Below are 69,326 nucleotides of genomic sequence, written 5' to 3' on the forward strand. Positions count from 1 at the left end.
AGGCTCCTGGGTGCTGGAGGCTGGATTTGGAACTAGGACACACACACCTCACTGTAGCTCTGTCTTCTCAGTGAAGGCCCATGGACACAAAGCTCAAAATGATGGACCTGAGGAGGTTCAGCTTGGAGTGGCCTTAGCCACACACCAACATGGAGCTTACCCTCCCCATGGGCCTTAACACATCAGAACAAGAGCAGTGTGTGCTCAGCTACACTCTTACGCGATGTTAATGTTAATATTATTATGTAACAAGTTTTTTTTTTTAACATGAAATTTTGCTGTGTTGCTCAGGATGTCCTAAAAGTCCCCATCCTCCAGCCTCAGCTTCTTCTTCTTTTTTTTAATGCCGCCGTTTATTGAAGGAGGGAGGAGGTCTTAAATACAGGCTTACAGCACAATGGGAGAACCCCGGAGGGCAGAAGTTCTCTACCGAGGTTTCACAATCTTGCATCCAAGCTGTTAACGCCCATTATGCAGGACACACAGACAAGGATCTTCCCTTAAGCATTCAGGAGGGTGGAACCCGGCAGGGAATTAGCATAGGGAGGATATCAAGGTCAAGGTCAGCAAGCAACTGCCTCAGCTTCTTAAGGATTGGGATGACAGGCCACCAAGTAGAGCCTTTGGTTAATGTTATTATTAATCAATCAATCAGTGAATTAGGTAATATTTGTTTGCTTGTTGGGGGGATAGTTTACTGAATGGACTACAAGGGGGCACACAGGTCAGTAGTAAGTAGAGCCTCATACTGGCTTTTTATGAGACAGGGTCTCATGTAGCCTAGCTGGCCTCAAAATCACTAACTAGCCAAGGATGACCTTAAACTTCTGATCCTCCTGCCTCGACCCCCCAACCTCAAGTCGGGATTAGAGACCACTATGCAAACGGCTAATTTTAATAATTTTTTAAAAAGTTGGTATAGTCAAATAGGGTCATAAAGTGGAGAGAGCTGCGGAGAATACACCTGACTACTCCTTTCCAGAGTGCCTTGTGCTGTGCAGGGAAACGTGAGCAGGAGAGCAGGTTGAGGACACCAGCAATTCCTACCTCACCGAGCACCAGACATTCCTTTTGCAACTGAGGAGCAACCTGGGCAAGTCGGTTTAGACGTGGCGTTGCTAGGCGACGGTAGCCTCGGTGTCTTTTGCCAGTTTGCTCGCTGGGAGGACGCCTGTGCAAAGGTCCTGGCTCAGAAGGGGTTGCTAAGGAGCCTCGTTAGCGCAGTAGGTAGCGCGTCAGTCTCATAATCTGAAGGTCGTGAGTTCGATCCTCACACGGGGCATCCTGCATTATTTTGTTTGGGGAAGGGACTCCCTATCTGGATCCTTTGTAGCAAGAGGGATCAGTAGTGGGAGGGGTGTGGCCATTTCTAAGGGCGGGGCTTTCCGGGCCTGAACCCCCGACCCTCTTTTGGTGAGCAAGGGCATCATAGGTCGGAGGACGAAACGCTCTGGGGCGGAGCCTGGCAATAGGGCGTGGCAACATCCTTGAACGAGAACTGTAGAGAGGGCGTGACCACATACAGGGGCGGGACCTATCTGCTCGAGGGGCGGGACGAAGCGTCTGGGTGGGGCCTGGAGGGAGGGCGAGCCCACGTTTAGGGGCGGGGCCTATTCCGCCCTCGCGGGGCAGGGCGAAGCTCTGTGGGTGGGGCTTTGTCGGAGGGCGTGACCATGTTTGGGGTGGAGCTTGAGGCTCTGGCAGGCCGGACTAGGGTCCCCTAGCCTACGCAGAGCGCTGTGCGTGCGCGCTCGCGTGCGCGCATCTGCGGTGGTGGTGGGCATGGCGGTATGTGCTCGGCTCTGCGGCGTGGGCCCCGCGCGTGGGTGCCGCCGCCGCCAGCAGCGCCGCGGCCCGGCCGAGACAGCAGCGGCGGACAGTGAGGCAGACACGGACCCCGAGGAGGAGCGTATCGAGGCGGGGCCGGCGCGCTGCACCCTGCTGGAGCTCCCTCCCGAGCTGCTGGTGGAGATCTTCGCCTCGCTGCCCGGCACCGACCTGCCCAGCCTGGCGCAGGTCTGCAGCAGGTTCCGCCGCATCTTGCACACCGACACTATCTGGAGACGGCGCTGCCGCGAGGGTGAGCGGGGTCATCCCATATCTCGGACATTCGGCCGAGATAGGAGCATGATGCAGAGTGCCAACCCAGGCCTGGCTGCAGATTGAGACTCTTGTCTTAGAAAACCACATAGCCAAGAGGCCTGGGCTGCAGTGTGAGACTCTTATCTTAGACAAGTAGCTAATTAATAGGCCTGGGCTGCAGAGTGAGTCGCTGTCTTTAAAACCCCCACCCCAAAACAGACAGACAGACAAACAAACAAACCCCAAACCTAGCCAGCCAGTCCGTCAGCTCACCCATCCAGTGCGTTACAGCAAGAATGAGGACGCAAAGGCTGTCAAAGTCTCGTTTGGAAGGCCTTCCTTCCATGTGCACACAGCAGGGTACTCTCATCCTGAGTGGCGTGTTGGTGTGTGTCCTAGAGCCTTCCTGGTGAAGAGAGCTTCAGGGATTTCGCTGCCTGCATGCCACATAGGCTAGTCCCCTGACTGTGGGCTTCAGCACTTTTCTGTCTTCTGGCCACAGCACTCCAAAGACTGCTTTGTGCATTTTGTAGAAATTCAGGGGATTTCCATTTATCTTCGGGAGCCCCTGAGGTGATCTTCGTGGGCTTGCACTTTTCCAAGTGGGATTGTGGGATGGCAGGCTGTGTGAGAAAAGCCGTTTCCCTAGGTCCTCCCCAGCACCAGGGTTCTTTTACCTTGGCCGTGTAATTTCATGGTTGACACCAGAGTTCTGGACTTGGCTCCACATACCCACTGTGGGGTGTTGGGCAGATTACCCCAAGTTTGAGTGGGAGCATTTGGTGGCAGATGCTTCTCCCGAGGGGTGACTTTGATGGTTTTATAAGAAGCATGCAAAGCCCTCAGTTCTGGACGTGGCTGTTTGGCGTGTCTGTGGGCGACGTGTAATGCTTTGTTTTCACTTTCCTCTGAGCACTGTCTTTTCTTTTTTGTTTATTATTATTGTGTGTGTGAGACGTGTGTGTGAGCGGGGCATGCATGTTTATGGAGATCAGAGGACAGCTTCTTCGTCTATGGCAGTGGTTCTCAACCTTCTTAATGCTTCGACCTTTTAATACAGTTCCTCATGTTGTGGAGAGGAATTATTTTTGTTGCTACTTCATAACTGTAATTTTGCTGCTGGTGTGAATCGTACAGTAGATGTCTGTGTTTTCCAGTGGTCTTAGATGATCCCTGTGCTCGGATTGTTCGACCCACAGGTTGACAACCTCTGCTCTCTGGGCTCAGGGGGTGGAACTCAGGTTGTTGGCATGGCAGCAAGCGCTTTTGCCCGCCGGCTTTTGCCCGCCGAGTTGACGAGTTGACTGGGCTTTCATCCGATGTTTACTGTGTACACCTGTGACACTCAGCGTCTTCCAAAGTGCTCTCCATCAGCCAGATGAGCCTGTGCTGATCTTTAGGGGAACTGTAGGAGGTGTGGGTAGGTCATTGCTAAGAACAGGATTACAGACTTTTTCTTAAACTAGAAATTTCAAAGGGGTGCTCCAGTCATGCCAGCTGAACTGGAGCTTGGGACACACTCTGAGTCCTGAACAAAAATGTGTAGTGTCCCATTGACAGTATGGAAAGCAGTGGCAGCTTGGGAGGGTCTCTTCTAGTCCATTCCGCCCCCCTACAGCTCTCGGGCAGCTTTATGGGACTCTAGAGCCATGACTAGAGAATAAACCATCTCACCTACACCAAAATTCCAATTTTGAGAAATTAAAGGCACGAGAACTGAAAGTCTCTGGAGTATTGGTGTTATGGGTGTGAGCTACCACACCTAGTATTAAAATTTAAAAATTTTTAAAAATCATTTTTATTTGTGTATGTGTGTGCGTTTGTGTGTGTGGTGGGGTATGTGCATATGGCTGCAGGTACCTACTGGTTCCAGAAGAGGTGTAAGATCCCCGGGAGCTGGCGTTCCAAATGGTTGTGAACCACTCCATGTGGATGCTGGGAACCAAACTCAGACACTCCACAAGAGTAGTATGTGCTCTTAACGTGCTGAGCAGTCTCTCCAGCCCTACGCCCAGCATTTTTTCCTTTGATTTGTGAGTTTTCTTCAGTTCATCAGAAGGATTTCTGTTTTAGGTGGTCGATGGCACTCTAAGGTGTGGCACTTGGTCCGTCCTGGTGCTGTCTGGGTTCCTGGCAGCCTTTTGTGAGACAAGGGCTCCCAGTGCAGACCAGGATGGCTTTGAACTCTCCATTCTCCGGCTTCTACCATCCGCACACTGGGTACAGGCATGTCGGAGCACCTGCATGTGCAGGCGGGTGTACTCTAATCCATGCAGGTCAGGCATGGCTTGGCGGGCAGGCCTGAATTTGTGGCTCTCAGAGCCAGTTGGTTTGTGTGCAGTTTCCTTGGGGACTGCTGTGTGTGAGACAATCCTGCCCTTCTCTGAGTCCTGGAGCTTCTGCTTCTTCTTCTTCTTCTTCTTCTTCTTCTTCTTCTTCTTCTTCTTCTTCTTCTTCCTCCTCCTCCTCCTCCTCCTCCTCCTCCTCCTCCTCCTCCTCCTCCTCCTTCTTTTTCCCCTCAAGACAGGGTTTCTCTGTGTAGCTTTGGAGCCTGTCCTGGATCTTGCTCTGTAGACCAGGCTGGCTTCAAACTCACAGAGATCTGCCTGGCTCTGCCTCCCAAGTACTGGCAGGGCTGTGATGTTGGCCCAGGGGAGTGGGTGAGACTTGTTTGAGTGTTTATTGCTGGGATTTATTGTTTCTGAGACTTGGGCCATGATTGACGGGCAAGGCGTGGATGGAACATTTTCTTTAGTAAGTTTATAAATGGGGCTTGGTGGCCAGGCTTGCAATCCCAGCTCTCAGGAAGCTGAGGCAGAGGGATCAGAAATTCAAGGCTTGCTTGGGCTGTTGAATGAGTTCAAGGCTAGCTCTTGTCTCAAAATAAAAGGTAGAAAGAGCCTGGGAGTGGAGCTCAGAGGATGAACACTGGCCCAGCATGTATGAGTTGCTGATTTCCATTCTTGTAACTGTCGAAAATTAAAGCAAAACAAAAAAGCCAAACTACTTCTTTCTACAAGGGTAGGGTGGTCTGGACCTGGGAGACACTGGAAACCTGGGATGATGTCGTCTGTGTGTAGACTGTTGCTAACACAGTGAGCACCTCAGAATCTTCTGCCCCCCATTAGTGACATATGCAGGTGCTGCCTTGGTCCCTCTGCTGTGGTGGCACACATATTAGGTTGTAGAGAGACTTGGGCAGCTGAGCGCTGTTGGAATCGTTTCTGGAGGTCTTTTCTGGGCAGGTCAAAGAGTGCCGCCTGTTAGCCAGTTCTGTCCTGCCTCTAGGGCTGTGCCATGGGTGGTGATGCTGCCCCCAGAGGAGAGGGCCAGAGCCTAGTACCCAGCCACCTGGGCATAAACATCTTTTTGATGAGTCACCCCCTTGGCCAAAGGCCACCTGCAGTTATGTCATGTGGAAAGGGCTGTAAATAAGTCCTGGACTCCAGAGCACCGAGGGCAGGAGCCTCAGGGCCTGTCCTTGCCTGGCAGGCCTCTGTGGTTAATGCTTCATCCAAACCTGCTGCTGGCCAGTTTTGATCCGTCGTGGCTGGATGTGTCTCCCAAAGCCAGCCCAGGGCTGTTGAGTTTAGACATTTCAGGCCTGAGTTCTAGATCAAAGTATTCATTCAGGGGCTGGCAAGATGGCTCTGTCAGTAAATCATCTGCCGCCAAGCCTGATGCCCTTAGTTCAGTCCCTGGATTCCACCTGGTGGAAGGAGAAAACTGACCCCTGCAGGTGATCCCTGACCTCCACAGGGGCTCCTGCGCACATGCCCATATAAGAAAATGTGAAAAATAAAAGAAATGGAATCCTTTTTTTTTTTGTTTTTTTTTTTGTTTTTCGAGACAGGGTTTCTCTGTGCAGCTTTGCGCCTTTCCTGGGACTCACTTGGTAGCCCAGGCTGGCCTCGAACTCACAGAGATCCGCCTGGCTCTGCCTCCCGAGTGCTGGGATTAAGGAATACTTTTTTTAAAGGTGGAATTCCAAACAAGGAAGCAGTCGCTTTCCCCTTGGCCCCTTGCAGGGGCTGGAGGGCAGGCGCACTTGACTCTAACCGTAATGACCCCCCTAGTTCCTGTACAGTGTTGTGGTCCGGAGTCGCCAGGAGCTTGCTCGTCATGCCGCTCACTGTCTGTCCCGATGGTGGTGGAGAGGAGAAGCCAGCGCCGCCCCCCCCCCCCATTCCCAGCTGACGCTCAGTATGAGCTCTGAAACTTGGTTAAGGAGCCAATGTGGAGGTTCTGTCTTAGGAGGAGGTCTGAAGTTGGCTTAGGAGTATTTAACGTCCAGTGGACATGTTGAGCTCGCCTGTCCTGTGGAGGGGACCCAGCAGAGAAAACAGACTGTCCAGGAGACAGAGGGGCCGAAGGCCCAGAGTTGAGAGGCATCTCCCCCGAATCCCACCCTTCCCTGCTCGAGGAAGCAGTTAAGCTCTTGGGTTGTGGTGTTATGCTTTTGTTTAGGTTGGTTTGCTTCTTTCTTGGGAGGCAAGGTTGTACTCTGTAGCCCAGGCTGTCCTCAAGCTTGGACAAATCTTCGCGCCTCAGCCTCCTGAGTGCTGAGATGACAGATGTGAGCACCATGCCTGGCTTTGGGGTTTTTTTGGGGGTGGGGTGGGGTGAGGCTCAAACCCAGGCCTTGTACCTGGCAAGTGAGCGCTCTACCACTGGACCTGACTCAGCTCTTCGTGTCTGCTGCTTTTTTTTGGAGACAGTATTTTGGTTTGTGGTCCTACTTGACTTCATCCTCCACAGTGCTGGGGTTGTAGATGTGCGCTACCACACCAGGTTTAAGCCTGTTTGACTCTTTGTGAGACACGATCTCACTTGGTAGTCTAGGCTGGCTTCGAACTGTCCCCTCCTGCCTCAGCCTCCAGAACTGGGATGACAGGGATGTACCATCGCAGCCCGGTTCTAAGGTGTTCAAAAGTTAACTTCCGAGCACAACCTGTGTGGCCTTTCTCTTGGCAGCAGAGGCAGGAGGAGGAGGAACATCTGTGCTTACAAGGTCTTGCAGGCTGCTGCTTTGCCATCGGAAAACAGGCCGAGGCTGAGTCTGTTTCTGCAGGCCTAGGGGAAGGCTGGCCTGCCACAGTGAGTGGGTGGACTGGCTGTCTGAGACAGCCACAGGGCATCTGAGGAACTGGGTGTGTCTTCCTTCTGGGCAGAGTGTAAACACAGCATGTCGGGCTGTGCAGAGACAGTCACCTCCTGAAACCCACACACCTTCCCTCTCTCCTCAGTGATGCCTGAGCCTGGGCATTGTGAGTCATCGTCCTTTGGCAGATGTCCAGTTGTCCCCAGTGGAGACGGGAGGGCTGGCCAGGACTCATAAGCCTGGCATCGGTAGGCAGAGGTACCATGTCCCAAACCTCTGAAGGGTCCAGGGCAGCCTACGCCAAATTCAGACCACAGACGAATAGGGCTTTTGCCTACAAAGGACCCCTGCTGTACAGGTGTCTTGGGGATGACTTGGTGGTCAGTGGTGCCTGTCATGAGAACAGAATGGGCTTCCTGAGCCTGTCTCCTGGGGACTGGATTGCTCCCCTCCTGCTGGCTCCTTGAGAGGCCGCATTGACCCTGTGTGCATTTCAGCTGGTCTGTTTGTTAGCCCATGAATGTTCAGGTGCTCATGGACAGTGCAGGCAGTAGCTGCAGGAGTGGTATTCTGAATTTGCTTTATTTAAGATTGAGTGTTTGGGATGGCAAGGTGGCTCTGTGGTGAGAGCATTGGCTGTTCTTCCAGAGGATCTGGGTTCAGTTCCCAGCTCCTGTATGGTGCTGTACAAGCCTCCGTAACTCCAGTTTCAGGGAATCAGCGCCCTCTTCTGGTCTCCACATGCACTGCATGCTTATGATACATACATACATACATACATACATACATACATACATACAAAGCACTGTGCACATGAAATAAAAACAAATGAAGAAATGTTTAAAAAATAAATGAGGGCTGGAAAGCTGGCTCAGCAGCTAAGAGCATTGGTTGCTCTTGCAGAGGACCCAGGCTTGATTCCTAGCATCCACACAGTGACTCACAACCTTCTGTAGCTCCAGGCCTAGGGGATACAACACATTCTGGCTTCCTCAAGCACCAGGCACACACATGGTACACAGACACACACACACAGGCAAAACACTCATCATACACATTAAAATAAATAAATCTTAAAAAAAAAAAATAAATAAAGGACCAGTGTCTCCTGCAGTCCAGCAGTGGCTGAGTCCAGTGTCTGTGGCTGGGCAGACAGACGTCTATGTCCAAAGCTGGGACCGTGGGTGGAGGGGTGATCTGAGTGTCCGCCCTGTCACTGGTGAGCTCATCTGTCACCACTAGCTCATGGCCTGGTCCTGTGACTTGACTAGGAATCTGCCTCCGAGGACCTTGTGGGAGTCCAGTATCACTTGCTGGCCCATTGTCCGTGCCCAGAGCTACCCATGCTGCTTTTCTTCCTCAACTTTGTGCTGTCTGGGTTGGACTTCCTCTGGAACACATGTCAGGGGTTCCCGAAAGAGACACTTGAGGACAGTGACACTAAGTCCCCTGTGATTGAGAGATGGACCATCTGCAGGGAGCAGCTGTGTTGCAGAGTTGGCTTCCCTGGGCCAAAGTCCATGTCCAGAGGCTGCATGCCTGCACTAGAGCCCTGAGCGGGGGAGCCCAGTGATTTGACTGTAGTCCTGGCTGGCCTGCAGCTTGCTAAGTAGACCAGGCTAGGCTCACAGAGATTCAAAGGTGTGCGCCACCACACTTGACTTCAAAGTATTTTTTTTAAATAGTTTTTTGGAAGTTTTCCCATCGGAATATTTGGAATATTTCCCCCTTAATAGCCCTAGCCCCCTTTGGAGCATCCTTTTCTTTCTTGTAGTCCAGCCCAGGCTTGCCTAGGACTCACTATGTAGTTCAGTGCTGGCCTCAGATTCATAGGTGATCCTCCTGCTGCAGCCTCAGCCATCCCAGGATTGTACCCTGTGTTAGTGCGTACCTGCTTTCTCTCTATTTTCCCTTCCTTCTTTCCTTCCTTCCTTCCTTCCTTCCTTCCTTCCTTCCTTCCTTTCTTCCTTTCTTTCTTTCTTTCTTTTTTTTTTTTTCAAGACAGGGTTTCTCTGTGTGTAGCCCTGGCTGTCCTGGAACTTGCAGTGTAGACCAAGCTGGCTTCAAACTCACAGAGACCTGTTTTCCTGCTTCTGTCCCCCAGGTGCTGGGATTAAAGGGTTCACCATCACACCTGGCCTGCCTTCCTTTTTTTAACCACAAAACTTTTGTAGTATTTGAAGTGAGACGACAGATTTTGTTTTGTTTTTTTATTTCTTCTTCTTTTTTTTTTTTTCTGGAGTAAAAAAATATATAACAGGTGGATATGGAGCTGCATGCCTGTTACTAGAGCACTTAGGAGACTGAGGCAGGAGTATCACAAGTTTGAGGTCAGTCTGTGTTACACAGTAAGGTCCTGCCTCCAAAAAAAAAAAAAAAAAAAAAAAAAACCGACAAACATTTGTCATTAAATCCAGTTTCCCTTAGGTGTGTGCACTCAGTTCAGGGGTGGTAGGCTCACTCTTGAAGTACATTGCCAGCTTGCCCTCTCCAGAACTGTCTATCCAAACCGAGGCACTGTTGGGGTTCAGTGCAGCCCCTTGATGCCCCTTCCTCATTCTTCTCAAGTCTATGAAAGTGATGCTCTAGGGAGTTCAGAAGCAGAATGTAGATGGGCTTTTCTTTCCTGCCAGCCAGTTTCCAAATAACCACACAGAGACTTATTAATTATAAATGCTTGGCTAATAGCTCAGGCTTGTTACTAGCTAACTCTTACATTTTAAATTAACCCATATTTCTTATCTATGCTCTGCCATGTGGCTCAGGACTTTTCTTAGTACAGCAAGTTCATTTCCTGCTTCCTTTGCATGTCCTCACGACTCCTGAGACTCCTCTTTTTTTCCACGCTCTCTTTTTGTCTCCCAGTCCCTCCTAATCTCTACCTGTTCAGTTATTGACCAGTCAGCATCTTTATTAAACCAGTCATAGTGACATATACTCACACAGTGTAAAGGAATAGTTCACATTTCCCCCCTTTTGTCTAATTAAAAAGAAAGGTTTTACTTTAAAATAGTAAAATTATATACAACAAGAACAGTTATTAAGTAAGAATTACAGTTACAACATCCAGTCCATTTGTATTTGGCAAATTTAGAGAAAATTCTATTTTTTTTGAGTCTAAGGTTTTATACTTAATTTTTACCTTTTTATCATAACTAAGGAAAACTTTAAGTCTAATTATTTAGTCTTTAGTTCCATCAAAGACCCCAGAAGGGTGTAATGTTAACCTAATGACAGGGACATCTGGCTGCCTGGACAGTCACCCGAAGTTCTTCTGTAACGCTGGGGCATCCAACTTTGGCCCACAGGCCTAATATATCTGACAGACTTTTTTTTTGAGAAGCAGGAAATTTTGAAGGACTGTCCTACCTTGACAAAGTTTGGCAGTCACTTTTATGTGTCCTGCTGGTCCAGTTTGGACAGTATACTGTCAGTAATTGAGGCAAGGGCAGTTTCTTCCCCAGATGGCTAGCTTGTGCCATAAAGAAAGCACACTCCGTATGGACTTTGTGAGTGATCAGGTCCTCAAGGATCGTCCATGTTGTAGTGTGGATCAGAGAAGTGTCTCAGTGCATGTTTGTGCCACAGACCCCACTGCTGAACTGCTGTGAGGGGTGTATGAGTGAGCAGTGCGACATCCCTGGAGACCCGACTTTCAGTTCCTTGGGCCTAAACCTGGCAGCAGACAGGATGGCCCATGGTGAGTGTGAGTTGACTTTTCCGTGGGGCTGTGACACTACAGGATTGTGGCTCGCCTGCACTCTGCTCATGCACACTCTCCCAGGTATTGTCTCTGCTGTGCTGCCTGTTGTGCGGTAGATGCTTCTCAAAGAGAGTCACTTAGTCACTTATGCCACTTCACTGGAGTAGGAGAAACTGCCAACCTGCAGTACTAAATCCAGGGCTTGAGGAGCACCATGTACTGAGCTAGGGATGGCCCAGGCTTCCATCCCCAACACCAAAATAAACCAAACAAACCACGTTGGCACGCTCACTTCAGACCTCTTGGCTGAGCTTGGTGCCGAATGATGGCGTGAGCACTTGTTAGCTTTCCTGGAAGGGGAGGTACCACCTCGCTGCTGGCCAGGGCCCAGTGTGGGAGCTAAGCTAAGGGCAGCTCCTTTTGATGACTTGTGGGAAGGTGGCAGAACAATGCCAGGATGTGGGATCCTTCTCAGCCCCGTGGAGACAGGAGGAGCTGTGAGGTCAGAATGACTCCGCTCCTCCCCGGTGGGGGGTGGGGGTTCAGATTCCGTGAGAAGGAAAAACCCATGGCAGCTTGCTGTCTTCATCAGTACTGCAGCACGCAGTGGCTGCTCTCAGTTCTAATGCGGTTTCTGTCAGGTTAGGTCACCGGTCTTCAGGGACGTGAGGAAAGGGAGCTGCACGCATGACCGTAGGGTGACAGTGGAGAGTGTCCGTCAGATGAGTGCAGGGTGGACAAGCAGGGCCAGCTGACTGGTCCCTGAAGGTCACTGGTGGTGGGTGGGGAGCTCCTCAGTAGCACTGGGTGGACCAGCGGCTGCAGTCCCCTGGCCACCAGTGGGTAGGCCTGTTTGTAGCCTGCCCCTGGGCCTGACTACACTGCACCGTCTGAGAACAGTGTTGCTGAAAGATGGCTGTTCGTGCTCAGAGCTTGCCAGAATTTGCAAGATCACATCACCGAGGCAACACTGGTGGGCAGCCGGAGGTGGTGGGAGCGTTCATCAGACTGCCGCCCACTGGTCTAGTTCTGCTCCAGCTGATCCGGCATCCTGTTAAATGCCACTGAGCCAGTGAGTCCCTGCTCTGCACCAGGAGAAGCCGCTGTGCCTCAGAACCCAGTCTCGACGGCCACTGCCATTGGTCAGGATCCTGCACAGCCTCACCCCCCTAAGTCTGGCTGCCACAGGCTTAGAGGGGTATGAGAGCAGTTTTATTTTCCCTAACAGCTTTTGCTGAGTTAGGGAGGGCTTCTCACCAGTTCTAACCTAGCCCCCCCCCCCCTTTTTTTTTTAATTTTTAAGACACTGTCCTGGAATTCACTCTATAGCCCAGTCTGGCCTCAGACACATTGTGCAGTTAGGGTGGCCTTGAATTCCTGGTCCTCCTGCCTCTACCTCCCAAGTGCTGGGGTAGCACCATGCCTACCTACTTGGTGCAGTGCTGGGAATTGAACCCTGGGCCTTTGGCATGCCAGGCAGGTATGAGCTACATCCCTCGCACAAATTGCACTTTTTTGAGAGTAAATAAAGCTCCAGTAAAAAGACAGAGAGCCATATCGAGGTGTTTGGGGCCACCTTGGGCTCTGTGGTAAGTACCAGGCCAGCCAGGAGTACAGAATGGGACGCTCACAGAAATAAAGGACAAAGTCAAACAGTTGTCACAGTGTTGGGGTGTCTTGAGGCCCTGGCTTAGTAGTGATTGGCAGATAGGTTTTTAACATTGTTTTCTCAGAGACATTCAAATGTTGCAGAGGCCTTCACAATCCCATGGGGCAGTCCCGCTGCCTGGCCACTGGACAGGTTCTGTACAGGTACCGTGGAGTGCATTACTGCAAGCCACCACACACCTGGCCACCCTCCTATGTCAGCCATTGGTGGAAGCCTTGTGACGACTGAAATCACTGGGTAGTCTGTCTGAGGAACCCCCCAATCCCTGGTGCTGGGGACGGAGCACAGGCCTTGGGATGGGAGACACATGTTCTTCTCCTGAATTCTGCTCCCAGCCCAGGATAAGAGTTTCCTGTGTTTAATCCTCAGACTTAAATCATGTTAGTGATCAGATTTCCTCTCTGAGGTTAGCCTGGTTCCTGGATCAAATCTGTTGGTGCTTTATTACAAAGGGCTGAGGCCTTCCATACCATGTCCTTGTGATAATAAGGTGGGCATTTAAATGTCCCTTAGCTGATGGTTACTCCATATGGAGTTGGCTTGGGCATTGGAGTTCTCAGTTTGGAAGGTCTGAGGATGGGAGTAGAGGCAGCTTTTAGGAGCTCAGGTTAGACAGCATTAAGATCTGATGCCTCCCCATCACGTGTACCCACAGTGCAGTGAGACCCAGTGCAGCTGGGCTTGGTAGTCCGTTCTGGTTCTTCCTGGCAAAGACACCTCCATGGAGGTCAGGCCCAAGGTGCTGGGTCTGAGCCACACTGCTGCCCTTGTCTGAGTCCCTTCCTCCTCCACTGACTTTATAGGAACCACTTAGCTCCAGCAATCAATTGCAAGAATAGACTTGTGCTGGGTCAACATATCTGAAGTTGTAATCTGGTTGTGGGGTATGGTGGCTTTCCGAAGGTGAGCCCGAGACACACGGCTGAGATGCCTACATCCTGGCCCACCTGGCCCGTGGCTTCTCCACTTCCTGTCTCCTGCACATTTGTTGATGAGCATCCTTTCCTCATTCTAACTCACAGTTAGAATTGCTGTGAGTTGGCAGGCCTTACAGGCAGCTGGCCTGATCCCTGTGATGTGCCAGAGAGATGAGATCATCAGTGGGAGGTGCCGAGCTATGCAGCCTTGGAGCCAGGCCATGACCCGTGTGACTCAGTCTCTGAGTTTAATCATCAGTAATATGCATTCACACGCATACACACCAGTATACCAGTGCAGGGACCTTGCCTGGATCTTCTCCCTGGAGGGGACTGCCAGGCACATCTGAGAGGAGAATGCTGTGTGGGACTAGGGTGGAGGGAGGGAGGGAGCTTGAAAGAAACTGGAGCTTCGGGCCCCACCAAAGCCATCTGGAGAGCCCCCTTGATGCCTGCATCTGACAGCCCAGGAGTTCTGGCAGAACCTCCCATCCAGAGCATGGGGCTGGTGGCATCTCACTGAGGGTGAAAGACCAGCCTCTGGGCACCATCAGAACTGGAGTGCTGAGGGCATGGCATTGGAGACCCCCCCCCCCCCCCACTGGGTTGCACCGTGTCCCATCCCAGGCAGCTGGTGTCCCACCCTGTGCAGGGCTGGAGTCCTGACATGGGAGGTCACTGCGAACATCTGATATGATACTGCAAGTGTGAACTGTAGCTGTCTTTGGGTCGCAGGGTCCTCTTACCCCTTCTCATGCCGTGTGCTCACCTAAGGGGTGCTGGCCTAGCTTTAGTCCTGGGTCCCACTCTAGGCCGGTGGTCCTTTGTTCAGGTCACATCACCTCTGTGCGTCCCGCCTTGGTGCTAATGGTGAGGACATGGGCCTTTCCTGGGCATACTGGCAGGTCTAAACACAGTGGATCCTGGCTAGCCCTTTCGGGGGTATACTGGTGAGGGATGGCACTGTGGATGGAGGATGCTCAGTGGCAGACAGCTCTCTAGTGGTGAGGACTGGTGCAGTTGGTAGCTCCCCCTCCCCTCAGCCTGAGGCCTGAGGCGGAGAGCTGGCATTTGGTTGAGGTGAGCTGGGTGTGGGGTGGAGCTGTGGTGAGATGGAGGAGGTGGGAGGGTGCTAAGGACTTTTCCATTGATGTGGTGTTAGAAATGGGTCTGGGCTGTCAAGAAAATGACCACATCATCCAAAGTATTTTGAAAAGGGAGAAGATTTACTTCTGCAGAAGGGTTTGTGTGTGACTGTGCCAAATTAAGCAGGCAGCCACACTCAGTGGGGGTCCCACTTAGTTTTTATTTCTAAGGCAAAGCAAGGGTCCCATGTCTCACTCTGAGTGGTCAGAGCTCGACCTCATCCTCTTATACCTCTGACTAACTTAAAGGGACAGTTATTAGCAAAGTACAACCTCTGATCTTAGAGAAGGGAGGGTTTCCTGTTGGATGCCTCTGTACAGATTTCTCTGAAGATGGAATGTCCTTTGTCCCGTTCAGCCCTTCGACAGAAAGGGTAGTACATCCATTTACATTTCCTTCAGTGGGACTAGGGCAGCTTGACCTAAGAGATACTGGGTGCCCCACTGCTCTCCAGCATCTGTGGTGAGGACAGGTCCAGGGTTGAGGGGAGCCATACTGTGCTCCTGGGACCCTGACACTTGTGTAGACTTTATATAGGTGTGAACAGTCTCCATTTCCAGGCTGCTGAGTACCTCGCCTCATTGTACAGTTAGGCTGCTGGACCACAGCGGAGCAGACAGCGCAGCGGGTGTGCACTGAGGGAGGGCCTGACTGCAGCGGACAGCCCAGTGGGTGTGCACGGAGGGTGGGCCTGACTGCAGCAGACAGCGCAGGGGGTGTGCACTGAGGAGGGCCTAACTGCAGCAGAGGCGCAGTGGGTGTGCACGAAGGGTGGGCCTGACTGCAGCGGAGCAGGGCCTTCATTTGTGAGCCAGCAGAGAGATCACCACAGTGAAGGGCAGATTCCTACTCGTAAAGGAGTGTCTGCCTGTCCTTGCCTGCCTGTTCCGGTCACCATCTCTGCTGCTTTGTGAGGTCTTGATTTAACTTCGAGTGTGTTTCTTGTTGCAGAGTATGGCGTTTGTGAGAACCTGCGGAAGCTGGAGATCACAGGCGTGTCTTGCCGGGACGTCTATGCAAAGCGTGAGTCGGTCCCTTTGTCTTATCCACCACCCTTGCCTTTGTACCAGCGCGCAGTGATGGTGGCAGCCGTGACTGACGGCGGGGTTGCTGCTTTCTCCTGTCCTGGACATACCGCTTTTAAGTTCACAATGGCTAAAAACATTTTTTTTTTTAAAATTAGTTAATTTACTTTATGAATGAGTGCTCTGTCTGCATGTACAACTTTATGCCAGAAGAGGGCATCAGATCCCACTGTAGACGGTTGTGTGCCACCATGTGGTTGCTGGGAAATAAACTCAGGACCTCTGGAAGAGCAGCCAGTGCTCTTAACCACTGAGCCATCTCTCCAGTCCCCGGCTAAAGACATCTTAATCAAGACATCCGGGGCCTGTGTTTCTGTTTATTTAATCTAGATTTTACTTCTGGTGGTCCTGGGGGCTCAGTGCTAGGCAATGCTCTCTTTGTCTGTGACCCGCATCCCAGCCCATATGCTCTGCTTTTAACATACATGATATGTTTATGTTTGTGGGCTGCAGTGACCTCACTGCATATACACAGCGTGTACTGGTCAGGTCAGGGTGACTGGCATATCTGTTGCCCCAAACATTTATTTCTGTGTTGGGAGCACTCTGTCAGTGTGAACGGTTGTCTGCTTGCTGTAGCACACTGGTGCTGCCTCCTGCCCAGCTACAGCTTGCCCCTGTTACCAGAGACCTGTGCTGTGCAGTGTGGGCTGGGTAGGAACACTCTGGTCTTCTGGAGTTGAGCTGGGCCTGCAGCCTGGTGAGATGTAGACAGCTTGCAGGAAATGAGAAGCAGAGCTCTGTTTTCCATCAACTCCCTCAATTTTCAGAGTGGCTGCCAGTGCACCGTGCTTCCCATCCTTCTGGAGCTCTACGTTCCCTTTTCTGTAAAGCGTGTTAATACCTGGTCATTTCTCATTTCACCAGCTCCTTCACTTTCTAAACATGCTACCCCCCCCACCCCCCCAGTGTTCAGCATCCCGTGTCCCCAGTCAGCCTCTCTCCAGAGCCTGTGTGGCTCATATGTCCCACACAGTGGTCAAGTGGCTGCCATTCATATTTTGGGTGATACGTCCCCTTCTGACTGCTCTGAGTGTGGCTGCCTGCCCCTCATCCTGAGCCAGCAGACACAGCTTGCTCCTTGGCAGTTATGAGCACCAGGCATCTTATCCTCACAGGGACGCAGCTGTGGACACTGCCCAGGTGTCAGTGTCCTGTGGGAGCCCAAGGAGCACACAGAGATGGGGTTCCTCAGCTGCGCTCCTCTGTCCTGTGGGAGAAACCACCTGGGGACAGGGCCTGGAGACAGTGTTGCCGATGTAGGTGGAGGCAGGCAGGTGAGGACAGCAGGGTTCTGCTGTTGGGCTCCGTGAATGTGCTGCAGCCTCTTAGCGCATGCGCGGGGCTTTGGTCTGCACTGGCCAGAGCATACTTGAGTGGTGACTCTTGCAGTGTGGGAGCTGAGATTTTTTAAAAGCCTATGAACATTGCTAAACTCTGGGACTGATGGTTGAAGAGAGTCCGCCTGAGTCCCTGAACAGGTGACCAGGCTGGTCAGTCTAGAGTCAGCAATGACAGGTGTGACGTTGCCTTAAGCACACAGCACGAGGACAGGGAGCTCCTGAAGCTGGTTGTGGGCCAGTGTCTTTGTAGGGAAGGAACCCTGTCTTACTCTCTAGGGACCCGTCGGCCACACCTGCTCTCCCACTTCTAGGCCCCAAAGAGCTGTGACAAGGGAGGAAGGGAGTCACAGGGGCCACCTGAGTTTATGGCCTCGGTGAGTTGCAGTAAACAGGGAAACCTGCCCCATAGTTTGCTCTGCAGCAGCTTGACTCAGGCAGCAGTCGGAGAGGCAGCAGGAGTCACATGGCATCTGCTCGCACGTGAGAGGGGACCCTCAGCCTTTCCTGCTGTGTCTGTTCAGGTATAAACCCTCGCGTGAAGTCAGGACGCTTCATGAAAATCCTCCCCGATTACGAGCACATGGAGTACAGAGATGTGTACACCTGCCGTACGTACCCCCCCCATACCCTGCTGTGGCTGCTGCTCCTGCTGCATGGACGGCCACAGGCTCACTTCCTGGCCTGGGGGAGACGCTGACCCCTGGCCTTTTCTCCTTCCCTCCTTTGCTCGTTGCAGCTGTGGTCCGTGGTTTGCCGAGGTGGGCCATGCTGGGTGGTAGCCTAGACTCTGTACGCGTGGGATGCCTTTCCACAGTAGCTTCTAGGGCCCTGGGCAGCACCAGTCACAGTGGTTTGGGCAGGCATATCTTACCTATATTTTTTAGGGCAGTGACAGAAACATTCAGGTAGAGCAGAGAGCAGAAGGCAGTGTAGAGGCCGTTAAAGCTCCTCCATTCTAAAATAACATGTAACTGGGCTCAGTGCCACATGCCTGTGAGCCTAGCATTCATGAAGCTGAGGCAGGAGGATTGCGGTGAGTTCTCGGACAGCTCGAGCTATAGAGTAGGATAACTTTCAGAAAACAAAATAAAGAAAACCAAGCAAAAAACAAATGAAATGTAAACCAGCCTCTAAGTCTGTCAGTTAATCATGTGAATTTACAGAAAAATCACCCCTCCCCAGCCCCCCACCTCCCGGCAGATACAGGAAACCCCTGCTGCTTCTTTAGAACTAGATTCTTGGGCCAGCAAAATGGCCCGGTGGGTAAACATGCTTGCCTTGTAAGCCGGATTACCCGAGTTCAGTTTCAGGAACTCACCAAAAGATGGGAGGGCCGACTCCATCAAATTGTCTCATCTCCACGTTCTGACAGTGGCATGTGGACACAAACAAATAAACAAAATTATAATGAAGTTTTTAAAAAGTCACCTGACTTCCTGCTCTGACTGAGTCCTGGAAGTTTTCCTCGACACAGGGAGAGTGAATTTCAGGTGTCAAGAAGGAAATCAGAGTGGCTGGAGAGGTGACTCAGAGGTTAAGAGCACTGGCTGCTCTTCCAGAGGTCCTGAGTTCAATTCCCAGCAACCACATGGTGGCTCACAACCATCTATAGTGGGATCCGATGCCCTCTTCTGGCATGCGGGCATACATGCAGACAGAGTGCCCAATCCATAGGAAAGAGATCAGAGCTGGGAGTGGTGGCCCTGCCTGCCACCCCAGCTCTTGGTAGAGGATTAGGAGGCAGGTGGAGGAGGCAGGAGGATTAGTTTAACTATATAATACTATATAGTTTGACTATATAGTAAGTGTGAGGCCAGTCCTATCTCCAATAAAACCCCAAACAAAAGTCCTGAATGGCCGTTTCCCCTCTAGTAAAAGCCGTCAAACGAATAGACAAGCTTGTGCTGTTTCCCAGTGTGCTGTCAAGGGCCGGGCACATAGCTACACTGGACACCAGTTTCTGACTCCCTGTGGGAGCTTTGTGAGATGCTTGCCTTTGTCTGGTGTGCTCCTGAGTGGCGTGTGGGCACTCTGTATAGCCACTAACAAACACTTTTGCTGTATTGGCTGGCACAGAGGTAGACTAACTGTCAAGGTCATGACCGGGGGTATGGGAAGCCCTGGGCATGGGAGGGCACGGGACCTGGGCAAGACTGAGCTTGGGAGGGCTGGCAGTTTGCAGAGTAGAGACAGTGTTTCCAGAACACGGTGTCCTGAGCCAACCAGCCCTCCCTGCTGAGCAGAGAGCAGCAGGTCCTGCCAGCCCCACAGGGAGGAGATGGCTCTGGGAAGCCATGGGAACAACTGACCCCGTGCAGGGCCAAGGATCTGCCCCACCCCCAGTCCTGCTGCAGCCATGGAATTCTTCTGGAACAGCATGGAAGCCCAGCCCTCCCAGGAGACCTGGAGAGTATAGAGCTTTCTCCTTCATTCCTGGGAGGTATTGCTGAGTGCCTGGGTTTTTCAGCCTCCTGTTTGGTGGTCCTGCTGCTTGTCACTGTCAGCAGAGTGGCAGAATTGCTGTCCTGCCAAGGTTTGAGGGCATTTGAGTCACACAAAACTTGGTAGGGGCTCGGAAAGCCTGGGCAGTACAAGAACCATCGCTGGTGGTGAGCCCCTGGTAGTCCATGGCCTCTGAGTGCCAGAAAAGAAGAAAATGAACCCCACTATCTGACCTGGAGCCCTCATGCCTCTGGCTTCCAGGCACTTAGCAAGTGTCAGCTGGGCTCTGAGGTGTGTTTTCTTACCAGCCTGCTGTGACGCCTTGCACACAAAAAGCTTTGGGACCTGGCCCTCTCCGGGTTATTGTCACCCACAGTGGTCTGTGTTGGGACTTATGTGTAAAATCCCTTGGACCCCAGGGTCCTGGGGTGGATAGGTGATGAGAGGTGTCCTGAGTGTAGGACTGTCCCAGGCAGACATAGATCTGTGGAATGCCAGTGACTGGCCTCTGTAGAGCATTCAGGGACACTTGTGTCTTTGGTTGGTGCTGTCATCTGTCCTTCCTTGTGTGGGTTGAGGGTGACTGCAGAGTGTTCTGAACTTATAAGTCACTTGGAGTGACTGTGGGTGCCAGGCCTGTGGGTGATGTGCCAGAGTTCTGAGGCAGGTGCAGGATTGAGGACATGGCCTTGCCTGTGGTAACAGGATGTGGATGGCCCCTGTGAACCCTGGGCTGCACAATGGAGTATGGGGGGAGGCCTCCAATAGAGAGAGGTCCAGACCCTCCCTCCCTAAGGAGCCTCTAACATCAATGCTCCCAGAGGGATGGGGAGCGCATCAGAAAGTCTAAAAATAGACAAAAACAGACACTCAGGGTGGGCTCATTTCTCATTCTTGTGCATTATGGCGCTTCTGGCTTTGACCCAGTGACTAGGATGAGAGGCTTATCAGTTGCATTTTTCCTTTTGGACAAGAGGGAAATGTGGGGCCACTCAGGCTCCCCCACTGTCTGCAGACAGACCTGAAGACGTAAACGCAGTCAGTTATCTTCTGTCTTTGGTGGGGGCCATGTTTGGGCTGTTTTTCTGAATATTACTTAACTGACTTTGTTCCGGGCAAGCCGAGGCTATCACTTGGGATAGCACAGGACTCACCTGGGAGGCAGGGTTAGTGTTTCAGTTGATTTTGTAAGCACCGTAGACTGGCTGCTGGGAGAAGCAGCTGGTTTCTTCTCCTCTGGGTGTCCAGCTCTCTTGCTGGTGTGAGCAAAGGGAGGAGGCTGGCTTCTTCTCAGGATTTATGTGTGAATTAATGCACCACCAGATGGAGTCATCTGTGGCGTGTCCTTCCTGTTCCCATAGCACACAGTCACTAATGTTTGTGAGTTGCAGTGTTTTCTAAAATGGGTGATTTCTCCAGCTTTTCTATTTTTCAACTATAAATGATGACAAAATGTTACTTTTTTCTTTTTACACCGGCCCTTTAAGATCTCTCCTCCTTATATATACTGCAGGATGACACAGTGGCCATTCTTTGGAGTGTGCCCCCATTACCCCACACTCTAGGCTCCGATGTTGCCTGCTGTGCTGTGAGTTTAGAGACAGGTGGCGAGGCAATCTTAGGAAGCTCTGGTCCCTGTGGGTCGGTGTGCCTGCAGCCTGTGTATTCTTGTAGTTCTTTGGAAAAGGCTGGTGGCATCCCAGGCCAACTAGCCAGCCTTATACTTGTTAGAGTTGCTGAGGATGTGCCTGGTGTTTGACGCATTCAGACTGAAATGTCCACATTGGTGTGCCCTGTATCTGGCCCTCCCTGGACTCTTCCTGTGTTGAGTTCAGCATGTGTCTCTGAGCTGTTTGTCAGTAGCTCAGGTGTGAGCATCCGTCACGGCTGCTTCATCCTTTCCAAAAGTCAGAGAGCCTGAGCCTGACCCTCGGCAGATGACCCACACCTTGTCTTTAGAATCCCCCGTGATGGTCTTGGGTTGAACCTAGGGGTGGTAGCAGTTCTTAAACAGTGTCAAAGGCTGGGCTGTCCCTTACCCTGCACCCTAGGCTAAGGCCTCTAGCCCCATCCCTTTGTGGTCCTGCCTGGTCGGCCTGAGTGTAAGCTGTGCTCAGTAGCCGTCTGTGACTGCACGGTCTTCAGAGACCCCGTGCTCCTGCACCGGACAGTCAGGACCTTTAGCAGCACCCTGATTCATCTATCTATCACTCTGAGCAGCAGTTGTGGAGCAGCAGTGGCCATGGTGACAGGCACAGGCTAGACTGTCATCTCTAGTGGCTTATGGTGGAGGTGTTTCCTGAGCCTCAGGAGCATACTGGGTGAGTGGAGCATGCTGGGTAATAGTGCTCCTTCTCTCCCCACAGTGCTTCACCGATACAGACACATTTTGGGGCTGTGGCAGCCAGACATCGGGCCGTATGGAGGACTGCTGAACGTGGTGGTGAGTGGGAGCCTCGTGGTGGTTCTCGTGCGAGCAGGAGGTGCCCACACTGGGCAGCGGCAGTGCCATTTCTTGGCTCAGTAGAGGAGACTGAAAAGCCAGATGTTACTTTGCAAGTGCACACAGATTGGTTGTAAGCAGTCCATTAGCCTTCTGGCTGTGCTTCTGGACTGCTTAAAGACACTCAGGCAGCCATAGGGCCCTCAGCTCCTGGATGCGGAGGTTGCAGGCTCATGTCTGGAACCACAGGTTCTGATGTGCAGTTGTTGGCTGAAGGAGAGAACAACCCTGCCTGGTGTGACCACTGTCTTCTTACTGCAGGTGGATGGCCTATTCATCATCGGCTGGATGTACCTGCCTCCTCATGACCCCCATGTTGGTGACCCCATGCGATTCAAGCCACTGTTTAGAATCCACCTGATGGAGAGGAAGTCAGCTACGGTGGAGTGTATGTACGGCCACAAAGGGCCCCACAACGGCCACATCCAGGTAGAGGAGAGCTAGGTCCCCTGTGACGTGACACAGGCATGTGTAACTGAAGGGCCTTCCTCCTTTGGTTGTCACAGTCCCGTGCCATCCTGGTGGGTACCAGGAACGTGTGCCATGGCACCTTTAGCTGTGGCCTGTCACAGTTCTACTATGACCCCTAGCTGTAGGCTGTGGCTTGTCCAGCTCAGTGGAGTGGGGAAAGGGTCTCCCTGATGCCGTGTGTGTCTGTGAAGATGGAGGTTGCCGGAGCCCATTGGAACTTTCTTTTGCCTGGAGCTGTTCTGTTCTCCCTGTAGGCTAGTTTCTTGCCTTCTGCTGGCTGGTGCGTCAATGTGCAGGCACATGCTCCAGTCTGATGCTGGCTCCCGTGAGCCCGGTGGGGCAAATGCTGTGCCTGCCTCTGGAAGTGCACATGCTGGGAGATGGGGCTCTGGCTGTCTTCCTTCCAGTGGCCTGTTGTAGATGCATTTGGGTCTTTTTTGTTTTGAAAGTTTAAAAAAAAATTACAAATCAACAACCAGTGTGTGTGTGTGTGTGTGTGTGTGTGTGTGTGTGTGCGCGCGTGTGCATGTGTGCAAGCGTGCATGCCACAGTGCACATTTGAAGGTCAAAGGACAACTTATGAGAGTCAGTTCTCTGTAGCTTAAGTTTTCCTGCCTGGCCCACAGTCAGGACAAATCTCTATCATCTGCCAGTCCCACATCCCCTCAGACCCAACCAAGTAAACACAGAGACTTATATTGGTTACAAACTGTATGGCTGAGGCAGGCTTCTTGCTAACTGTTCTTACAGCTTAAATTAATCCATTTCCATTAATCTATACCTTGCCACATGGCTCGTGGCTTACCGGCAACTTCACATGCTGTTTCTCATCGTGGCGGCTGGCAGTGTCTCTCTGACTCAGCCTTCCACTTCCCAGCTTTATTCTCCTCCTTGTCCCGCCTACACTTCCTGCCTAGCCAATGGCCAATCAGTGTTTTATTTATTGACTAATTAGCAACACATTTGCCATATAGAACATCCCACAGCAGTTCTCTCCTACCATGTACGTTTTGAGGATCAAATTCAGATCTTCAGTCTTGGTTGATGACAAGTGCCTTTACCTGCCAGGCCATCTCACTAGCCCCTCAGAAAATTTATTTGGGTGGGCATGTGTGCATATATTCACCTGTGTGTGGATGCATGTGAGCTTGTGTGTGCATTCATGTGAGGGGGGCACCTCAGGTGTTGTTTGTTGTTACCTCTGAGCCGTCCCTCTTATGTTTTGAGTCAGGGTCTCTTGCTGTGACCTGGGGCTAGCCAATTATGCTCGGCTGGCTAGCAAGCCCTAGGGATCGCCCTGTCTCTGCCTCCCCAGCTCTGAGATTTCAAGCTGTGCCACCACACTACCACCCGGGTCCTCATGCTTCCACTGCAAGCGTCTCACTGACAGCTGTCACCATCGCCACCGAGTGACATGCCCCAGCCCTCCTTTTATTTTGAGACAGTTGCACCGAGTTGCCCAGCCTGACCTGGAGTCCACCCTCTTGTCCAGGCAGAACCTGGAATTTCCTGCCTCAGCCTCTCAAGTAGATGGAATTACAGGCCTGCACCATCAGACTTGACATATTTGGATCTCAGTGGGTTTGGTGGGGAGGGTGGTGGACATTAGGACTCACTGTTCCTCCTGGTCCTTTTTTTTCCTTCTGTGGTCACACTGAAGATCGTGAAGAGAGATGAGTTCTCCACCAAGTGCAACCAGACAGACCACCACAGGATGTCCGGTGGGAGGCAGGAGGTGAGTCCTGGGGTCTAGGAGGGAGGCTGTGGAAAGATGTTTGCATGCCTGGCTGTCTTTTCTCGTGGGCGCTAACCTGGCCTCCTGCTGGTTGAAGTAGAGGCATGGGAGGTCCCATCATTTGGAACTGCCACCTCATAGCCAGCATCATTGCTGCACGTTGTCATGCCAACCCCTTCTGTGCGGAGCGTGTCTGTGGTCCACCTTACAAGAGCATCCACGCGGACGTGTGCATGACATAGCTTATATTCCCCGAGCAGTTGGAAATCCCTGCTCTCCCCTGCACATTCTAGTGGGAACCCACCCACTTAGAGCGCTAGAAGCTGTGTAGATGTGTAATGCAGGGGGCCCCCTGAAAGCTGTTCAGGGCTATTTTCTCCACACAGGGGACCTGGCGGCCTGGGGTTCTAGATCATGGCAGCACAGTGGATACCCATGTGTGCTTGGCTTCCTGCCACTTGCACAAGTGAGTTTATGTTGCTTTTGAGGTTTGAGCTTTGATTTTTGAGCATCTACATTGCACCACCAGTAAGAACAACTTGAGATTGTTGAACGTGGGTGTCTGTTGGAGCTGTTTATGATGGGTATGCATCTGTAGCTGTTTTCTGAGTTTCCAGGGTTCCTGGTGGCCAGAGACCCACAGGAGAGTTCCAGTGAACAGTGCTTGCACTTGGTGGAGTCCCTGCCCTAACACTGCCATTAAACTTTGGTTTCCTGCGGTCATGACTTGCTGCCCCTCTGAGATGGTTGGAATTCTCATTTACGAAGCCCTCAGCTGTTAAGTCCTTAGAGGTCATGGGCTCATTTTCTGGAAGAATGTGATGGGATTTGAGGGGTTCTAAAGGCTCCCAACACAGTGCGCTCCTGGCTGGAACAGGAGCAAGTGCTTTCCTGAGAGCTGAAGTGTCTTCGTGAGACATGAGCCAAAGACATCCTGTGTTCATAAGTTCTGGGTTTCCTTAGCTCTGAGCTCTGGTAACAAGTGTAGGTCTCTAGTCACATCCAGACAGGCATGTCCATCCCAGGTGTCCAGAGACACTGCCCGAACTTTTCTTTACAGCAGCTAAACCAGCTCCCTTTCCTTGAGACAGTGGCCGCTGGGGGTGCGAGAGAGCTGGGGAAGAGCAGGTGCAGGGAGAGGAGGAAGTTTGGCCATGTCGTCATTCTTGGCCGTCTCCCAGGGCTCCCGGGAGCATATGATGGTGATTGCTGAGTGCCAGGCACAGTGTGTCCCCTGGATGGATATGACAGTCACTCCTGAGCTGTGTTCCAGGCCCTGGTGCTGTCCTCGTGTAGCTGGGGCTTGCCCTGGTGGGGTGATGGGTGATCACCCTGCTGCAGACCTTGGCTCTGAGCAGTGGGCTGGGGCTTCTCAGTGATGGTCACTCCAGTCAGCTCAGTGTGCTTCTGATGAAGTCTTTGCTGCTCCCATTTGATTGCTTTTATTTTGTCTGTTACCTATTTGGTTTTTATGAAAAATGTTTCCTCCACAAGACCAGCCACTGTAATGAAAGATTTAATTTTGAGGGTGGGACAGGTTTTACTAAGTCTTAATTAAGTCAGCCTGGTTGTCCTGGGGCTCACTTTGTAGATTGGGCTGGCCCAGCACACAGAGATCTGCCTGCCTCTGCCTTGTGAAATTTTTATTTTTAATATACGCGTGTGTGTGCGCTTATGTGAATATTTGTCAGAGGAGTCCTGAAGAGAGAGTCAAATCACCTGGATCTGGAGTTTTAGGTCATTGTGAGCTGCTAGACGTGGGGTGCTGGGAACTGAACTCGTGTCCTCTGGAAGAACAGGAAATGCTCTCAGCCACTGAGCCAACTCTTTAGCATGAGGAGTTTAATGTCAGTGGGGCCTAATTTTAAAACAATTTTTTGGGGGTTTTATTGTTTTATTTATTTATTTATTTATTTATTTATTTATTTATTTATTTATTTATTTATTTATTTATTTATTTATTTATTTATTTATTTTTCGAGACAGGGTTTCTCTGTGTAGTTTTGGAGCCTGTCCTGGAATCTTGCTCTGTAGACCAGGCTGGCCTCCAACTCACAGAGATCCACCTAGCTCTGCCTCCCGAGTGCTGGGGTTTTGGGGGGTTTTAAAAAGCCTTCCTCCCAGGTTGCAGACAACCTTCCTTTCCTCTGTTTGATGAAGCACATTTTTTTCTTTTTTCTTTTTTCCGGAGCTGAGGACCGAACCCAGGGCCTTGTGCTTGCTAGGCAAGCGCTCTACCTCTGAGCTAAATCCCCAACCCCTTTTTCTCTGTTTAAACAGAGGCATGGAGACCTACTGTTAGTGTTTCAACCCCTCCCTTGGGATCGAGGAGGACCGGTTTTGATTTGTGGTCATGTCTGTTGCCTCTTGTGTGTGTTGTGTGAGGAAGGGGTGACTCCGTTGGTTGAAGACTTTCCCCAGTCAGAGCTTGGACATCCTTGTTGAAAATGGGCCAGATTGTGGTCCTGTCTGTCTCATGACTCTAGGGACCCACCCACTGCTCCTCATGTCTTAGAGCTCATGTCTGTGGATGGATGGTATTGAGAGTCTTGGCATCTTCCCGTTTTGTCCATGTGTCTGGAGTCTTTGCATTTCTGTATGGTTCCATGGGCTTTCTGGTTTCTTGGTGTGCTGTATGGTGAGCTTGTATCTGAGGTGTTGGACCTAGACGGTCAGTTTGTAGCCTTGACAGGGCAGAGTACCTGACTTTTCCTTCAGGCCTTGCCTGTGGCCAGTTTTGTTCTGTGGCTTGCACGGTAGCGGCCCTGTACACAGGGCTTGTGTGATTTCAATTTCTACTTTGTACAAGATGCTGGAAATAGAAATTGGTAAGATTTTGTGTTGTGCCTCTGGCTTCCTTTGGGCCCTGCAGTGGCTTCTGGGTTCCTGCAGTGACATGTTAAAGAAACCCATCCCAAGATTGTAGCTTTTCCTAATTGTGTGAATTGCTTTTGCCTCCATTTGTGGAGCTCTTGCTAGTCAGGGAATACCAGGTCAGGTTTGGAAACCTATGTTAATCATGTAGAATCAACCCTTTGAGCAGGGGTTGTCCTGAGCAGGGTCTGGCATGTCCTGGGTGAGCAGGGGCTGCCTGAGTGACCTGTCCTGGGTGAGCAGGGGCTGTTTCTCATTGGCTGGGCTTAGGATGGGGCTCTGCTGTGCCTGTACTCTTCCAGCTGCCTCAGGTCTCTTGGGTTGTGCAGGGTCAAGCTGGATCAGTATGGATACCAGTCTCCCACCATGGGCACAGTAAGGGGCTGTTGCCCAGGACAGGAGCTCTGACCCCAGCCTTGCCTAAGGGAACCCTGTGACCTTGCTGCCCTCCTGGGAGTCTGAGGCTATGTGCCCTGGGAAGGTGAAGAACCTGTCCTTTATCACAGGTGGGCCATCCTCAGACCCACATCCCAGGTGCTCGCCAGCTCTGGCTCATACCTGCCCACCAGCTAGCCCCTTCGGTTTGGAAGTATTCGTTCAGTCAGCTTCATACAGCAGCCTCTCTCCTTCCATTTTGGTGACTCCCGTGCCCTTGTTCTCTGAAGGAATTTCGGACGTGGCTGAGGGAGGAGTGGGGCCGCACGCTGGAAGACATCTTCCACGAGCACATGCAGGAGCTGATTCTGATGAAGTTCATCTACACCAGTCAGTACGAGTGAGTCAGGGCCTCTGTGGTGCTGTGAGAGCAGTCTCTTGGTACTGTGAAAGTAGTTCCCTCACTGTAGGTGTGAGGACCTCTCTTTGGGTGAGTGTGGCCTGTTTCTATAGAGACTATGCGGTTCCTATTCTGTGGGGACTATGAATGCAGTCCCCCCTCTCTGGGTACTGTGAACACAGTTGTTGCCCCTCTTTGGCTATTATGAATTCAGTTCTCCTTTTTCTGTGTGGGTACTGTGGACTTAGTCCCCCCTTTCTGAGTATTGTGAATGTAGGTCCCCTTTCTCTGTGGCGCTGTGAGCACACCCGTACCCTCCACCCCTACTGTGGTATTTAGTATCTTTGTCTCCCTAGTATAGGCATCAGTGGCCAGTGTGTGCTGAAGCCAGGCGGCTCTGGGAAGCCTGCTCTTAGCCTCCTCCTGGCATCTGGCTCCATGCCTGACCACGACCCCTCCCTGTGCTATGGGCATGGGCTCCTTTCCTGAGGGTAATGGTGAGCTGTGCTGTGCTCCTGGGCTTGCCCCTCCTAGGCCCTGAGGGTGCACATTGGTGCCAGGAGTGCTGTGCCCAAGAGCTGGGGGCTTGGCCAAGGGGCTGCCCAGGCACGGAGGACACCTGTCCGGTCAAGCTGAGCCCCTTGCTTCTTCTGTCTATGCCCCTGCAGCAACTGCCTGACGTACCGCCGGATCTACCTCCCACCCAGCCACCCCGATGACCTCATCAAGCCCGGCCTCTTTAAGGGTACCTATGGCAGCCATGGCCTGGAAATTGTGATGCTCAGCTTCCACGGCTCACGTGCCAGGGGCACCAAGATCACGGTGAGCCGTACCAGTGTCTCACAGCCATCTGGTGGGTAGGCATGCGTCCGCTGTGCTCCAGAGACACAGGATTCAGCAAATGAGGACCCTGCCAGTGCTGGGCATGCTGATTTTTAGGCCCTCTCCACTGATGACCCAGACTTCCTAGGTTCTGAATGAGCAGGAACTTGGAAAAGGCTGCCTAACTAACATCCTTGTGCAGCCTCATTGGGACCCACTGCCTAAGCAGGCAGCCTCACAGCTCATGTTGGTTTGGCCCCTGTTGTGGTCTGGGCTGGGATCTGAGCCTCAAGTAAAGCCCCTCTTCCTGAGCTCTGAATAGCTGACTGCACGTGTGGCTGTGCCTTGCCAGGGCCACTTTGCCACCACGCTCACCTGTCATCGCGTTCTGGGAGGTGGGTTTTAGATGCTACTACTGTGTCCTGAGCAGCCAAACCTCCATCGGGGGCTTCTGTGGCCCATGTCCCTGTGCTGTGGATCAGGAATCCAGAATCAGGGCCCTCATGATACCTGACTGCTCCCCTGGGGTTTTAGCACTCCACCACCACAGAGTGGCTGGTGGAGGGGATGGGAACTTCCTCCAGTCAGGCTCAGAAACTGTTTCAGTCAGACCAGCCTGAACTGGGCTTCTGGCCTGCTCTCGGCCAGACCCTGGGAGGGTGCACATGCTTCACAGGCGAGATCTCTAGACATCTGTGTGAGCCTGCACTCCCAGCGGGCATCTTGCATCACTCACTGGAGCCATGGTTGTTCTTGGGAGCTGATTTGTTAAGGAAGCCTCAGAGACTCCAGTGCCTTGTGAGGTGCTGCTGCAAGACCTGGCAGAACTTGAGCATGCTCAGCAGGCAGGCCGGGAGGTCTTCATGGGCCTCTCAGTCCTGCTTACTGCCACCTGTCCCTTCCTCAGGGCGACCCCAACATCCCCGCGGGGCAGCAGACTGTGGAGATTGACCTGCATCGCCGCATCCAGCTGCCCGATGTGGAGAACCTCCGCAACTTCAATGAACTCTCCAGGATCGTCCTGGAGGTCCGAGAGCAGGTGCGGCTGGAGCAGCAGGAGGCCGGCGAGGACCCCGCCCCACCCCGGGAGCCTTCCGCGAAGGGACCCGAGGGGCCGCCACCCGCCGCCGCCGCCGCCGCCGCCGGGGACAGCAAAGAGGCTGGCAGTGGAGCTGAGGCAGCCGCCGAGCAGTCGGCCTCAACTGGGCAGGGGCAGCCGTTTGTGTTGCCCGTGGGCGTCAGCTCGAGGAATGAGGACTATCCCCGCACTTGCAGGCTATGGTGAGGACCACAGCTCTCAGCCAGCGCAACTTGGTGTGCTTCTGGGGGGGTGGAGGGACCCCTGCCTCACAGCTTAGAAGCCTGTTTTTAGATATTTTGTTATGTGGGGGTCGGGGAGGGGTGCACACGCCATGCTGCACGTGGGGGTCAGAGGACAACTGTGTGGAGTCAGCTCTCTCCCACCTTTATGTGGGTTCCAGGGATTGAACTCGGGTGGTCAGGCCGCCTAGCGAGTGCCTCTACCCACTGAGCCATCTTGCCGGCTCAAGGTCTGTTTTTGGCTCATGGTTTCAGCCATTGTGGTGGCAGGCTGGGCTGTGTTCCTACAGCCTGTGACAGAAGCAGCTCACGTGCAGAGCAGGAAACAGAATATAGGCCTGAAACAGGGGTTTGGCTGTCCCCCAGCAAATTCCTTCCTACAGCTAGGCCCTACCTGCTGAGGGCTCCACACTCTTCCAGAACAACATTAGCAGCTTTCAAACTCAGAGCCTGGGGGTGGCGTGGGGCGGGACACCACAGCATTGCAGATCAAATGCAACACCCTACAGAAGGACCCAGGGTGGGATTTTTCAAGAGCCTTTAGGACATGGGGCCACTTCAGGTGGCACAGACTGCCAAGCTTCGCCAGGGCCTCAAAAGATGACTGACTTGGTTAGTCAGGTGAAAAAAAACGAGATGAGGAAAATGCCCCACAGATTCGGCAAGTGGGTGGAGCAGGAGAGGGTTCCGGTCCTGCAGTGTGCCTGCATGTCCTGTAGGTGGTGCCATCGTCCACATCTCAACTGCTCGGTGGGTGCAGCTCACCAGGCCCTTGGCTGTTTCTTGCCTCTCCTCCCACTGCCTGTTTCTGCTCCTTCGAGGTCAGACAGCCCCTTGGTGGTTTGTGTCCTATGTGACCGCACTGGTGAGGGAGAGGGGGCATCTGACCCACAACCCAACCAGCTGGGCAGCAGCCCAGGCCTCCTCGACCTTCGCCTCTTAGGCTTTAGCCCTGGCCCCTGTCTTCAGCTCATGATAGGCCCACCCTCATCATCCAAGCCATTCTGCAAAGAGGAGTAAGGGCCAGGCCCCTGCACTCTGAGGCAGGAAGCCTCTGTGGCCATTGATTACCCGTCTGGAGAAGGACAAGCTTTTCCCCCGTCTGAGAAGCCTCTGATCCATTGTGCTGCTCTCCTGAGCAGTCTCTCAGTTGCTACGTCCCTGGGTACAGGGAGGGGCATGGGAGAGTTCCTGGCGGGCCTGCCTGGCACTCCGACCTCAGTTGCCACCATGTTTTCTGGGCCGCAGATAGGCAAATCTTGGTCTGTTGCACACAGACTACCTAAGTAGCTCAGAGCCCTTGGGGCTCCCATGTGCTTATCCTGGACAGAGTTCAGTCAGGGACCTGAGCCTGACCCCAACCCTGTGAGGTGAGGCCCTCCTTGGGTGCTGCTTACTGGCTAATTGCTGTGGTATGGCTGGAGCTGTGGAAACCAGTGCGCACTGTATGTGCCCCATGTGGTGTGGGCTCCTGCTCTCCGGGCGCCTTCTGATGGCATGCTCCCTTGTCTCTCCAGTTTCTACGGCACGGGCCTCATCGCCGGCCATGGCTTTACCAGTCCTGAGCGCACTCCCGGGGTCTTCGTCCTGTTTGATGAAGACTGCTTTGGGTTTCTCTGGCTGGAACTGAAGTCCTTCAGCTTGTACAGCAGAGTTCAGGCCACCTTCCAGAATGCCGACGCACCGTCGCCACAGGCCTTTGATGAGATGCTCAGGAACATCCAGTCTCTCACCTCCTGACCTCCACGTGGGCGGAGAGGCTGCACTGGGGCCTGGGGTGGGGGACGCATGCACTTTGGAAATGAACGCACACCTCCTCACGAGGGTCCCGGTTGCCCCGAGGCACTTCTTGTATAGTGTGTAACATACTCTTGTATATTTGATTTGTCGGTAGCTGTGAAGGAGAGGAGTGAGCTCGGTGGGGAAGTGAACAGTTGGGCCAGGGGGAGTCTGACTAGCTGGTGGCTGTGACACAGAGAGTCAAATGGATGCCTTCGGGTTCTCTGGAGAAAGGGAATCTGTCTTTCGGGTGGGTTATGACCCAGCCGCCACGGATCATGGGAGGTGTTCTGCTGCACCTGTTCTCTTTGGATGACCTAACAGTCACAGCTGGAAGGTGACCTCAGTGGAGTTTGGGGTATCGGGCCCAGGGACCCTGGATGGGTTTCTATTTCCTCACTAACTTGCTTAGACAAGGGCATTCTACCATGACCTGTTTTCCTGTTCTGGCTGATAGGAGCCACCAAGGAGTGTCACTGCTGTCTCCATCCTGGCCCCCTGGTGTCCTCTGTGTCACACCTGCTCTAGCGTTAGAGCCAAGCTGTCAGGCCAGCCACTTGCTTGTCCCCAGCAGCCACACGCCACTCCCTTGGTCTTCCACACACACGATGGAGAGCTGGCCCTGTCTGTTTGTCGGGCCTGCCCTTGCTGGACACCACGTCCCTGTTGCTTTCATCCCATGGTTGTGCAGGTGCCTCTGTTGGTGTCCGCAGAGATACTTGTGAGGCCCTTCACAGGCGAAGAGAGAGGGCCGCTTTCTAGACGGTCACACTTGGGTGCGGCAGTGCGCTGGGATCTTTGCTAATTGAGGACTCATCTGGTCAGAGACCCTGAGTGCTGGGCTGTGCTAATGTCTGTATTGGGAACCCTTTCTGAGGACATCAGTGTCTCCCCCGGGGCAGAGACCGAGAGCTCAGGCCTTTGGAACCCCCGCCAGCACTTCCAGGACTCAGCAGACTTCTAGGCCGCCTCTCCCACCTTGGCTGTCATCCCCGAGGGCTGCTGCAAGTCCTTGTACCTGGTGTTCAGAACTCGGCCTATTGGTGAGAGACCTTAGGAAGGTGGCAGCCACACGAGGATGGCCATACCCTCCCTTACAATGGCAGGCCTTTCCTGTCAGAAGGGCCTGCAGACTCGGGAGGTAGCGTGGCAAAGGACCCTTGTGAACTGGTTTGGGATGCTGGCTTTCTTCCAGGTGCTGTGACAGCCTGCAGCGAGCTGCCAGGGCTGGGTTCTGGCCTCTAGCATCTTTTGCAGGATGGAGTCCAGCCTTTTGTTACTTCCTTTGTTAGTCATGAGTGTTCCTGTTGTGCCAAATGAGGCAGGCTCTGGACGGTGGGGACTGCGACTGTGAAGACCAGACAGCTGGGCGTGCAGGTGGCTGCTCTTCTGGTTTCGCTGTGTTTGGAGAAAATCAAGAATACATTTTACCCAGGCCCCGAGTCTTACTGTGGGGATGCTGTAGTTCGGAATTTTCTCAAGTGTCCCCAGGCACTTCCAGTTAAGCAAGGGCGGTCTCACATATTAGCCAGTCACACATTGGCTTTCCTAAACGCATGCCCCATTTGCTGCAGGTGAGGGTTGACAAGGGCTGGCATCACTGTTGGATGGAGGTGGGACAGTGCTGCCCAGTGTAGGGAACAGCCAGGCTCAGGTACTCTACAGGCGGCAGATAGATGTCTTTGTCCCTTGGCCCCCCCCCCCCCCATGTGAGAACTGTTGGCTGGCCTTATCATTTTGCTACTCAGGCTGCATAGTCCATGGAAGTTGGAGAGAGGACCTCTTGTGGGTTTCCACACTTGGCCCGCTCTGCTGTGTGTGGTTGAGGTCAGGTGCAAGCCTCAGGAAGTTTTTCTAGTGGGGACAGTTCTTTTGTGTGAGGATGTTGCTGGTGTCTGTTTAGGCCCTGATGTGTTCAGGCCCTGATGCAGTGGCAGGACACTGGCTATCATTTCTCAGACTTTCAGCATCTGTAGTCCGCCCTTGGGAGGCCAGTACTGGGAGTCCTAGACTCCTTGCTTTGGTCTTGACTCACCTTGTGTCCCTCTGGCATCAACTGCCTGGCTGTTTGTGGCATGTGTTCAGACCCTGGGCCTCTCTGCTTTGGGCTGTCAGCTCCGCAGCATCCCTGCGCCTCCTCTTGGGTCCTCCCTGTCCCCGCATGTCTACCAGTAGAGTGGGTGCTTGGCAGTTCCTGGCCAGATGCTGGTCAGCCAGCCCTGCCTCACATCATGCAGTGAGCTCGGAGGCACTTGTTAGACTTTTCCTTCACCAAGAACTTGGGAGCTGAGCACTGCTGGGGCTGGACAACCGGGCCTCCTCCCCAGCTGCCGGCTTTCTGTCCCAGCCCTCCAGTGGCTCTGTCTGCTCGCCAAGCTTGCTGGGAACAACACCAGCCCATTGTATGTTCACTTTTTAGTACTTGTGGGCACTAGTGGAGAGGAACCATCCTCCTCGGCTGTCAGGATTTTGTGAACCCCAGGACACCTGTGTTCCTAGTTTGGGCCTCTTTTCCTCAAGACAGTGATGCTGGGCAGAGCATCTGGGTGTGCTGAGCTCCTTCTGCCCCTGCCTTTCTGTCCTGATTGGGTAGAGTGTCAACCTCCTCAGGTCATCATCACCCATTTGCTGTTATAGACCGAGTCTGTGGTTCTGGGGAAGAGCGGGATAGGTGTCTCCCAGAAGCTGCAGATAGGAGGACATGGTTTAGAACTTGTGAATGAGGCACTGGCATTCACAGCCCCTTGGCCCATATGGCTAACCTCCAAAGAGGGGTTTAGTTTTCTGTGGCTGGATCTTTTGTGTTTGCATGGAGACCAACAAAACCCACCAGAACGTGCTTTTTCAGCCCAGTCACTTGCGCTCACAAGCCTGTTTGGAAAATGTGGTTTGTCTGGAGTGCCTCCTAGCTCTGGACAGAGAGTGGCTCTTTAGAAGCCCTCTCGGGTCAGCTCAGCTTTGCCTAAGGATCAGGGAAGGGCCCTGAAACAGTAGCTGCTGTGTGTCTGGGGCCCGACATCACCTGTGACACTGTCACCTAGGATGTGTGGTGGTTTCTCCTTTCAGTAAACCTGTTTTTGAAGCCTTGTTGTGGGCCTTGTGATTTGTTTCTCTGGGGTGTTATTAAGATGGGGATGGGGGCCCCCAGGAGGCTTGGCTGGGGCTGTGCCTTCTACATACACATACCCTTAAAAATTTTATATATGCGTTTTGCTTGCATGTGTGTATCACACGCATGTCTGGTGCCCGAAGAATTCAGATGTCAGATCCCCATCACTGGAGTTACGGATGATTTTGGGCTACCACGTGAGTGTTGGGACCTGAACTAGGGTCCTCTGCAAGGGCAGCCTGCTCTTGGCTGCTGAGCCATCTCTCCAGCCCCCTACACTGATCTGAAGGATCAAGGTAAAAACGCTGGCTTGTATCCTTGACCCCATCCCAACACCCCTTAGGTACAAAGGAAACTCGGTGGAGGGCAGTCATGCCCTTGATGGACAGAAACCGGTTAAGTGTTGTGCCAGGCGTCCACAGCAGGGTGGCAGCTTTGAGAACTCATGCCTATCTGGATGGCTGAAGAAAGCTCAGGAGGGAGCACCCAGCCACCTTGAGGGCATGGGCAGGCAGAGCCCAGGGCCAATGTGCATGGATCACTGTTGCATGATGGGGTGTTGGAAGAGGCACAGTATTATGTTTATGTAGAATGTAAGAACAAAACAGCTTTGTTTGACCGATTCACACATAAACGTCTGGCTTGGCAAGCATGAGAATCTGAGTTCAGCTCCCCAACACCCATGTGCCGGTAATCCCAGTACTTGGGGGCAGTACCAGGAGGACCCCTGGGGGTCTCTGATTGGAGAGCGAGCTCTGGGCTCAGTGACATAACCTGACTTAAAAGGTAAGGTGGAGGGGCCACTAAAGCGGCCCAGAGAATACAGGTGCAATCAGGAGACCTGAGCTCTGATCCCTGGAATCCATAAAAAAACAAAACAACCCAGATGCCACGGCTGGAGTCTAATCCCAGCATTCCATCGGATGAGAGGTGAGGACAGGAGAATCAGCTGGAAGTTCACATATTCAGCAGAGGAAAACCAACTCTAAAAGCTACTCTGACCAACCATCTCTCTCTCACACACACACATAACACACTTGGAGAATTTTTAAAAAGTAGAGAGCAGAGCTCTGTGTCATGCCATGTGGTCGGCAAGGACAGGACTCAACTAGGAGCCACCAGGGGTCTCTAGCCCTGGGCTGTGGGGCTGCAACACAGCAACAGCTCTGCACCATGCCATGCGGCTGGCGGGGGCAGGACTCGACTAGGAACCACCTGCTGCCTATGGCACCGGGCAGTCAGACACCATTATGGTGAGTGAGTACAGGGTGGGGAGGTGGAAGAGAGGTGGAGCGGTTCATGGGCTGGGGAAAGGCAGATCTGAAGAGGTGAGGGTGGTGAGGGACAGGCTGATGTGAATGGCCTGCATGCCACCTGAGTCCAAGGTGATGTCTGGGCCTGGGCTATTGCCAAGGGCTCATCTTGGTCCAAGGCCCTGAAGCAGCTGAGGAGGCATGGGTTGATACCTGTGGTTCCTGTCGCCACTGAGGGCCATGCAGAGAGGCCTGTACTCTGGGCCGCCACCTGGGGCCAGGCTGGTGTCTAAGGGCCATGCTGCCTCAGGGGCCATGCCGATCTGAGTGGCCTGCACTGCCACTTGGGGCCATGGTGACATCTCGGCTGGGGCTGCTGCCAAGGACCATGTCCGGGTCCATGGTCCCACCATAGCCGGGGTCTGTTGATGTCTGGTGACCCATGGTGCCACCCACCAAAGGCCACATGGATGCCCAGGGTCCAGGCCACAACCTGTGACCATGTTTATGTCTGAGGGCTGTGCTGCCACCAGGGCCATGCCAAGTTGAGTGGCCTGTGCTGGCACCTGGAGTCATGTGACATCTGAGCCCAGGCTATGGCCTAAGACCATGCCTGAGTCTGTGGTTCACTGGGGCTGTATTGATATTTATGGCCCATGTTGCCACCAAAGGCCACACGGATGCCACAGGGTCTAGGCCACAACCTGTGGTCCTGTGGGTGGGTGATGTGGGTGTCCAGGGGCCATGCTGCTGCCAGGGCTATGCTGATTTGAGTGGCCTGTGCTGTCACTCAGGGCCATGGTGTCATCTGGGCCAGTGCTGCTGCTGAGGGCCATGTCTGGGTCTGCGGTCCTGCTGTGGCTGGCGGCTGTGTTGACGTCTATGGCTCGTGTTCCCATGGGGTGGTGGGGGTAGTGGTCATAGGAACCAAGTGTTGAAATCTGAGGGCCTTGCTGAGCTGGTCTCGCCCATCGCTGGTCCTGGGATAGCTGGTGCTGCCCCTAGTTGGATACTGTAGCAGGAGAGCTGGCTCCCCTGCAGTCAGGAAAGATGGCACCCCTCGTCATGGGTGTGCACTTCACCTGGGCAGCACGCTAGAGCTGACCCTGTTGTTGGGGATGCAGGTGAGCTGGCTCTGAGGGCGTGAGAACAGCAGCGCTGATCCTGCCCCCAACTCTTATCTGCCATGTGGTGGCATGGGTGAGGGAAAGATGCCCCCACCACCTGCAGCAGGCAGTCACAAAAGTGGAAGAACTACCTCCGGGGTCACAAAAGTGGAAGAACTACCCCTGCCCCTCATCAGCTGCAGCATACACGAGAGCAGACCTTGAACCCTACCAGGGCAGCACACTAGAGCTAACCCTGCTGTCAGTGGGGCAGGTGAGCTTGCCCTGAGGGCATGAGAGCAGGAGAGCTGACCCTGCCAACCCCTCAAATGTCCCCTACAGCAATCGAGAGAGAGGGCCCTGCACCTTGCCTGGGCAAGACAGTGGTGGTGTCCTTTTTTTAAATTGTTGCTGCCTTTTAAGCCACGCTGTTCGAATCCACAACTGCACACTACCAGCAGTGGTTGGTTATGCCGCAAGAGCCACAGCCTGAGGGAATTCTGTTCTCTCAGGCACTGACTCTTTCCAAGCTACGAAGGGAACTTAACTAAACCTCTGTCCCTCTAAAGAACTCAAGATTCAAAGGTTAAGGGGGGGGGGGGGGGGGGTTCTGCTCTTCAGAGGCTTGAGTAGCAAGTAACTCACCTCTCCTTGCTCATGTCCTCCACAAAGCCCCCCTGCTTAAAACACCTTCTCCCCCTGGCTCCTCCTCCCACTTCCTGTCAGCTGGTTGCTGACGCAGCCTCCTGACCACAGGGGAATTTTATTTAATCAAACACATCTTTGCATCATTAAACAAATGCTCCAGAGCATAAACAAAAGTAACACACCTTAAAATAATACTCTCCGTCACGGTGGAGCTGGCCCTGACGCTGTGAGTGTGGGTGGGCTGGCCCTGAGAACCCGGGAGCAGGAGAACTGGTCCTCCTCTTTGCTGCAGGCCGTTGGGTGAGCTGGCGGAGGCAGTGCTCGAGAGCTCACCTGGGTAGTGAGCGAGCATGAGGCGGAGCTGGCAGGCTGACCAACCCAGCTACCACCCAGGCCCAGAACCAGGCTGTGGGTTCGCCCACCCCAACACCCACCCCATCTGTGAACTGTTGGAGCATGTGAAGGGGATGAGCCTACAGATCCAAAGCTGCAGGATCCCCATCACACAGGACAGCAACAGAATATCCAAGAGAGCCCCAGTGAGAGCCCATCATCGGTGGCGTAGCAGAAGCCAGAGGCCTCGAGCCAGACCAGGCTCATGGGCACGAACACTTCCATGTGGGGATGAAAGGACTGAAGGGTGAACTGTGTGTCTCGACAGGCTGCACTTAAACTTCCACGAGATTTTTCTTTTTTTTTTTTTCTTTTAAAATTTGTTTTTTTTGGGGGGGAGGCTGCAAGGATGGAGGGTGGATATGGGATGAGTGGGATCGGGATGCATGATGTGTAATCTGCAAAGAATAAAAGTAAAAAAAAAATCATTTACATGTTATGTAAGTCTGAGTTGGCTTTATGATTAAAATGTTATATATATGTATATAAAGTGGAAAGCAACAGAGAGAAACACTCCATGTCAACCTTTGGCCACAACGGATACATGCACATGGATGTAACATAAAATTTAAAAAGCATGCAGTCAATACTGCTTTGTGGCAACTGTTGGGCCTCTGCCCTACACCAGGGTGGAGCCACTGGTGCAGGTGTATCAGAAATGCAGGAGCCATTAGTGGCCTCCTGTCAGAACGCGAAGACACTGATGTCCACATGGGGAAGGTGTGTTTGGTGATGGGCGGATGTGGCGTCTCCACACAGCTCTCTGAAATAGTCTTGTTTTCACAGGGGTGGGATGACACTAGGTAAGTTGCCTGCCTCTGAGGTATAGCCCTGGGTCTGAAGTACTTTAAAGCAAGATGAAGTACTTTAAAGCAAGGTGGCTCCACTGTCCTTCCCTTTCCTGAGTCTGAACTTGGGCTTTTTTGTCCCATGGGAAACAGCAGCCAGCCATGAGCGCAGGGCTGCATGCTTTCTGGAGCTGAGAATGCAGATGGGGACTCATGGAAGGGTCATGACCTGTCACGTGGCACTGATGTAGCCTACTTCCTATTTTAGGTGTCTAGTGCTCCAATCTCTAAGGCACAGCATTTTTGTCAATCTGATGGCCCAACCATTCCTTTCAAAGAGGTTGTGGTGTGACCTCTAGTGGGGGTTTAGGGTCACTGCAACCACAATACCTGAACCAAGACAACACTTGTAGTGCGTGCACAGGCCCGACTGTGGCTTTCAAGTCCACAGGTAGCACAAGGCAGTGTCCTATGTCCTCTGGGGCAGCTGCTGTGAGTGAGGGCATTCCCTACCCTCTTCCAAACGGGATATGTCTGACACTTTGACCTGCTTCAGCCACCACCTCCTGCCTGGTAACCCAGTATCTGTCTGTCTGCATCCCTTCAAGTAGTGGGCTCCTGGCTGTTCCCTGGAAGGGGTTCTGGCCAGGGAGAGGCTCCCCTGCAGCCCCAGCCTTACTAAATGCTGGTAGAGGAGACCCCTCTCACAATGTGGGGCTGTGAATATAGGTAGGAGAGGAAGCAGAAACTTGAGGTGAATTGTTTGCCCAAGGCTACAGAGCTAGAAACCTTTTCAAATAGATGAGCCTTGTCAGGCATTTTTTGGATAGTAAGATTGCGTGTTCCCCTCATGTAGCCCAGGGTGGCTTTGAACTCTTTATTTTCTCGCCTCTGCCTTCTGAGTGCAGGCATGAGCAAACCACTCCCGTCTGGCTAGAAATTGGTTTGTTTATAGGCTATACCGGGGATTAAACCCAGGACTTTGCATATGCTGGACAAATGCTTTACGACTCATTGAGCTATCCCAGCAAGTGCACGGATTGATTTATTTACTTTTTTTTGAGATGAGGGCCACTTAGGCCCTAGAGTGGGGACAGAATGTTGTCACCCCTCCATGTCTAAACTGACCTGTAGTTCACTCCTTTCCCTCTTCCAGTGTCCAGTCTATGCACACACGAGGGAGTTCAGTCATTCTCGGTGTGTTTTTACAAGTGCTTCCACGGGGATATATACTGGAGAGACGGCATGTCTCTAAACAGATGAGGTTGGCTTGAAACCCAGGCTCCTGCTGCTTCAGTCTCTCGAGTGCTGGGACTACAGGTGTGTATCTCCACACCTGCACATCCTTCAGAAATCTAATAGTGCATGCTGTTACCTGTCTGTGCTTTATCCTTCAAAGGGGGCAGATTGGGCTGCTGTTGAGTCATTTCCCTGTTGAGACTATACACCTGCCCATGTTGGGGTTCCCTCACCCTGCTGCACCTGTCACACGCCTGCATGGCCGAATACTCACTCTGGTGTGCACCTCATAGCTTGTCTCTCTGCTAGTGGACCCTGGATTGTTTGCAGTTGGATGGTTTATAAATAGTTGTACATACCCTGGTATATCTTTTGTGTGGCTAGGGTCTTCAGAGAGGGACAGGCACTGTGGGGTCACAGCCGAAGAACCTGCCTAGGGCTGGAGAGATGACTCACTGTTTACAAGAACTAGCTGCTCTTTCAGAGGACCTGGGTTTTATTTCCAGCACCCACAAGGCAGCCCACAACCATCTATAACTCCAGTTTCAGGAGCTCCAATGTCCTCTTCTGGCACTGGTGCACATACATACATGAAGGCAAACACACATACACATACACATAAAATAAATACTTAACCCAGGCGGAGCTCCAAAAGTCCAATTGACGAGAGAGGAGGGATTATATAAGCAGGAGATATTGAGACCATGATTGGTAAAAGTACAGAGACAACTAGCCAAACTAGTGGAAACACATGAACTGTGAATCGATAGCTGAGGAGTCCCCATGGAACTGGACTAGGCCCTCTGGATAAGCAAGACAGTTGTTTAGCTTGAACTGTATAGGGGGCCTCAGGCAGTGGAATCGGGACCTGTCCCTAGTGCATGAGCCGGCTTTTTGGAACCTAGGGCCTATGGTGGGATACTTTGCACAGCCTTGGTGCAGGGAGGAGGGGCTTGGACCTGCCTCAACTGAATGTACCAGGCTCTGCTGACTCCCTAGGAGAGATCTTGCCTTGGAGGAGGTGGGAATGGGGGATGGGATGGGTGGGAAGGCTGGGGGATAGGAGGAGGGAGGACAGGGGAATCCGTGGATGATATGTAAAATGAATAGAAAAATACCTTAATAAAAAAAAAAAAAGAAAAAGAAAGCCAGGTGGTGGTGGCGCACACCTTTAATCCCAGCACTTGGGAGGCAGAGTCAGGCGGATCTTTGTGAGTTCGAGGCCAGCCTGGGCTACAGAGTGAGTTCCAGGAAAGGTGCAAAGCTACACAGAGAAACCCTGTCTCAAAAAACCAAAACAATAATAATAATAATAATAATAAAATAAATAAATACTTAAAAAATACCCTGCCTCGGTCTGAGAGTGGCTACACCATCTTGCTTTCCCACCATCACAGGATGAGTGCGTGCTGTCTCCTAGCCTTGCATGGCACAGCCATATCTGAATGGAATGGCAGAAGTCACAAAGCCAGCACAGCTGCTTGACAGGGATCCAGCAGAGCTGAGCCACATGGTGGCTGCCATGCCACCTTTCGTTTTCATCTCCACCTCTTACCTACTTGAGGGACTTTTAATATTTGTACAATTTGGGGATACTGGATTAATGGAAAATTTCTTATGAATCATTTATGCCTTCTTCCAGGAATGCTGCTTCTAAGCTTCCCCAGAGAAGTCCTGAACATACTACTCTCCCCCTCCCCTTGAAGGTTGTGACACATAAAGAAGCCAGATGTCTCTTCATGAGGCTATGAGACATTCTTGAAACAACTGTCCCTGTACTTACTCAGGAACAAGATAATCAAAACAAAGTAAACTTAAAAAGGTCAACAAGATTCAGTGTGCTAGAGGAGTTGGCCACACATCAGATTATGAACCTCTTCCTACTGTACACTCAGACAATTATGTGGCATATACCTCTGCCCTACACAGAGACATATTGATGAGCAAAGTATGGAGTGGAAAGATGATAAAAGAATGTGTGGTGGCATTGTGTTCCCTGAAATATTGTGCACCCTAATAAACTTATCTGGGGTCAGAGAATGGAACAGCCACAATATTAAACATAGAGGTTAGGCAGTGGTAGCACTCTGTGAGTTCAAGGCCACATTGGAAACAGCCAGGCATGGTGAGTCATGCCTTTAATCCCAGAAAGTGAGCCTTTAATCCCAGAGAGTGATGGCAGAAAGCAGAAAGATATATAAGGCGTGAGGACCAGAAACTAGAAGCTTTTGGCTGGTTAAGCTTTTAGGCTTTAGAGCAGCAGTTCAGCTGAGACCCATTTGGATGAGGACTCAGAGGCTTCCAGTCTGAGGAAACAGGATCAGCTGAGGAATTGGCAAGGTGAGGAAGCTGTGGCTTCTCTGATCTTCCAGCAATCACCCCAATAACTGGCCTCAGGTTTGTTTTTATTAATAAGACCTGTTAAGATTCCTGCTACAAGAATGAGATGTCAGGACCCCCCTTTCTTAGAAAAGTTAGCACATGCAGAGCCACTGTGGTGTCATATGACCAAGAAACAAAAGAATGCCAGGATTAGACATAACAGACAAATTCTATAAAGATATAAAATACAAACATTGTTTATGCCAGAATTTGAATAATAACTGCAGCAATTTTAGCCTGAGGACTTTTTTCTAGGCACTATGACCATTAAAAGTTAATAATACACTGCTTGAGACATGGCAAAATGCCCGAGGTGGCTTGAAGATTTTGTTTTGGTCTAGTGTCCTTGAAGCAACCAGAGCTACCAGCCTGAGAACAGGCTGTCATATGCCTCTAGATTCTTAAAAATTGGGTTTTGGGTTAATGAGTAAGAATGTTAACTCTGTTTGTTTATTAATGATGTCAAAACTTGAGGGAAAATGATTGGAAATGATAACTCTGTTCTGTCATAGTTTATTAATGATGACTAAAAGATGAGCAAAAGGAAGTGAAACACATGTTCAAAACCAACAATGATATGATCTATGTTTTGGAACATCGTGAATGTATCCCTGCTTAGTAAATTCTGTATAAATAAAGACGCATTCTGGCTGCTAGTCAGTCAGGCTGCAAGATTCTCCCTACCATCATGGCCTGGCTGTACTTTCCTCACCAACTCTTTGCATCCTCTGCTGGGACCAGTCCACTGCTGGGGATGGCTCCTGGCACTTGCAGCCACTCATTGTTCCTGGGCATTTCCACCCCAGTCATCATTACAGGCTGCAGTGGTGCTCATTAATGGCCAAGGTATGCAAACCTGAATGATGGCCATGCACAATAGATGTCTGTTCAAGGCCTCTGCACTGTCCCTGCAGAAATCACCAGGGGAGAAGGGTGGGAGGGAGGAAGCAGACACAAGGAGCCAGCTGGGTAGGGAACCCTGGGGGCTAGAGTCTGGGGACAAAATCATATGTCCCAGTGGCTGACCTGAGCTGGGCCATGGCCCTGCTATCCTGCAGAGAATGTACACCTGGCAGGCTGGTGATAAACTCTTTTCTTCTTCTTCTTCTTCTTCTTCTTCTTCTTCTTCTTCTTCTTCTTCTTTTTCTTCCTTCTCTTCCTCTTCCTCCTCCTCCTCCTTCTGTTTTTTCGAGACAGGGTTTCTTTGTGCAGCTTTGGAGCCTGTCCTGGAACTCGCTTTGTAGTCCAGGCTGGCCTCGAGCTCACAGAGATCCGCCTGCCTCTGCCTCCCAAGTACTGGGATTAAAGGCGTGTGCCACCACCGCCTGGCAACTCTTTGCTTCTTATGGGTCTAAGGAAGCCCAGCCTGGGTGCTGACAACTCACTTTCTTGGCTGCAATTCTCTGTCCCTCAGTGTCACCCAAAGAGACACTGTGGGAAAGGAATGTAGAAAGTGCCCAGCACCTACAAACCTTAGCTGTTATCACCTCCATCTCCATCATCTGAAACTCACCCTCTGCCTTGCCCAGTCAGCTCTTAGTGAGGTCTCTTATGTGGACCCTCAGAAGTGAAGCCTTCAAACAGCTGGTGACAGGCAGAACAATTTGGGCTGAGGGAGGAGGTGGTTTAATAAAGGAACCGCATAGCACTGTGGAGCAGCAAGGAATATCAGTCATGTCAGGGAAGGAGGCTGAGCCACTGAGTGGATGGAATCTGTCAGTGTGGCTGTTTGGACAAGGATGCATGTGTATGTGCCCACATTAACTATGGCCCTGGAGACCATAAGGACTGTGGCTCTCTCAATCCCACAGAAGGCCCTGAACAGGATGAGAATATACCCTGGCTGCCTTCCTGAGAATGGCCTACAGGTATGCAGGGCACTGAGCCAGCTGCTGTGAGGCCTGGAGGTATGGGTTCCTGAGTGTCAAGGTGTGGCTGAGGAGCTAGGGAGGGTTGGATGTGGGGCAGAGCTGAGGGAAGAGCTGACTGTTGGGTCTGACTCCACTTGCCTATGCATCAGTGGGGTTCTGGTGAACCACTCAGTGCCTGGGTCCCACCAGTCTGTGGCTAAACTCTGGAACCTGCTGCATGGAGCGACACCAGGTCAGGACAGCTGCTGCTGGCTCGACAAAGCATGCACTGGAGTCCCGTGATGGGGGGGACCTTTTGCAGATAACCACACAGAAAGCCACCACGGAGCTCTACACACCCTGAGCCTAGCACAGTAGACCTCTTTTCTGTCCACTTCTGCAGTCCCTGGACCTACGCTGCCCTTCTGGAGTCCACAGGGAAGAAGGGCTGCCTGTCCTAGCATCACCGTGGAGCTTCTGTTCCCAGCATTCCACAGTTAGTTCCATTGGAAGGCCAGCTCCCACAGAGCACCATGGTTGTGGGGGACACAGAGGGTGCACAGACAAGTAGGTGGCTGCTACTCCCAGATATTTCACAGGGAGCCCTAGGACCATGGGGTGCAGGCTAACAGAGGCATTTGGGAAGTAGCAAGCTATCAGAGCCTGAGTGGCCCTCTTTCCTGCTCTGACGACAGTGAGGAAGATGACGGTGACACTGTGTCCCACATTATACTGGGGGAGGGTGGAGTGAAGGAAGACCAGGCACAGCCACTGAAAGAACTGGGACGTGTCACCGTTGGAGACAGGGAGGAAAGGGTGGCGATGATACCAGTGATGCTGAGAGGAAAAGGTAAGGGCCAAGACAGCAGAGCTGACAGTGTCTACTCACGGTCAGAGCAAGAAGCTAAGAGCCCCATGGCAAGGGCACCAGACAAAAAAATGTAATCTGAGCTGGCCCGCACACCTTTAAGCCTAGCACTCAGGAGGCTGAGGCAGGTGAATCTCTGTGAGTTCATGGCCAGCCTGGTCTACGGAGCAAGTTCTAGGACAGCCAAGGCTACACAGAGAAACCCTGTCTTGAAAAACCAAAACAAACAAACAAACAAAAAACACCAAAACCCAAAACTCACCTTAAATTGAAGGAGGAGGAGGAGGAGGAGGAGGAGGAGGAGGAGAAAAGAAGAAAGGAAGTAGAAGAAGAAGAAGAAGAAGAAGAAGAAGAAGAAGAAGAAGAAGAAGAAAGAAAGAAAGAAAGAAAGAAAGAAAGAAAGAAAGAAAGAAAGAAAGAAAGAAAGAAAGAAAGAAAGAAATGTAAACTAACATTGGTCAGAGGCACTGGGCTGAACTTGCCCTAGAACCCTCCAAAGTCCAGCCTGAAAGGCCTGGAAAGTGTCTTCAGCAGGGCATTGTGTTCCTAGCATTTTGTTTCCTTTTCCTTTCCTTTCCCCTTTTCATTTTTCTTCCTTCCTTCCTTCCTTCCTTCCTTCCTTCCTTCCTTCCTTCCTTCCTTCCTTCCTTCCTTCCTTCCTCCCCCATCCCTCCCTCCCTTCCTTCCCTTTTCTGAATCAGGGTTACTCTGTAGACCTGGGATTCTAGACAGTCCTCACGCTCTCAAGTGGCTTCTGTGCTCAACCTCCTGAGCAGCTGGGATGACATCTCTCCTGCACCTGGGCCGGGGGCTCGCAGTACCACCCAGCAGGGCTGTGGCAGCCATCCATCCTTTCTTCTCCCTTCTCGACTCCTCCGGATTTTCTTTTTGTTGGGTTGTTTCCCATTGTTTATTAGCAGAGGCCCAGCATGCTGCTGCATCAGCTAACATCTCTGAATGCAGCGGGGCTGGTGTGCCCAGCCCAGCCCACCAGGTCTCTGATGGAGCTGTTTGCCTGCTAGGGACTGCCATTGGTCTGTGGCACAGCTGGAGCAGTGGGAGGCCTAGCGTCACCTTGGTGGGTGTGACCGTCAGAAGGGTGCGGGGAGGAGCCTGCCTCAATTTGGGATCCTCTCTAGTGGCAGCCTCTTTGACAGGGATTCAAAACAGTCATGGGGAGGTGACTCAGCAAACAGATGAGAAGGAATGCTCAGGGACCGAGATCCACGGGGCCAGAGGGTGATTGTAGGGATGTGTTCTGGAATGGTCGCCACTGTAGTACGGAGGCAGGGGCAGGTGTCCACAATTCCCCTCCCCTGCTAAGGGCACCCCCGGGATGGGGCTGGAAGGCGCCACCTAGCAGAGTCTGCTCCCTTTGTCTGCCCATTTGTTGACTGGCAGCTTCGTTTCCTTGGTGTTTAGCTTCTGCAATAATTTGTAAATTCTGGATTTTAACCCCTGCCTGAAGTACGGCTGGATAAGATTTTCTCCCATTCTGTGGGTTGTTTCGGGGTAGGTGGGTGGGATGTGTGTGGCGCACATATGGTGGTCAGAGGACAACTGGCGGGAGTATTCGCCTTCTACCATGTGAGTCCCGGGATCGAACTCGGGCCATCAGGCTTGGCAGCAGGCGCCCAGGCCTGCTGAGCCATCTCACTGACTCCAAGTGCTATCTTTGGTCTGACCAGAGTCCTGGATGGGTATATTTCTTTTTTTTCTTTCTTTTTTTTTTTTTTTAGGTTTTTCGAGACAGGGTTTCTCTGTGCAGCTTTGCGCCTTTCCTGGATCTCACTCTGTAGACTGGCCTCGAACTCACAGAGATCCGCCTGGCTCTGCCTCCCGAGTGCTGGGATTAAAGGCGTGCGCCACCACCGCCCGACATATTTCTTTTAAAGTTACAATCTGCGCATATCTGACGGGTGCGTGAAGTTCAGGGTCACCAAGGTGTCACTCCATTTGATAACGAATGGCTTTGGGTAGAAGTGGGCCCCTGACGATATCTGGGACCCACAGAGGGAATGTAGCCCATGGGAACATGTAGCCGTCCTGTCCTACCTCCTCCTGTCTCTTTTCAGGGGACCGGGACCGGGGTGCCTCGCGCACGCACAGGACCATCCACAGGAAATGGTGAGTGGCCTCGGGCTGGGCTCCACGTCAACTCGGGCGACGACAACCAAGCGAGCGGGAGCCAAAGGTCCAGAATCCACTCTGTCCCACGGTTCCCAGGAGCCGCTGCTGCGAGTAGCCAATCAGCTGTCAGCTCAGTGCACGACCAAATACGACAGCTCCTGATTGGCTGCTTAAGGACCAATCAGCTAGTGGAGCGGGAAGCTGTTGCGAAGCACCGCGACCCTCCTCCGGCCCTTGCGAGGAGTCTGGCCCTCGCCTGGCCCTGGTCCGACACGGCTGTGTAGCGCATGCCCTGCACTGTGCATCATGACAGATCAGGTCAGCCTAGAGCCTGCACAGGTGACCTCGGAGCTCACCTGTGAGTGCCTGGAGCCCCGGGGCCGCCCGGTCCAGCGGTAGCGCAGTGGTAAAGAAACGGAAGGGCGACCTACTCTTTCCATCCCCGGAAATGTCAGGAGCAGGCCTTCAGGCATGGCTGTATCCAGGTGTGCAAGGACTGTGGCCCTACATGGTTTCTCCCCAGCCCTCACCTTTCCCTTGTGCTGGCTTCCTTCCTAGGTCAGGTGACCACCCAGACCGTATAGGATTTCTTGTTAATAGGGTAGCTCCTTCATCAAAAAAGGAGCCCAGCTGCGCCTACTAGTTCCACATTTAGTTTCAAGGGTTATGACGCTATAGTGATCAGTCTCTGAGTCCAGTTTGACCTCACCTCCAGGCTGGGATGCTGTGGGTAGTCTGGATGCTGTGCAGGTCAGCCCCCATGTCTTGTTTTTGGTCATCAGCTAGGAAAATTGAGTGCAAAGGCCTGAAGCCCACCCAGACACTCCTGTGATCCCAGCACTTGGGAGACTGAAGCAGGAGGATTGCTGTGGGTTCAAGGCAAGCCTGGCAAAATATAGCAACAACAAAGTGGACCAGTAATGATTGTGATGATTATAATGAAACACAAAACCACTCAGATAGTGTGTGTGTGCTTTCTGACATGAAGCAAGATGACACCCACCGTGGGAAATCAGCTTTGCCTGGCATTGAATGTCTACATGCCAGAGATTCTCATGGCCAACATCTTGGCAGTGTGTGGCTGGGGTCAGGGAAGAGTAACTGGTACTCTAAGAATTCTGTCCTGCTGTGTCCCCTCTGTCCTCTTCTGCCCCTCGGTGGCACTCTGCCCCCTCTGTTCTGTTCTCTGTGCCCCTATGTCTTGCCCTGTCTTCCTTGAGGCAAAGCCACCAGGTCTACTGGGTTTCTGTTGCAGTTCTGACAGGCTCCCCCTCTTATTGCCATAAGCCAGTGCATACCCAACAAAGCCTCAATGGAGCCCTGGGAGGTTCTAGCTTTAGGACCCTCCTGAGAACCAAGCCTGGCTTTAGTTGGAGTGGACTGAAGCAAGTTGGCTTGGGAACACAGGGTCCCACACCAGTTGGGAGGTTATCACGTGTGCGAGTCTGCCTTTCTGTCATCAGAAGCACCTCCTGGGCTCAGAAGGAAGACTTCTCCACACGGAGCTTAGTGCCAAGGGTCACCAGTGCCCAGCCTACAGTTTGCATGGAGGCCAGAACACTCTGAGCTGTGTGCTTTTCTTTTCCAGGAAGGGTTCATTTCAGACCTTTGGAAAGGAGGTGTGCATCACAGGTCACTCGGTAAGGACATGCCCTCAGCCTCTTATCCCTCCTGTGGGTGAAAGGGTGGGGGGAGATGAGGGTCTCAGGTTGGACCCTGCCTAGAAGCATGAGGTTGTATGGGTCATCTCTGTGCCCACATATTTCTGTGTAGCGTCACTTCCTCCCTTCTAGTCCCTCCTGAGACCAGAAGCCCCTTCAGTGACTTGCCCTGGTCACCAGCTTCTTTGTCTGCCCCATGGAGGGGGTGGTGGCCCCAGCAGGTGGTCAGTACCATGCAGAAAGCCACAGGGAGTTGTTACCTCCTCCCGACTCAAGTTGCTCGAATCTTCCTTAGATTGACAGCGAGGCAGCAGTGAGTGGCCAGGTTTCCGCCCAACTCAGCTTGTAGACCCAAGCTGGTAAACCTGTAGCCAGCCTGATCCTGAGCCACAGGTGGACCTGAGTTACCTGTCCCTTCCCCTGGGTGCTGTCCTTCACTACTGTCACAAATGCCTTTCACACTTAGTTCTGTCCTCTGTCTCTTGCTTAGGTGCTACCTGGTTTGTGGTGATATATTGTGTACCTCAATAAAACTTACCTGGGCATCAGAGGACAGAGCTAGCCACTATATTAAACATAGAGGTCAGGCAGTGGTGGCACACACCTTTAATCCTATCACTCGAGAGGCAGAGATCCGTCTGGATCTCTGTGAGTTCAAGGCCGCACTGGGCTACATGAAATTGATCCAGTGTAGGAGAGACACAGAGCCAGGCGATGGTGGCACATGCCTTTAATCCCAGGAAATAATGTGGCAGGACACAGAAAGGTATATAAGGTGTGAGGAAACAGGAACTCTCTCTCTTGAGGCTGAGGATTTTGTAGAGGTGAGCTAGTAGCTGGCTCTGTCCTCTGATCCCTAGGTAAGCTTTATTGGGGTACACAATAGATCACCACACTGGTTGGTTCTGTCCTCTGTGTGTCTTACTCAGGTGTACCCCGGACTCTGCACCGTCCTTCAGGAGTGCACATGTTGCCAATGCTATGCCAGGTTTGGGGGCCACTTGCCTGTGCCCCGGGCTGATGCACTGCTGCCCTACTGGGTCCCTCTGTCCCTGAGACCACGAAAGCAGGTAACTAAGTGACTTGGCAGGTCATCACTTAGGGCCAGGACACAGAATCCTAGGTATTGTATGAATGAAGTTTCTGAGACACAGTTTTGGTTTTAGCTGGGGATTGAACAAGCTAAGTAAGTACTGTCCACTGAGTGACAGTCCCTGCCCACCTTCTTCTTCGCTTTCCCAACCACCTCTTTTGTTTCTTTTTAATTGTGTGTATGTGTGTGTGTGTGTGTGTGTGTGTGTGTGTGTGTGTGTGTGTGTGTACATACATACATGTGGCACCACGGTACACTTGTGGAGATCAGAAGACTACCTTTGGGGGTTGGTTCTCTCCTTTAACCACATGGGTTCCAGGGTTCAAACTCATGTCAGGCTTTGTGTCCATTTGTCCTTACCTGGTAAACCATTTCTTTGGCTTGCGTAGTTCTTACGAGGTTCATTCATACGGCGTGGGTATTAGGTCTGGAGTGTTCTCCCATCTCCCTTGTACCTGCTTCTCTTCTGTGGGCACCATGTCCACTGAGAACAATTCACTGAGTGACGTGGCATTGACACCCGTGGATCCGCCCCTGACCTCATCTCCTAGGGCCAAAGGAGCTCAGAAAGAGCTCCCTGGACTTGGGTGGAGAGGTAGAAGGGCAGTTACCTTGTCCCTGCCACAGGCTTCTAGACAGTTCGTTTACCACTGACAATGTGCCAAGGAAGTTCTTCGGCACGTGAGATCAAGGCCAGCCTAGTCTACATAGTGATTTTCAGGCCAGCCAGGGCTACATGTAAAAACTCAAAAAACCCCAAAAAATAAAATAAAATACCAATAAATAAATTAATTTTAAAAAAAGAAAGGAAAAGACCACACAGCTCCTAATTCTTTCCAAAGTCCCAGCAAGTACAGACCAAATATTCAAACACAGAAGCCTATCAGGGCCCTTCTCATTTAAACTACCACAAATACCATGCCTGTTTGAAAATATTTTTTTACATTTATTTATTTATTGTGTTATGTATGTATGTATGTGTGTGGGGGAATGCATATGTGACAAGGTGCATGTGTAGAAAGTCAGAGGACAAGTTACCGTAGTCAGTTCTCCTTCCACTGTGAGTCCCAGGGATCGAACACAGATGTACGGGGTAGGCAGCAGGTGCCCTTACCCACTGAGCCATCTTGCTGGTCTCTGTGCCTGGTGGTGCTGGAGGCGGAATCCATGTCCCTGTGCATGCTAGGCAAGCACTCTACTAGCTGGGCTATAGCCTCCCCTCTTAAAGTCAGAGTCTCTCTATGTGGACCAGCCTAGTCCCGAACTCACAAAGGTCCACCTGCTTTCTGAATGCTGTAATTAAAGGCATGTGCCACCATGCCTGGTGCCCCCCTCACCCTTTTGAACCTTTCTTACTGTCCACTGGTAGGTCTCAAAGATGATGCGGTGTTATGTCCCCAGAGCCATGAGGTCGTGCCGTTGCCCCTGCCACAGCTTTGGGGGGCGCCTTCCGATGCCCAGGGAGAGGGCTGTCATGCCCTATTGGGTGCCCCAGGGGCTGAGGTCCCAGAAGAAGGTAAGAAGGGAGCTTGTGAGACAGGGCTGAGTGAGGGGTGGGAAGGGAGGAGTCCAAGGAGGCACCCCCTCCCTGATGGCATGGTGAGGGCAGCTGAGGGCAGAAGGCCGTGTCTTGTGGAGGCTGCTGGGAAGTGTGAGCCTCATTCTCTGAGCATAGCGAGGGGTCATCTGGTATCCAGGCCACTGCATCTATTCCTCTTTGCTGTCTCCTCCCCCCTCTTTCTCCGCACCATGCCCTGTGCCCAACCTTATCTTTCTGTGTCTGTCTATAGTCCTGCAGAGGTGGCTGAGAGGGACCCTCTGGACCCATCTGCACCCCCACAGCTGTAGTTCTAGGCCATGATGCCAGGATTGGCCACATCCAACCTGCCTTCAGCTTAGAGGGTCTCCGCAGTATTTGAGACTAGTTAGAAGTCTTTTTTTTCTTTTCCTCTGCCTTCCCACCTTTTGGGTTCTCTTATCACTGAGCAGCAAGCTATCCCCAGCACAAAGAACTCAGTCCTGAACTGGGAGCCACACCACCCCTGCCCTGAGGTCTCAAGTCCTGATCACTCCCCCACACACTGCGGGTCTCTAGATGACCTACTGATCCACTTTCTCTTCTCTTAGGTGGTGAAGAGGTTGGAGAATGTTAAAGGCACTCCAGGTAACTCCACACCATGTGTCACCTCATTCTGCCCTGGGAAAGGGGTGGGGCAAGGCCACACAGGTGACACAGCCATCTCCAACCCTTGCCAGGCGTCACAACCCGCCGGCTGCCTTCTTACAAATGATGGAGGCAGACCACCAGTCTTAGCAGTGACAAGCTAGGGCTGATGGTGTCTAAAGTGGGTTTATTTAAGCTATGAACTTCTGTTACTTGTGGTATGTAGTGTGTGTACATGTTCATTTTTAAACTGGTATGTATTTCTGATGTGACAGCTCTTGTATCACACACACACACACACACACACACACACACACACACACACACGTGTGCATGCCTTATACAGCGGATGTGTGCTACACAAGTGTGTTCATATGCTCATGCATGTGACCTGGCATGTATGCATTCCTGTATTCATGATTGATAATGTATGCTCACATTCACGTGCTCAGTGTGTGTTCAGACACACTTGGCAGCACACTCACACGTTGGTGATGTCGCCCTCAGCCACACCCCCGTGGCTCAGCTCTCTGGGAGAGACAGCCTCCTTCCCATGTTATTTATGTCTTTTGAACTCCGTCCTGGACTTGATTTTGAAGGCACGTCCAGGCTTTGGTCTGGTGCTTCTTCGGTGCACTATGCCAGCTCTGCACAGGAAGTCCCTTGTGCAGGATCTGGGTTGGGGAAGGCCTTCTAAAAAGGCAGGCAGGAGGAGCTTTCAGGAGGAAAGGCTGAGAAGCGCTTGGGAAATGGATAGCCACCAACCAACCTGTTCTTTTTTTTTCATATTTATTTATTTATTTATTTATTTATTTATTTATTTATTTATTTATTTATTTATTTATTTATTTATTTCTATTATCAGCTTGATACAGTACAAATTCTTATCTTTTTTTTTTAAAGATTTATTTATTTATTATGAATACAGCATGTATGACTCCAGGCCAGAAGAGGGCACCAGATCTCATTATGGATGGTTATGAGCCACCATGTGGTTGCTGGGAATTGAACTCAGGACCTCTGAAAGAGCAGTCAGTGCTCTTAACCTCTGAGCCATCTCTCCAGCCCCCCAAATTCTTATCTTTTTTTTTTTTTGAGACAGGGTTTCTCTGTGTAGTTTTGTGCCTTTCCTGGATCTCGCTCTGTAGCCCAGGCTGGCCTCGAACGCACAAAGATCCACCTGCCTCTGCCTCCCGAGTGCTGGGATTAAAGGCGTGCGCCACCACCGCCCGGCCCAAATTCTTATCTTAATAGTGAAATGTTTCACTGAGGCTTGCCCAGTGATTGAGTAAAACCAAAACTTATTCTAAGCCACAGTCATCCTAGGGTCCCCCCTGCTATGTAGCCTCCCTGGTTCTGTGGGTTGCAGTCTGATTGTTCTTTGCTTTATATCTAGAATCCACTTATGAGTGAGTACATACCATGTTTGTCCTTCTGGGTTTGGGTTACCTCACTCAGGATGATATTTTCTAGTTCCATCCATTTGCCTGCAAATTTCATGCTGTCATTGTTTTTCTCTGCTGAGTAGTACTCCATTGTGTGTATGTACCACATTTTCTTAATCCATTCTTCAGTTGACGGGCATCTAGGTTGTTTCCAGGTTCTGGATATTACAAATAGTGCTGCTATGAACATAGTTGAGCATGTATCTTTGTGGTATGATTGAGCATTCCTTGGGTATATGCCCAAGAGTGGTATGGCTGGGTCTTGAGGTAGATTGATTTCCAATTTTCTGAGGAACCGCCATACTGATTTTCACAGTGGTTGTACAAGTTTGCACTTCCACCAACAGTGGAGGAGAGTTCCCTTTGCTCCGCATCCTCTCCAACATTGACTGTCATTAGTGTTTTTGATCTTAGCCATTCTGACAGGTGTAAGGTGGTATCTCAGAGTCGTTTTGATTTGCATTTCTCTGATGACTAAGGATGTTGAGCATTTCTTTAAATGTCTTTCAGCCATTTGAGATTCTTCTTTTGAGAATTCTCTGTTTAACTCTTTAGCCCAACCTGTTCTTAAGTGTGTAAAAATGTCCAGTTCCCAATCCCAGAAGCAACACTGTTACTCCAGAGTGCAGATCCTCCCAGCCCTGCAGACATGGCTTGAAGACACAGGTTTTGAAGCATGGCATTTGTTGGGGACAGCCCAAGGGTACTCAGCACTCTCATCAGTGTTGGGAAATGTCATAGCAAAATCTTGGGGTGGCCGGGCGATGGTGGCGCACGCCTTTAATCCCAGCACTCGGGAGGCAGAGCCAGGCGGATCTCTGTGAGTTCGAGGCCAGCCTGGGCTACCAAGTGAGTTCCAGGAAAAGGCGCAAAGCTACACAGAGAAACCCTGTCTCGAAAAACCAAAAAAAAAAAAAAATCTTGGGGTGACTTGAGCCTGTTGTCACAGTAGAATAGACGCAGTAGGCTGTACCCAAAATGCAGCACTTGCTATTGGGAGACAGAGCTCTGAGCTACCGTGACATTGACACAATGACCATGTCCCCAGGACTCAAGGCTCCTGGAAAATCAGGTCCCAGGAAGCCACACAAAAGAACGTCCTCAGACATGTTCAGAGTTGGAACCTGCAGGGTTCAGAGGGAGGGCAGAAAGGTGAGTGGTAGGTGCCTGGCGGGGCAGGAGTGGAGGTAAGAGTAGACTTTTACCCCAGGGAGGCTCCCAAGAGCAGAGCAGGCTCTGGCAAAGCCAGAAGCCCATGCCTGAACCTTCTCCCAGGAACATGAGAGAATCAGGGAACTGTCTCCAGACCCAGTGGCGGCTCCCTTGAGGTCTGTTTTCATCGACTGCTTTCACTTTGAATGCTTTACATGATTAGGAAAGGTGAGTTTATTGTCAAATTATAGGATTAGCTGATAGATTTTCAAAACCAGTATTGGGTTTTACTCCATTCATGTTTTCACTTTTTTTTTAAGGACTTACTTTTATGTATGTATGTGTTTTCATGCATGCAGTGCCCATGGAGGCCAGAAGAGGGCATCAGATCCCCTAGAACTGGAGTTAGAGATGGTTGTGGGCCATCATGTGAGTGCTGAGGGTGGAACCCTGGTCCTCTCACTGCAGGAGAGGACAGTGCTCTAGCCTCTGAGCTCTTCCTCCAGCTCCTCCAATCACGCTTTCTAAGTTGAGGTGATTTGTTTGTTTTCAAGGTGAGATCTTCCTGTGTTGCCCCAGCTGTTGTGAACTCCTGGGCTTAAGCTGTCCTCCCTCCTCAGCCTTCCCTGTGGTAGGGACTGCAGGCGCTTCACTGTGTCCCTCAGTTCAGGTGACTTACAGAATACATTCCTCAAGCTTCTCACCTGTTCATGTTAGGAGACCTGGAAGGAAGGACCAGGAGGACAGCCTGTCCACACTTCTGTCCCCTCTTCCAGCTCAGTGTGATTTCATCATTTTGTTTCATATCCGACTGACTGGTTTCCATTTGAAGATAGTGCATGCACGTGTGTGTGTGTGTGTGTGTGTGTGTGTGCGCGCGCGTGTGCGCGCGCTAGAATCACAGTCAGGGCCTTTCACACGCTGGACTACACCACCAGACACTTTTGATCTTATATTTTTCTCGAAAATGAGGGTTCCACGATTTTCTGCTCTGTACTGTGGTGGGATTTTTTCAGAAGAAAATGTATTTATCATGTTGCATATTCAGAGTATTTTTGCATTGATACAATTAGGACTTATATTTCTATCAATAGGCAGAGGGAGATGGAGGCCAGCCTGGTCTACAGAGTGAGTTCCAGGACAGCCAGGGCTACATAGAGAAACCCTGTCTTGAAAAAACAAACAAACAAACAAAAAGAAACTGCTGAGTCACCATTCTGACACACCCTGCACCTTGTCTGGGTGGGGCCAGTTCCCCACAGCCCCACAGCCCCAGGTGGTCTCATGCTCTGTCCTCAAGAGTGCTCCTCTTGCTCCTAGAGTGCTCCCTGGACTCAAGCAGCCGCCATGGCCGTTGGCGAGTTTGCGGGGACCAGCGTCTCCTCCTCAAGTGGCAGCAGCTCCAGGCCCTTCATCAGGATGAGCTGCCTCAGGAGCTCAGGCCTCAGGAGGGGGAGCCACATGCTGGCCGCTTGGGCCTCTTCCTGCCCATCAGCTTCAATCTCCTGACCCTGCTGCAGGCTGTCCTGAGGGCCATCATGGCCATTCGGTGAGCTGCTGGGGAGTTGAGAAGGGGTGGGCCCAGACTCATCCCTCACTTTGGAATCTAGAGTCCCTGCCGCCAGCATCTTGCCCCAGACTTGCCTTATGTCCTTTACTGAAAGACTGTTAAGCCCTTGGATACCATGGTGACAGCACTTGTAAGCCTCTTCCAAGAAGTACCCCTGGCTTCACTGGCCTGGCTCTGGGGCAGTGGTGCTGGCCCAGCCCCTTTGTCCAGCTGGGATATGGGGAGCACTGTGAACCTTCACATCACATACCTGACTGCCCCTGTGGCCTGGCAGACACTTGATGGCAGGGAGTCCAGCTCAGAGCCTACGAAGGAGCAAGGATGCTATGGAGCTTCTTCTCCCAGCTCTACAAAACTAGGTGTTTTCTCCCTTCCTGTGAGTGGGTGCTAAAGGTCAGAGTCTCACTGGGTCCCACAACTGGGAATCAGAGATGCTGTACTGACCCAGTCCACTTCCCCAGTTCCTGAGCATAGGGGGAACCCAGTGACTGAGGGGATGCCCACACCATCCTCTCTGTGAAGGCTCTCGGCAAGCCCATGCCCAGGACAGCGAGCGCTCAGCCTGGGGGACAGTTCCCAGCACTTGCCTTTCTCTTGGCTTTCTAGCCATTTGTTCTGGGACTGAAGTGGAGTCTTCAGCTACTGTCAAGATCCTCAGCAAGAATGTCAGTCACCATCATGGTCCTCAAGGGAAGCCCTCAGATCAGGAGGATCTGTGACACTTGCTGTTTCCACACACGATAAGATCTGCACCCATGATCCAATCTGAACTAGAAGCCACCATGTGACTGTTAGTTGAAGGGGGGCTGGTGTGAATGTCCAAATGAGTCTGTTATGAATGCAGCCAATAAATGTTATTTGTGAAACTCTAAACTAGCAGCTTAAAGATTATTTTATACTGTGTGCTTTGACTGCATATGTGTCTGTGCACCATGTGTATGCCTGGGTGCACATGGAGGCCAGGAGAGGGCATCAGACCCCTGGAACTGGAGTCACAGACGGTATGAACCATCATGTGGGTGCTGGGAATTTGAACCCGGGTCCTCTGGAAGAAAAGCCAGTGCTCTTAACCACTGAGTCATCTCTCCTGTCCCCAAACCAGCCACATTTAAAGGACGACCCATGGTTTTCCTTTGGTAGGAGAAACTTGTCCTCTATGTCCCTGGAGGGGTTTTCTACATCTCTTTCCTCTCAAGGATTGACAGGGTTTTATTTAGGGTTTTTGTTTGTTTCTTTGTTTTGTGTGTGTATGTTTTGTTGTTTTGAGACAGAGTCTCTTCCATAGCCCTGGCTGTAGTGGAGTTCTACTTACTCTGTAGACCAGGCTGGCCTTGATCTCACAGAGATCCATCTGCCTCTGCCTCCTTAGTGCTGGGATTGAAGGTGTGAATCAACGCACCTGGCCTGAAAGGGTTTTATTTATGACATGATCCAGAGTGTCCCATTTTAATGCCAAATAGCATTTAAAATTGTATGTGAATTGAAAATTTACATTTCTTTATGTTTTAAAAAAAATGTGTGGAAGAACTGTATAGTGTTCTAACTGCTGTGCCTCTCCAGCATCTTGAGGTTTTGTTTTGTTTTGTTTTGCTTTTTGGTTTTTTGAGACAGGGTTTCTCTGTGTAGCTTTGCTCCTTTCCTGGAACTCACTCTGTAGACCAGACTGGCCTCGAACTCACAGAGATCCTCCTGGCTCTGCCTCTCGAGTGCTGGGATTAAAGGCATGCGCCACCACCGGCCCAGCTTGAGTTTATTTTTATTTGTTTTGTTTTTGTTTGTTTGTTTGTTTTGAGACAGGGTTCTTCATGTAGACCAGGCTGGCCTCACCCTGATTCTCCTGCCTCCCCCTCCAAGTGCTGGACTTCTAGGTGTGTGACACCACGGTTGGCATGAACTAAAATGTGGATGGGACATCATTCGCATGGTGTAAAAGTCACCACCTTGAAGTTCATTCATTTGCTGAGCCTGGGGCTCAGGATTTGGCTCTCAGGGTCTGCCTGCCTGCATCCCCAGTGCTGGGGTACCTGGTGTGCACTGCTGCACCACTTTCTCTTTGTGGAAATGCTGGGACTCTGAACTCAGGTCCTGATGCTTTCACACAGGCGCTTTCCCCACTGAGCCACCTCTCCAGCGCCTCCAAAGGATCTTGCAAGAGACCCTCACCATCCTCCCTCCCACCCTGAGGTCCCCTTCCAGTCCTTCACAGCTGGGAGACCAGTCTGCTTAGACTTTAGAGCCCTGGGTCCCAGCCTTCTGCGGGATAAGATTTCCACACTCTACCAGCGTCTCCTCGGCCTCACACAACCGACCCACGAGTGTGCAGGGACCTGCCTTCCCTCTTGGCAGCTGGCGAGAGCGGCGGCCTGGTTCCCCAAAGCCTAGCCTGTACTGTGCACAGCAGCTGTGACACTTCTCTCCTGAGACAGCAGAGCGGAGGTCAATGGCAGCTTTTGTGCTTGAAGGCAACAACGTGCTCTGGGCCAAGAGCTGAAGGAGTCTGTGAGTGAGGCCATCCTCCTGGCAGAGGGTTGGTCAAGGGCTGCCAAGTCTGTGGCCGTTGGGCTCCAGCAGGCTCCAGATGCTACCCAACTGTACTGGACCGCACAAGTAGATGGTGCCTAGCTCCCAACACAACGGCGTTGCCTCTCAAAGGCAAGCAGTACAACCACAGGCTCCCCCTGGGAGGGATCCGCGCCCCCAAGAACTTGACACTCATCTACTCCTTTTCTCAAGAGTTGTCCATTGGTTGTCTTCCCTGGGTCTCAGACGTCACCACACACTCAGCTTCGGGGGGAGGTGGTCATCATTCTCCTGGGCATGCTCGCTCCTAGATGCCCATACCCAAAGCTCTGAACAGTGCACTCATATGCAAACATCTTCCAGATGGTTCCTCTCTGGCTACCCTTAGTGGGGAGGCAGGAGAATTCAGGAGTCCTTTTGCTCAGTGCTGGGAGGGACAGAACAGCCGAGGACCCTGGACATTGGGTTGCTTATTTTCCATCTCTTTTAGGATAGGGGAAAGTCACGGGAAGAAGGGTCTGGATTGTTCTTTGCACACAGCTGGAGTCTGAATCCCAAAGCTGACAGCTGATAAGTGATGCCCTAGTTCCAGATCCCCAAACGTGACTGCATAGGACCCAGGTTCCAACATTCTTATGAAAACAAACAAACAAAACCAAAACCTTGCCAGTAGACTCTAGGAGTGTCTGCCTGCAACATCCTGGCTGTGGCTGAGGTGACATTGCCGGGCTCCTTGCCCACATGGTGCTAGCCTAGGACCTATGGTGTCTGAGTCACAGCCACGGTGCCCTTGATGACCTTGTCTGCTGAGACCCCAGCATAGACACAATAGCACTCGGTGACAACTTCCTTCAATGAAGGAGTGAGTTCTGGAGCCCCACCATGCCAGAAGACATCACACTCTGTTCATGGAAGTGGCCACGTGCCCACAAGTGGGCTTGGGGAAGTCAGTTGGTATGTGAAGGGTTGGGCGTGGTCTGGTGGGAGCCCTTACAGCCTGGCTTTCTCTCTCTCTGCTTTATGCCAGCTGGGGCCTCCTGTCTGGCCTCTGTGGCTCATAGGCTTCCCTCACACGGCCTCACAGAATGCCTCAGCTCCAGGGCTGTGTTATAAGAGCTCCAGTGCTGTGTTATAAGAGCTCCAGTGCTGTGTTATAACAGCTCTAGTGGCTGTGCCAGGCCACTAGGGCAGGGTAGAGGCACTGGCTGGCTGTCCACCCTCGTCATTGTAACTCCGTTGCTGTGGGCACCTTTGCTCCTCTCTCCCCCTGGCTAGTTCCCAGGACTTTCTGGTTAGCTATGTCTGACTAGGGTAACCTAGTCACTAGGAGTTGGAAGGGGCTACTCGGGACATTCAGTCTAACCACTTTATTCCCAAACAGGGATGCTGGGTCCAGAGAGTGGAGTGCCCCATCCACAGTCACACTGCTGCTGCTGGGTCCAGAGAGTGGAGTGCCCCGTCCACAGTCACTGCTGCTGAGTCCAGAGAGTGGAGTGCCCCGTCCACAGTCACACTGATGCTGCTGGGTCCAGAGAGTGGAGTGCCCCGTCCACAGTCACACTGATGCTGCTGGGTCCAGAGAGTGGAGTGCCCCATCCACAGTCACACTGATGCTGAGTCTAGAGAGTGGAGCGCCCCGTCCACAGTCCCTGCTGCTGGGTCCAGAGAGTGGAGCGCCCCGTCCACAGTCCCTGCTGCTGGGTCCAGAGAGTGGAGTGCCCCATCCACAGTCACACTGATGCTGCTGGGTCCAGAGAGTGGAGCGCCCCGTCCACAGTCCCTGCTGCTGGGTCCAGAGAGTGGAGTGCCCCATCCACAGTCACACTGATGCTGCTGGGTCCAGAGAGTGGAGTGCCCCGTCCACAGTCACACTGATGCTGAGTCTAGAGAGTGGAGCGCCCCGTCCACAGTCCCTGCTGCTGGGTCCAGAGAGTGGAGCGCCCCGTCCATAGTCCCTGCTGCTGGGTCCAGACAGTGGAGCGCCCCGTCCACAGTCACACTGATGCTGAGTCCAGAGAGTGAAGTGCCCCATCCACAGTCACACTGATGCTGAGTCTAGAGAGTGGAGTGCCCCATCCACAGTCACACTGATGCTGCTGGGTCCAGAGAGTGGAGTGCCCCGTCCACAGTCACACTGATGCTGAGTCTAGAGAGTGGAGCGCCCCGTCCACAGTCACACTGATGCTGAGTCCAGAGAGTGGAGTGCCCCGTCCACAGTCACACTGATGCTGCTGGGTCCAGAGAGTGGAGTGCCCCATCCACAGTCACACTGATGCTGAGTCTAGAGAGTGGAGTGCCCCGTCCACAGTCACACTGATGCTGAGTCCAGAGAGTGGAGTGCCCCGTCCACAGTCACACTGATGCTGCTGGGTCCAGAGAGTGGAGTGCCCCATCCACAGTCACACTGATGCTGAGTCTAGAGAGTGGAGTGCCCCGTCCACAGTCACACTGTTGCTGAGTCTAGAGAGTGGAGTGCCCCATCCACAGTCCCTGCTGCTGGGTCCAGAGAGTGGAGTGCCCTGTCCACAGTCACACTGATGCTGCTGGGTCCAGAGAGTGGAGTGCCCTGTCCACAGTCCCTGCTGCTGGCAGATGCAAGGCTTGACTGCAGCTTCTTCTTCCTGTCCAGGCTGCTTCCAGGGACCTCCTCCCCACCTCTCCTCCATGAGGAGACTTCCCACACTCCCTGCCAAAGGAATGGCAGGTGATCTTCTTTTAGGGACCCTGGCTTGGTGGGGAAATGGAAGCCTTCAATCAATTGATGATGTCTGCTTCAAGCCCAGGCTTGGCCTCAGGATCTGGAGTGTCCTGAAGTTTTCAGTGCTGTCCAGTGCCTCTCACTGAGCTGGGGAGGGGTGTCTGAGAGCACCCCCCACCCCCGCCCTGGAGCAATGGGAGCTTCCTGTTTTCTCCTTTGCCATTTCTAAGAGGAAGCTCTGTTTGAAGACACCATTTTTGTGTTGAAACAGCAAACCCCAGGCTGATCCAGGAGCCCTGGAAGGTGCTGGAATTCTGGAGAAGGCCAAGATTGGCATTCCTGAGTGTCTCAGCATTGCCAAGCAAGCATGTCCTTTCCAGACATCCCACATGGAAGGAGGAAATGCCAGCCATCACAGCCATCACTCTCCGGCTCAGGGTTGGGGAGCTGGGAGTTATTACAGAGCATGTGAGTGGCCTCAACTGTTGGGTTTACCCTTGTGTTTCAACAAAGGCACAGACTTTGCATGGGGTCGAGGGTGCTCTGAGCTTGGGGTGCCTTGTTAGAGCCAGGCACAGTTGTCCATGAGAGGTGATTGTGAAGGGAGGCTCTTGTCTTTGTTATAGCCTTGACCTCTGCCAATCCCTGGACAGTCCCCACTTTGTCCCACAATGTCTGCCCCTTCTCCTGCCCCCTCCAATGTACCTGCTCCCCATTCCTTCCAGAAAACATTTTTATTGTCCATGAATGTTTTATTTTTAAATGACATGTATGTTTTGAACTCTAACCCTGTTCCTAACTGTTCAATTCCTTTATTACTTCTCCATCCCTTGCCCTCAGACTTCATATGTGTGCTCTCTCCCCCACTCCAAAACCACTGAGTCCACTTAGTACTGTCTGTGTGTGCATGGGCACAGGGCTATGTACTGAATCATGGGTAGTCACTCAGGGGCTGCATTCCTGAAAAAAACCCACCTGCCTTCCCTTAGCAGCTATCAGTTGCCAATAGCTTCTTAGATAAGGGTAGGAATTCATGATCCCCTTCCACATCCATGCTGGGATATTGGCTGGCCTGATGTGGTTACAGGCCTTGTGCATGTAGTCATAGCCAGTGTAAGTTCACGTGTAAGTTTAGCTGCAGGGGCCTACTCCCTCTGGCTCTTACAGTCTTTCTGCCCCCTCTTCCACTATGATCCTCAAACCCTGATTGTGTGTGTCTTTGTGTGTATATGTGTGTGTATGTGTTTGTATATGTGTGTGTATGTGTGTATATGTGTGTGTATATGTGTGTGAGTGTGTATATGTGTGTACGTGTGTGTATACGTGTGTATGTGTGTATATGTGTGTGTATGTGTGTATGAGTGTGTGTGTATGTGTGTGTGATATGCAGATGTCTCATTCATAGTCAAGCATTCCACAGTTTCTAATTCTCTGCACCTTGACCAAACTGTAGGTCTCTGCATTAATCTCTATCTACTGCAAAAGAGAAGCCTCTCTAATGAGGGTTGAGAGATGTGTTGACTTGTTGAGGGCCAGGCTGGACCAGGACTTTCCCTGAGGCCTTATATCTGGAGAAGGGATTTAGCTCCCTTTCTAAAACCAGGAAGGTGCTTGGCGAGGTCAGTAATGGCCTGGGTCCAGGGCCTTGGGGTTTTCAGATCCCGAGCACTCAACTTCTCCCCACTCCTTGAAGGCTGTGGTTGTCAGTTCCAAGGCAGCTGAGCCCTTTGTCTGTGTGTGATATGCTTGAGATATCCTGTGTTCCCTTTGTGCAGCCTTGCTTGATTAGCTTCCTGGTTTTCCCCTTGTATGACAGTTTTCTGCTAATTCTGTCCCATCCCCCCCAACTGTATGTAAGATGCTGTACTTAATAAACTTGCTTAGAATGTCTTCCTGATCCCAAACCTCCCTGTCTTCTTTATTTTCTCATCTCCTGGGCCTTTCTCTCAGTAACCTGTCACTGAAGAATGAATGAGCTGCTGCTCCAGGTCACTAGTTTATGAGTATAAAGATAAGAACTTAGGGGGCAGTCTATCACTATGTCCATTTAGCGGAATAATAGTAGTACATGCTCCCCTAGGGCTTATAACCTAGCCAGCAATGTCTTCTTGGCCCCAAACAGTACCAGGAATGAATTCTGTTTTGTTGAGTGGCCTTCAAATCCAACCAGAAAGTGGTTGGCTGCTACCATAACCCTCACACCACTACTGCACAGGAAACCAGTTTACACGTAGAATCAGGTTTGCAAATCTGTCATTTCCTTTTTTTTTTTTTTAAATTTTGTTTTTTTCAAGACAGAGTTTCTCTGTGTAACAGTCCCAGAACTTGCTTTGTAGGCCAGACTGACCTCAAACTCACAGAGATCCACTTGCCTCTGCTTCCTGAGTGCTGAGATTAAAGGCATGCACCACCACTGCCTGGCAAAAGATATTTGCAAATGGTCACTTCAGTTCTGTGTTTCCTAGACACTCACCATGGACCTAGAGACTTGATAGACCATGGCTAAGGCTTTTTGCAAGGTGGCTTCCTGATGTTGTACCTGTGTTGTTCCAGGAGATCTTTGACACTGGTGGTCCCAGTCTTCAGATACTGTGACTGGCTAGTAGGTTATGGAGGATCAGCCTGGCTCTGTGAGCCTCCACCGATGGCTTAGTGTCCCTCGTGATCATGGATTTGATCTAATATTTGACAGGTCTATAAAATAGAGGTCTTAGCCCTGGGACTCCTGTGCCTGCAGACTGGAGGCTGAGAACAGAGCAAGCTTACCGAGATTTGTAGAGCCACCTGGGGTCCTCTGGGGCCTCAGAAGGCCAGAATCTGTCCTAGGATCTGTTCTCCCTCCACCCACTTCCCTCTCCTCCCTCCTTTCTATCTTTTTCTCTCTGTCTGTTTCTCCCTCTCCTTTATTCTTTCTTTCTTTCCTTCCTTTTTTTTTTTTGAGACAGGTCTCACTATGTAATCCAGGCTGGCCTCAAGTCCACAGTCCTCCTGCCTCAGTTGCCCAAATTCTGGGCTTGCTAGTATGGCCAGCTGATTCTATTTCCCTGCTAATGCTGCTGTCTCCCAGTTATATCTCAGCATCACTGTTGATCGATGGTTTGTCTGCCTGCCGAGGAATACCACACATGTGGAGTGGAACCAGCCTAAGAGAGAAGCCATGTGTACTCCAGCTCTTGCTACATAGGCTCCAAGGACCCCTGGCTATGGGAAGAGCTTGTGGTCACACATATCTGGCCATGCCTTCTGTCTGCACTTGTGGAAAGGCACACTCCGGGAAGTGGGGTGGGTGGGTACGGTAGCCATGTCGACAATCTCAGTTCTCAGGAGGTAGAGGTAGGAGAATCAGGAATCCAAGATCATCCTTAGCTACCTGGTGAGTTTGAGGCCAGCCTGGGCAAATGAGACCCTGCCTCAAAAAATAAAAAGAGCCGGGCGGTGGTGGCGCATGCCTTTAATCCCAGCACTCGGGAGGCAGAGCCAGGCGGATCTCTGTGAGTTCGAGGCCAGCCTGGACTACCAAGTGAGTCCCAGGAAAGGCGCAAAGCTACACAGAGAAACCCTGTCTCGAAAAACCAAAAAAAAAAAAAAAAAAAAAAAAAAAAAAAAAAAAAAAAAAATAAAAAGAGAGGATAGCACATACCCTAAAGGCACTTTTTAGTGGGGGAGGTTGAGATAGGGTTTCTCCATGTAACAGCCTTGGCTGTCCTGGAACTCACTCGGTAGACCAGGCTGATCTTGAACTCACAGAGATCTACCTGCCTCCTGAGTACTGGGATTAGAGGCGTGAACCACCACTGCCCAACTTCCTAAAGGCACTTGTAAGAGTGCCACCTATGTGTGGGAATGGTTTCAGTGTTGCTCCAGGGAGAGGCAGTCAGAACACTGTGGTGGGTGTTGCACACTCTGCAAGAACACACACAGGCGAGGTGCCTGCTAGCCTGTGGGTTTTGAGTGTGAGTCGGTAACTTGGGTTACACTGCTGGGTTGCTCAGCGCTCCCTGCACCAGCTATCACTCTTCTCCGACTGCAGGCCGTGGGGCAGCGGCTGTGTGGTGCCGTCCCCAGCCTTTCTCTGAGGTATGGGCACCTCAATGATTCTGGTCTTCTTTTAAATGTTTTTTAATGATTTATTTTTATTTTATGTGCATTGGTGTTTTGCTTGCATGTATATCTGTGTGAGGGTGTCAGATCCCCTGGAACTGGAGTTACAGACAGTTGTGAGCTGCCGTGTGGTTGTTGGGAATTGAACTCAAGACCTCTGGAAGAGCAGCCAGTGCCCTTAACCACTGAGCTATCTCTCCAGGATCCTCTGGTCTCTTCTTAATCACCACTAATTTCTCAGCCCTAGCTAACCAGCATTAATTGTCCCAGTAACACAAAGGCTTCATTTCAACGGTGCTGGTCTCTTATTGGTCACAGGTGACTCTTCAGCCCCAGCTGTCCAGAACCACAGAATCTAAACTCAAAATAGCAAATATGCAACAGCCCTAATAGTCTTTAAGTAACTCTTAAACTTCCCTCTGGAACTTTACAAGCCAGGCCTCCATCATCCGCATTTCTCCCAGCATTCTTTTCTCACAAGCTCACCAACATTTGAATATTCAACGGCTTTTCTCACCCTAAGTTTCTAAGTCCTTCCTCAATCTTCCCCAAAACAACATGGTCAAGTCTGTCACAGCAACACCCTATTCCTGGCACCAAATTTTGTCCTAGTTAGGGTTACTATTGTGATGAAACACCATGACAAAAAGCAAGTTGTGGAGGAAAGGGTTTATTTGGCTTATGTTTCTACATTGCTGTTCATCACTGAAGGAAGTCAGGACAGGAACTCAGACAGGGCAGGAACCTGGAGGCAGGAGCTGATGCAGAGGCCATGGAGGGGTGTTGCTTACTGGCTTGTTTCACATGGCTTGCTCAGCCTGCTTTCTTATAGAACCCAGGACCACCAGCCCAAGGGGGGGGGGGCTCACCCACAATGGGCTGGACCCTCCCCCATCAATCACTAATTAAGAAAATGCCCCATAGGCTTGCCTACTGCTGATCTTATGGAGGCATTTTCTCAATTGAGGTTCCCTCCTCTCTGATGACTTTAGCTTGTGTCAAGTTGACATGAAACTAGCCATTGTAACCTACCTACTTATTCACATATCATCCCTCCATTCACCATCTAGCTATTTTCTACCTGTCATCTATCCATTCATTCACCCTTGTATGTGTGTATATATGTACATATATTCACCATCAACTCCTAAATACATATCCCCTGCTTGATCCATCCGTCTACCATTCACCCACCTATCACCCATATATCCATCCATCCATCCATCCATCCATCCATCCATCCATCCATCCATCTATCCATCCATCCATCATCTGTCTTTATTCCTGTTCTGTTGCTGGGAAGAGATATCATTCTGTTCCCACAAGCATGACATAAAGTTCAGTGGGGATGGTATGGACTTTTGAAACCTTAAAGCCAATCTCCAAAGACACATCTCCTCCAACAAGACATTGCCTTCTAATCCTTTCCAAACAGTTCACCAACTGTGGATCAAGCATTCAAATATTTGAGTTTTTGGGGGCCATTCTCATTCAAGTCACCGTGGATGGATGGATGGATGGATGGTATGGGGGTTTGAATCAGAATTGCTCCCATAGATTCATATAGTTGAATGTTTGTTTCCTATTTGGTGAACTATTTAGGAAGGACTAGGTGTGGCCTTGCTGGAGAAGATGTGTCACTAGGGGTGGGCTTTGGGGTTTCAAAAGCTCACACCAGGCTCAGTATCATACTCTCTGCCTTCTGCTTGTAGATCAGATGGCACCATGCCTATCTGCCTCCTGTCATGCTTCCTGTCATGATGGCCATAGACTCATTCTATGAAGCTGTAAGCAAGCCCTCAATTGAATGCTTTCTTTTATAAGTTGCCTTGGTCATGGTTTTTGTCATGGCAATAGAAAAGACATCATTCATCATCCATCCATCTATCAATTTACCATCCATCCATCATTTACCTACCATCCATCCATATATCATCCATCCATTTATCCATTCACCATCATCCATCCATCCATCCATCCATCCATTTATCACCCATCAAGTCATGAACCATTCATCTATCTATCTATCTATCTATCTATCTATCTATCTATCTACCTACCCATCATCATCCATCCATCCTCTTTTTACTGGGGAAAATACTATTATAAAGGCAATATAAAAATTCATTACCTACTTGGTGAGGCAGCACACACCTGGATCCCAGCATTCTGGAGGCAGGCGGATCACTGGTGAGGCTTTAGTCAGGGTTGTTCTTAGTCTACACCGTGGATGACTGGGACCCACTATTCCAGGACTTTCTAAGGAGATACCTCAGGAATTATCCTCTGTGGAAGGCAAGCCTCAGACACTGGATCTCACCTGCCTTCTGGGGACTTACCTTTGACATGCCTTTGCCTTTCTGTGGAACAGTGGAAGAGAAGCTAGGCAGAAGCAGGGTCCACAAAGTGCAGCCAGGCCAGGGACTGGTCCATGCCTATGTACAGCTGCTGGGTTGAGAAGTTGTTGGAGCAAATTGGTGGGCTATGGGGTAGGGATGGAATAAGGGCTGTAAGCATCCCCATGATGGCTACTGACTCCCTCCTGCTGCACTCCATGTCCTTGGCTTCCCACTGCCTCCTTGGCCACAGAAGTCCCTCTGAGCCAGGACACATAATGTCAAGCAAAGTAGAAAAGCTGATGATTCCATCAGCTGATATGCATTTAAATACTCCATGTCACGTTGGGGGTGCTTCTGGCCCAGGATTTGAGCATAAGGCTTAAGGCTCTTGCTTCCAGTGGGATGTCAAGGGAGGCTAGAGATTGTTCCTTGGCAGACTCACAAGCTGAGCAGCTCAGGGTCTTGCCGAGGTCAGACCCAGAGGTGCAAACATCCACCCAGGCTGAATGTGCGGTGCAGATGTGGGGCAGTGAGAACATTCCTTTCCACAGCACAAGCTGTGGCCCTCAGCGCCTTTCCCCCCTAGGTAAGTTTATTTTTCCTGACTGCTTTTACTAGATAAACTCTGCCTCAGTGGCCGGGAGGGGACTGCTCTCTGTCGAGGGGGGCTGAGGGTTGTTACACAGATGAGGACGTAAAGTTGCAAAGCCAGCTGTCAGGTTACCGACTTCTAAGAGTCCCAGAAAGGATATCTGTCCCCCTGTGTCTTTGGGGTCTCATGAAGGGATACATAGATGAACCTGGACAGTCCCCTGTCCATTCAGCAGACAGTTACTGAGCGCTCATTAGATGTTAGGTGCCGATAGACCTGCACACGTGACCTTGGGTGTCCTCTCCAGAGCCTGGCTTAGCAGATATTCTCATCTTCAGATTTGGTCAAAGACGTGTGGGTGGAAGTCTTCATTCCCTGCTCAGGGCTCACCACACATCCACAGCTGAAAACTGTAGCAGATGCCAGTCCAGTGTTAGTGTGGGTAGGTTGATAGCGGT

General features: G+C 51.6%; 2 protein-coding genes and 1 non-coding gene across 5 annotated transcripts; all 3 read left to right on the top strand.

Annotated features, from left to right (window-relative positions):
- Window positions 1-1,209: 1,209 nt before the first annotated feature.
- Trnam-cau (transfer RNA methionine (anticodon CAU)) lies at window positions 1,210-1,282 on the top strand. Its single transcript has one exon. It is a non-coding gene; the product is annotated as a tRNA-Met (tRNA).
- A 439-nt stretch (window positions 1,283-1,721) lies between these two features.
- Window positions 1,722-34,854, top strand: Fbxo31 (F-box protein 31). 2 transcript variants are annotated; one of them, XM_052727234.1, is made up of 10 exons: window positions 1,722-2,080; window positions 15,570-15,641; window positions 17,568-17,654; window positions 21,855-21,931; window positions 22,253-22,420; window positions 24,123-24,197; window positions 27,737-27,846; window positions 28,515-28,668; window positions 29,576-29,949; window positions 31,506-34,854. In XM_052727234.1, the coding sequence occupies exons 1-10, from the start codon at window positions 1,783-1,785 to the stop codon at window positions 31,726-31,728; spliced, it is 1,638 nt and encodes a 545-aa protein (XP_052583194.1). In that variant the 5' UTR covers window positions 1,722-1,782; the 3' UTR covers window positions 31,729-34,854. The 2 variants fall into 2 exon arrangements, with proteins under 2 accessions (XP_052583194.1, XP_052583195.1); XM_052727235.1 differs by lacking the exon at window positions 17,568-17,654 and having other exon boundaries at window positions 1,724-2,080.
- A 15,320-nt stretch (window positions 34,855-50,174) lies between these two features.
- Window positions 50,175-57,483, top strand: CUNH16orf95 (chromosome unknown C16orf95 homolog). 2 transcript variants are annotated; one of them, XM_052729336.1, is made up of 4 exons: window positions 50,175-50,264; window positions 51,657-51,803; window positions 52,415-52,451; window positions 56,369-57,483. In XM_052729336.1, exons 2-4 carry the CDS (start codon window positions 51,666-51,668, stop codon window positions 56,599-56,601), a joined length of 408 nt encoding a protein of 135 aa, XP_052585296.1. In that variant the 5' UTR covers window positions 50,175-50,264; window positions 51,657-51,665; the 3' UTR covers window positions 56,602-57,483. The 2 variants fall into 2 exon arrangements, with proteins under 2 accessions (XP_052585296.1, XP_052585295.1); XM_052729335.1 differs by lacking the exon at window positions 50,175-50,264 and having other exon boundaries at window positions 51,273-51,803; window positions 56,369-56,597; window positions 57,225-57,483.
- The last annotated feature ends 11,843 nt before the right edge of the window (window positions 57,484-69,326 follow it).

This window comes from Peromyscus californicus, unplaced genomic scaffold (assembly GCF_007827085.1).
Source record: "Peromyscus californicus insignis strain IS unplaced genomic scaffold, ASM782708v3 Scaffold_8__1_contigs__length_139910024, whole genome shotgun sequence".
In the NCBI taxonomy this organism is placed as follows: domain Eukaryota; kingdom Metazoa; phylum Chordata; class Mammalia; order Rodentia; family Cricetidae; genus Peromyscus; species Peromyscus californicus.

Excerpts from the sequence above, each read along its gene's own strand:
- Fbxo31 (XM_052727234.1), top strand. The coding sequence starts at position 1,783 with ATGGCGGTATGTGCTCGGCTCTGCGGCGTGGGCCCCGCGCGTGGGTGC. Across the intron at positions 15,642-17,567 it reads CCGGGACGTCTATGCAAAGC|GTATAAACCCTCGCGTGAAG; the intron begins GTGAGTCGGTCC and ends GTGTCTGTTCAG. Across the intron at positions 24,198-27,736 it reads TGTCCGGTGGGAGGCAGGAG|GAATTTCGGACGTGGCTGAG; the intron begins GTGAGTCCTGGG and ends TGTTCTCTGAAG.
- CUNH16orf95 (XM_052729335.1), top strand. The coding sequence starts at position 51,666 with ATGATGCGGTGTTATGTCCCCAGAGCCATGAGGTCGTGCCGTTGCCCC. Across the intron at positions 51,804-52,414 it reads GGCTGAGGTCCCAGAAGAAG|GTGGTGAAGAGGTTGGAGAA; the intron begins GTAAGAAGGGAG and ends CTCTTCTCTTAG. Across the intron at positions 52,452-56,368 it reads GAATGTTAAAGGCACTCCAG|AGTGCTCCCTGGACTCAAGC; the intron begins GTAACTCCACAC and ends TCTTGCTCCTAG.